At 34.4% G+C, this 72,089-nt stretch overlaps 2 protein-coding genes across 10 annotated transcripts; both read left to right on the top strand.

Annotated features, from left to right (window-relative positions):
• Positions 1–19,125: 19,125 nt before the first annotated feature.
• On the top strand, positions 19,126–34,230 carry LOC7463392 (DNA replication ATP-dependent helicase/nuclease JHS1). Of its 8 annotated transcripts, XR_008057346.1 has the most exons (35): positions 19,128–19,670; positions 19,759–19,932; positions 20,023–20,232; positions 20,416–20,478; positions 20,612–20,815; positions 20,919–20,972; positions 21,056–21,117; positions 21,864–21,996; positions 22,166–22,276; positions 22,401–22,497; positions 22,710–22,792; positions 23,419–23,484; positions 23,834–23,989; positions 24,108–24,163; positions 24,285–24,342; positions 24,469–24,579; positions 24,657–24,713; positions 24,804–24,938; positions 25,031–25,285; positions 26,591–26,665; positions 26,865–26,986; positions 27,106–27,178; positions 27,315–27,419; positions 27,584–27,751; positions 28,417–28,486; positions 28,565–28,716; positions 29,022–29,099; positions 29,185–29,277; positions 29,360–29,497; positions 29,946–29,985; positions 30,087–30,160; positions 30,296–30,433; positions 30,631–30,750; positions 30,990–31,280; positions 33,992–34,230. XR_008057346.1 is itself a non-coding variant. In XM_052447246.1 (34 exons), exons 1-34 carry the CDS (start codon positions 19,302–19,304, stop codon positions 31,155–31,157), a joined length of 3,984 nt encoding a protein of 1,327 aa, XP_052303206.1. In that variant the 5' UTR covers positions 19,127–19,301; the 3' UTR covers positions 31,158–31,519. The 8 variants fall into 8 exon arrangements, 7 of the variants coding, with proteins under 7 accessions (XP_024440028.2, XP_024440027.2, XP_052303206.1 ...); XM_052447246.1 differs by lacking the exon at positions 33,992–34,230 and having other exon boundaries at positions 19,127–19,670; positions 30,099–30,160; positions 30,368–30,433; positions 30,990–31,519; XM_024584258.2 differs by lacking the exon at positions 33,992–34,230 and having other exon boundaries at positions 30,099–30,160; positions 30,990–31,519.
• Positions 34,231–50,761: 16,531 nt separating this feature from the next.
• Positions 50,762–59,139, top strand: LOC7469392 (putative ABC transporter C family member 15). 2 transcript variants are annotated; one of them, XM_052446892.1, is made up of 11 exons: positions 50,762–51,187; positions 52,328–54,684; positions 54,835–54,921; positions 55,218–55,865; positions 56,431–56,595; positions 56,890–57,184; positions 57,396–57,610; positions 57,745–58,050; positions 58,145–58,208; positions 58,297–58,536; positions 58,642–59,139. In XM_052446892.1, the coding sequence occupies exons 1-11, from the start codon at positions 51,160–51,162 to the stop codon at positions 58,767–58,769; spliced, it is 4,533 nt and encodes a 1,510-aa protein (XP_052302852.1). In that variant the 5' UTR covers positions 50,762–51,159; the 3' UTR covers positions 58,770–59,139. The 2 variants fall into 2 exon arrangements, with proteins under 2 accessions (XP_052302852.1, XP_024440643.1); XM_024584875.2 differs by having other exon boundaries at positions 50,762–51,208; positions 52,334–54,684.
• The last annotated feature ends 12,950 nt before the right edge of the window (positions 59,140–72,089 follow it).

The following is a 72,089-nucleotide window of genomic DNA, read 5'->3' as shown; positions in this document are numbered from 1 at the left end:
AGGCACCTTAGAGAGAAGGTGTGAGGGCCATGATATGAGCCCAAGTTCAAAACGCCCCAGAGCCGATGTAATGGCTAGATATGAGTGACAGATGTATGGATAGCCAATAAAGTGGTTATGATGAGTTTGAAGATAAATGTCGAATTGACTTTGATGGATATTGCCCCCATGCTAAAGATCAATGAGCTAGATAACATTTGCCTTGGATAATAAGTGGATGACTTGTGGAGCATTAAGACGCAACTGCTAGGAATGAGCAGAGGGCATGCGCAGGTTTCGGGAACAATTTAACTCTTGTCAAGGTGGTGAGCTCAGTGACGGCATTGCAATACTCAGAGTATGAAGACAAATATGGATCAACCTTTAATGGGCTGCCCTCATGGTTAAAGGTAGAGAGCTACCTGAACTCTTAGGACTAAGAGCGAGAGACTCACGGAGAAGTAAGGCGTGGTTCCTAGGGTGGAACAGAGGGCAGGCGCAACTCCTGGATGAGTAGACTCTTGGAAGAGTGGTGAGCTCGTGATCACATTAAAATACTCCCATAATGACTATCACACTTGGAAATAGATATTTCTGTTTGAGGGGGTGTTGTAAGCCTTGGTGTGAGGCTTGATAAATCATTTCGGACCAAGCATGGTTGATACGCTCAAAGGGGAATGTTATGTGTCCCAGAGACAAGCGTAAACACTCTTCAGATGTGATGTGGCAGACCATCTAGTTTTAGTGATCCTTTAGTGTGAGAAAAGGTGTGCTTTGATGACTTTGGTGATTGAAAGGTGTGGCAAGTACCTATAAACTTAGCCAGAGATGCTCTTAGAATGGTAAGCTTGGAAGAGCTGCAAGGTGCTAGCTTATACTGAAGAAGCAAGAGGACAATTGCCCCACATGAATAGCAAAGCGGGTGATTGTTAGGATTGTTGTCATTAATGTGAAGCAACCATTAATGGACGGCACCATCCATTGACAAATGCAGCAGCCCATCCCAAATGTCAAAGTTTGCAGCCACCATTGTTGACAAAGGAACAAAAGGAGCTGTCATTGAAGCCTATAAATAGAGGCATCATTTAGAGAGCAAAATGAGAGAGAGAGAGAGAGAGAGATAGTGAGTGTGTGTAAGAGAGAAGAGAGAAAGAGAGTAGGGCTGCAATGGCAGCAGCCTTGCTGCCATTGCAGCAGCTGCAAGTGCAGCAATGAGAGAAGGGAGTTGAGTAGAGTGGATGTGATCCTCCTCCTCCATGTATTTGTATTGTATCATTTCTTTATCTCTAATAATATGGGCCTCTCCCGTGGATGTAGGCAATTTGCCGAACCACGTTAAATATTGCGTGCCAGTGTGCTAAGCCTTCAATTGGAAACTATCAGAACATCACCGATCGGAATCCCCAACAGCTTTCGCATTTGAAATCCCACAAGAACAATATATCATAAATCTTGAAACATTGTTGTAATAAATAGGATCGATGTGCTTGTTAAGGATATTTATTGATACAATTGAATCCACGGTTTTGTATGTTCAACACTTGAAATTAAAATCTAGTTAAAGTAGTAAATGAGTGTGTGGAAAACCTTTTTTTTTAATTCAATATTGCACACATGTAGCAAAAAGAAATGACAAAAAAATTGCTAAGATGACAAAAATAACTATAAATATCTTAAGGCTACAAATACTAACAAATAACAGAAAAACATGAAAAATGAACACTTGTAATGATCCATCCAAAGGGAATTAATGATTTAATGACAGCTAACATATCAATAAGTTTGGTCTAAAACATCCGTTAAATGATATCGAGCTTATCTTCTTTCTTATTGTAACAACCCGACTTTTTCAAAGCCAAAATTAGGGAAATTGTTTTTATTAAGTTCTCGATACTTTTCACAATGACATTCCGTGAATTAGTAATTAGGTCCCCTTCCTTATCATGGCATCATACAGATACAGTTTTCATGCGTCAACATTCCCATAAAACAGATACTCAATACACATGTCCATAATATTATATTCTCATATTCATATATTTACATTACATCATATTGACATACTCATCAGTTTGCATTACTATTCTAGTCTCGTTATCAACACGAGTGTCAAACGATAATTTTACATAAACAGTACATTCATTCATACAATCCTCATGTGATTTCACAACGCAACATCCTCATAAAAGAGAATACCACATTAATATATTCATAACATCGTGTTTGCATGTTCGCACATCCACATCCTTGTTTCATTACAGTTTTCATTACATGTCCTTACAAAAGTGTTGAATGGCAAACATTCAACTAGTTTGTTCGTTCTTATCAAACACATAACTCCTAAAACATACTATTACATGGCACCTTTCAAAGTATGTGAGCCCGAAGAATCGCTTTCCTACGTACCTTGATTGTGTGATGTTCCTGTTACAAAAACAATATGGATACAAGAATTGTAAATAATCTAAACATAATAATAGATAATTAAAAAGACATTATCGTTACTTTCCATTATCAACTGAAGGTAAGTACATTCTTTCATTTACTTCTCATATGCATTGTACAATCCTTATTATTTCGCTAAATGTATTATCCTCGCTCATATGCCCTAACCTCTCTATAGGAGTGGTGGGGCCGAAGTTTAATCATCTATCGGGATCAATTGCTTTCATGTATCAGGTAATTCTCTACGTGAGTCTTTAACTATCTTGAGACATAAACGATCACTTCCCCATGTTATATCAATCACCCCCAAGTCCTCTTTTCATGGCATCATCACTAACTACGAAACCCTTGATATTTGGAACGTACCAGTTTTAGTATAGCAATCCACCTGGCCTTGTGCTTACTCAGCTAATCATGCCTAGGATTATATCAAAATCATATAATTCTAGGGCATTAGATTTACTTCTATTTCATACCCTATTTCTTATCGAAGTTCCAATTACGAATCCCCCTTTCCATTTTGGTGACTATTCTCCTAGTACTAAAAAGTGGGTAGCACCCAGTTTAAAAAATATAAGCACATTAAAGTTATTCATCGGTAGTGTACCTGCTACCACATCGGATGCAACCCTAATTTCTTCCTGTGTTAGGTGGAAGACTCTTCCTGGAGTCCGGTCATTTTGTGCCCCTGGCCTCCCTCGATTAGAGTTTGCTCCTGATTGGGAAGACCTCACCAGCCTATTTACTGTGACGGACTGTTGGTAACTTTGACTTGGCTGTCGCATACTTTGTGCTTCTCGAATGTTTCTGTCAGGGCATTCCTTCTTATAATGGCCTCTTTCACTATAGTAATGACATCTTTTCCCCAGGTACTAACAGTTTCTTCATCTATGACCCTCTCCCCTGTATATAAAACATCGTCCTAGTGACACAGAGCAGTCTTTCGGATGCCTTTGTTCGCACTTCACACAGTGAGGGTAATGCACATTCTCCTAGTCACTAATCCCCCCTAATGGGTTTGCTTTTGGGTAAGTCTGTCCACCCATCACTCTTCCACCTGACTGTTAGTAAAACGGCATCGCTACCGTTCCCTTCCTAATGGATGCCTCAAACATTCCACTTTTTCCCTTCTTTAAAAATGACAGTCTACTGGTAAAATCATCCCCATCTCTCTTTTTACTTGTTCCCTGATGTCCTTATAGACCCTTTCCAATACAGGCTTTTAAAGCTTGTGCCGCCTCAATCAGTTCTCTCACTTATTTAAACTGTAAGGCAATCAACCCTTGCCTCAATTCTTGTCAAAGCCCATCTCTCAACTTCTCAATCATATGCTCTTCAGTTAGGATGTAGTGTAGAGCAAATAGTGAGAGATCATGGAATCTCCTTTCATAGTCCTACCGACATATCACATTGTCTTAACACCAAGAACACTTATTCTTTCACCTTGCGATGGTATCTGGAATAGAACTGATTTTCAAACTCTAATTTGAAATCGCCCTAGGTCAGTGTTTTGGTTGCCCGCCGCAGTTGGACAGTTTCCCACCATGTAATGGCCTGGTCGGATAATAATTGAGTAGCATAATTTACCCGTAGGCCCTCGGGTATTTAATCTATATCATAATCTTCTCCATTTTCCTAATCCACCTCCCGCCTATCTCAGCATCTTGTTCCCCCAAATACAGTTCGCAGCCCATTTCTCTCATGCTTTTAACCAACCGTACAAGTAATACCACGCTACCCGTGGTCACGACACTTCCAGAGGCTACCTGCAAAATTTGTGTGGCTGGAACTTCTTGTGTCGTAGAGCTAGTCATGCCCTCCATCACTGCTTTAACAATCTGGGCTAGGAGTCCTGGGTCTACACACGACGGGGGCACCCTTGTTGGTACGGTCAATGGATGTGCCTCCGCTTTTTCTTGCTGCCCCATCTCTGTTGGAGGTATTTCTTTCGTCCGATTTGGTACCCGTTCTTCTTAAACTATTGTGGTTCTTCCTCGCAAGGACCCAGATGCTCTTGCTGGAGTGTGGGAAGCAGTATCATCCAATGGATACTCATCCTGCCAAACTTGGGCATTTCGGCCTCTACTCCTCCTTTCTATGGAGGGTGGCTTGGTTTGTGCCCCTTAAAGAATGTGTACCATCCTAAAATAAATTGTAACAACATCATTTTCATCAATCCTCAAGATCTAAACCAGGCGCTCTGATACCAACTGTAACAACCCGGATTTTTTTCAAAGCCAAAATCGATGGTATATATATATATATATATATATATAAGTTCTCAATACTTCTCACAATGACATTCCGCGAATTAGTAATTTGGTTCCCTTCCTTATCATGGCATCAAACAAATATAGTTTTCATAAATCAACATTTCCATGAGATGGATACTTAATACATATACCCATAATATTATATTTTCATATTCCTATATTTACATTACATCATATTGATATACTCATGAGTTTGCATTCATGTTCTAGTCTCGTTATCAACACGAGTTTATACATGAGTGCCAAACAGTAATTTTACACAACTAGTACTTTCTTTCATATGATCCTCGTGTGAATTCACAACACAACATCCTTATAAAAGAGAGTACCACATTAATATATTCATGACATCGTATCTACATGTCCGCACATCCGCATCCATGTTCCATTACAATTTTCATTATAAGTCCTTACAAAATTGTCGAATGGCAAATATTCAACATAACACCTAAGACATACTATTACATAGCACTTTTCAAAATATGTGAATCCGTGGAACGGTTTTCCTACGCACCTTGATTGTGTGATGTCCCTGTTACAAAAACAACATGGATATAAGAATTGTAAATAATCTAAACATAATAATAACAACTAGAAGGACGTTATCGGTACTTTCTATTATCAACCGAAGGTGAGTACATTTTTTCATTCACTTCTAATATACATTGTCCAATCCTCATTATTTCGCTAGATGCATTATCCTTATTCATATGCCCCAACCTCTCCATAGGAGTGGTGGGGCCGAAGTTTAATCTTCGGTCGAGGTTAATTACTTCACCTTAACTCAGTCATCCACCTTGGATGCTTTTAATTGTAGCTAATTGCAATATCTAAACTCGATCATCCATCTTGAATGTTATTAACCAAAACTAATCACAAAAGTCGAACTCGTCATCTCTTACAGATACCATTAGTTGAAGCCAATCTTATAATTAACTCGGTCATTCATCTAAGATGCCATTTTCCAAAACTAATCATCAACCATAACCCGGTCATCCATCTCAAATGGCATTAGACGAAGCTAATCAACAATCACAACCCGGTCATCCATCTCAGATGCCATTATCGAAGCTAATCATCAAGCACAACTCAGTCATCCATCTCGGATGCCATTAGCCGAAGCTAATTGATGCAACTATATTATTCGATAATTTCACCCACATTTAACTAGTGTTTTGCCTATGTTTTATATATAAAATGCCTTGATATTCTTTGTTTTATGTTTTGAAGGCACTTTTGGATGAAAGATGCAAATTGGAGTAAATTGGAGCTAATTGGAAGATTTGACCTTCAGTCGATGTTTTGTGCAGAGCATGAGCTCTAGAGGTCAAAATGAAGTGATTCCAGTGGCATAAAAAGCTAACATCCATACCTTTCTGGACATCTAAGGCAAGAAAATAAAATAAGGAAGAGTATGGAAATCACAGCCTTCAAAGTCAAATCTCGCAATCTGCTAGTGTTGACCTTCGGACATTCCGACTTGAATATCTTAAGCTACAAAAGTCCATTGGATGCAAACTTAATTTTTTTACATTCCTGACTAAAATACCTATCAACGCTCCAAATGTTAGCCAAAGAAGATGTCATATGAGGGAGATATGATTTTTCAAAGATGACAACTGAATTCTGCCAGCAAACAGGTTTCATGAAGAAACGAGTCCAAATTACGTTCCGAAGCATCTAAAACGACATCCAAATTTTTATTTCAGCAATTTAGCTCCTCTAAGTCAAAGCTTGAAGATTTCATGCAAGGCTATTTCTTCTTTTTTAGAAAAATAGTTATTGAAGTACTTAAATGTAAATTGTCTACTTAAGGGAGGACTATTTTGTAAAATAGAGACTAGGGTTTCCTAGGATATAAAAAGAATGAGAGAAGAGAAGGGAGAACAGTCAGCCAAGAGAGAAAAAACACCCCTTCTCCTCCACAAACTTGAAATCATGTTTTCTTTCTTTCTTTTTGATTAGTTGTTCAACAAACATGCAAGGCTAAACTCTTTTTCTTGGTTATGAGGACACGGAAACCTTCGGATTCCAAGAACTGTGAGATTTATTTTACCTTTTCTTTTCAGTTTATATGATGAATATGTTTGTTCTCCTATGCTTATTTTTCCTATGATTGTTTATTTTAATTGCTAGAGCGGACTCTAAGTTATTATTATAAACAATCTATTGCTAAGTTTGATATCAAAACCGGAGTTGTGGTATATGAACTTGTGAAGCAACTGAGTTTAATAATTGTGGCGGATCTACATTATTAATCTTAGGGAGAACATTCAATCAAATCAAACATAGACTACGGACAATTATGTTTTCTTGATTAATCAACTTATCTAGTTCTTAAGGCTGCCATTGAATTAAATTACTAGTGCGGACATTATGGTTGTTTGATGGTTAGGGTTAGTTATACGGCGGATCCGTTAACTAACGAATGTTAAGAAGAGATAAATATTCAGAATATAAATTGATGTTTCGTTTCCATGATCAGTTCTGATTTCTGTAGGTGGATGTTTACTTGCGACCAATGTTTGTTTTCTTGATAAATTTTGGTTTTATTTAATTTTCACTTGATAGTTTTCTATTTTCTTTTACTTTAGCCTAGATAACTTCTAAACCCCCCCCCCCCAAATTGCATATCATATAGCATAAAAATCTGACTTGAACCTTCCTTTTTGGATTGACCCCTTGCTTGCTATATACTATCTTGTGTGTTGTGTTTTAAGTTAGGGTAATTAATTTGTGCAACCGCAATATCGCAATACTAATCAACAATCACAACCCGGTTATTCATTTTGAATACCATTAACCAAAGCTAATCATCAAGCACAACTCAGTTATCCATCTCGGATGCCATTAGCCGAAGCTAATCAACGATCACAACCCGGTCATCCATCTCGAATGCCATTAACCGAAGCTAATCAACGATCACAACCCGGTCATCCATCTTGGATGCCATTAACCGAAGCTAATCAACGATCACGACGCGGTCATTCATTTTGAATGCCATTAGCCCAAGCTAATCATCAAGCATAACTCGATCATCCATCTCGGATGCCATTAGCCGAAGCTAATCAACAATCACAACCCGATTGCATTCTAAAACATCAATGGTCATAAATCAACACATTTGCATTCTGAAATCACATGACTCATCACCATACCTATTTCAAGAATCCATAAGTTCACATTTAAGTGTTCCATATTTTACACAATCATACAATGAAATCATTACAAGCATTTAAGTCATTTCTGCCATGGGAGTCTATGCAAAAAATCAACAACGAAAACTGATTCGCTGGTGACCTAGAATTCGACAGCCGCTGCAGACACCATTATTCGGCAGCGAAAACTGATTCGCTACAGACACCACAATTCGGCAGCGAAAACTGATTCGTTAGAAACAACCCAAATTGGTAGCGAAAACTTATTCGTTGGTGACACCACAATTCGGCAGCCAAAATTGATTCGTTGTAAACCAATTCAACAACAAAAACCGATTCACCGCTGGCACTATAATTCGGCAACAAAAATCGATTCGCTACAAATAACCCAAAGCAACATCGAAAGCTAATTCGCTGCTGACACCACAATTCGACAGCGAAAACTGATTCACTATTGACACCATAATTCCGCAACAAAAACTAATTCGTTGCAAACAACACAATTTGGCAGCGAAAACAGATTCACTACTAACAACACAATTCAGCAACGAAAACTGATTCGCTGCTAACAATGTACTTGGAAGAAATCGCCAGCCCATATGGGCTACTGCTATCTCAGAAATCATTGACGAAAACCAAGTTGCTACCGACTCAGAAATCATCAACGCAACATAGTTTCACAGTTGGTGTTGAATTCGTCAGCATATATGGTTCACAGCTAACTCAGAAATCATTGACGAAAACTGAGTAGTTGCCGACTTAGAAATCATCAACGCAACACAATTTCACAGTTGACGTTGAAATCGTCAGCGTACATGGTTCACAGCTAACTCAAAAATCATTGATGAAAATAGAGTCGCTGCCAACTCAGAGATCGTCAACACAACACAACAAAATTTCACAGTTGATGCTGAAATTGTCAATGTACATGGTTCACAGCTAACTCAGAATTTGTTGACAAAACTGAGTTGCTGCCGACTCAGAGATCGTCAATGCAACACAATTTTACAGTTGACGCTAAAATCATCAGCGTGCATGGTTCACACCTAACTTAGAAATCATTGATGAAAACCCAGTCGCTGCCGACTCAGAAATCATCCACGCAACACAATTTCACAGCTGACGTTGAAATCGTCAACGTACATGGTTCACAGTTAACTCAGAAATCGTTGATAAAAATTAAGTGGCTACCGATTCAGAGATCATCAACGCAACATAATTTCACAGTTGACGCTAGGATCGTTAGCACACACAATCATACATTCATTCATATGGTTCATAAACATGCAATTTCGCCAATCATGCAAATAGAATTTGGGTATTAACCTAACATGGTCTCTGTTTTTTTAGCTCTAACATGCTCTTCAAGTTTAAAGATAACATAATTTTGCGTATAACATCATTCTAACATATTATCATATAATTTCATCAAACACAAGCAGAATTGTTGTCATTAGCACCAAATACACCTTTTGTTTTGATTCCAACATGGTCCAACTTTAACAAAGGCATCATCTTTGTATTTACCCCTTTAACTCATATTTGTCCAGCCCTCACTATAGCCGGCCATCATCCTAAGTTTGTGGATTCAAAATTGTTCACTTTCTTTGTTAACTGTTCTGAAATTTGGTCCCCTATCCAGCCCCATTTTTGTTGGTTTTTCTTGGGGTTTTCTTCTTCCTTTTCAGTTCCAAGGCCCCAAGAACAAGTGGTATAGTTCATACCTCATGAATTTAACAAGTTCTTTGTAGGTTTCGGTGGTCTATTCTTCCTCTCTTTTTCGGTCTTCTTCCTTCCCTCTCTTATTGTTCAGCTGGCCCTCTAGGCTCCTCTTTCTCCCATGGTTTTGGTTTTCTCTCCATCTCCTAACTCACTTCTCACTCTACACTCAAAGAAAGTGGCATGCAGGCTAGTTGGGTTTGATTTATGCTTGGAGAAGGGATGTGTGTGTTGCAGCAATGACTGTTGTCGGTTCTAGAAGAAGATCTAGGCTCATGCTTCCACCATGTTTTTGGTCACTTCTCATTCCCTTTAACTCTCTTCTCACGCAGCACCCTAGAAGATTTGCATGCAGCTGGTCGGTTTCAGTTTTCTTTTTGGGATAGAGAGTTGTTTCCAACAGAGTTATAGTTGGATCTTAGGGAGAGGAAGGGTCACCTTTTCTCTCTCCCTTGCATTTATACTCGCTCTTAATAAGGTAGGGTATTTGGGTACTGGACAAGGTTGTCCTTATCCCCCTTTTGTGTTATTTTGGGCTGGTTTCTCTTCCAATTCTCCTATAGAATAGGCCAGTCCAACACTAATTTTTGTTGGGTTTTACAGTGTCACTGCTGATTCAGAAATCGGCAACCAAAACCTGTTACTGCCGATTCAGAAATCGGCAGCCAAACTATGTCACTACCAATTTAGAAATCGACAGCAAAAACTGCGTCGCTGCCGATTCAAAAATCAGCAGCGATGGTGAAGTCATTTATGGCTTTACTGTTTTTAGGTGTTTATAGGTAGGGCTGGCCAAGTGAAGAAATTAGGCAAATTGTGAAATTTGATGATGAAATGCATGGGTTAAGACCTCGTTAAACTCTTAGAATCATGCTTAAACCCAAAACAGAATCCATGTGTATGTTAATGACTTAATTTCTACATGTGTGATTGAAGATAGTATGTGAAATTGTGTTGAAATGAAGGTATATGTGCAGAATTGTATTGTTGTTAAACCTTAGAGGCATGCTGAAACTGAAGTGGAAATCACACCATATAAATGCATTGCTTTTGTGTGGGTGACGGATGAACTTGTTTAATTAGGAATCAAATGGTTAAATGTGTGAGCATGACATGTTATTGGGAATATGTTTGTGTTAAACTTGATAAAATGCATGCAAAAGATTGATTGAAAAAAGGCAATTATATTCCGGCCAAGAAAAGGAAGAATGAAGAAACCTCACTTGATGAACATCTTTAAAATGGCATGAAATAGCATAGAAATGGAACTTGTTATATGTTGTTGAATTGCTACTAATTATATTAATAAATTTGGATAATACCATTGAGAATTTGATAATGATTAGGGGATTCTTTAGAAGAATATGCATGTGGAGATTTGATTTGCATTGTTGATGATCTTGTTATAAAATTTGAATGAGATTGAATTTGGTATATGTTCGAACTTGGTTAGGGGTGAGCTATAAATAGGGAAAGCTTAACGTAGACCTTATGCTTAGTTGAGGCAAAGAGTAAAACCAAAAGCGACTACATGGTCGCTGACGATTTCTGAATCGACAACAACATGGATTGCGTTGATGATTTCTGAGTCGGCAACGACTCAGTTTTCGCAAACAATTTCTGAGTCGACAATAGCCTATATGCGCTGACGATTTCAGCATTAACTATAGAACTGGGTTGCGTTGATGATTTCTGGGTCAGAAACGACTTAGTTTTCGTCAACGATTTCTGAGTTAGTAGTAGCCTATATGCGCTGATGATTCCAGTATCAGCCGTAGAACTGGGTTGCATTGACAATTTCTTGGTTGGTAACGACTCAATTTTCATCAATGGTTTTTGAGTCAGTAGTAGCCTATATGCGCTGACAATTTCAACGTCAGCTATAGAACTGGGTTGCGTTGATGATTTCTAGGTCAACAGCGACTCAGTTTTTGTCAATAATTTATGAGTCAGCAGTAACCTATTTGCACTAACGATTTCAGCGCCAGCTATAAAACTGAGTTGAGTTGATGATTTCTGAATCAGCAGTAGTTTATGAGCACTAACGACCTCAGCGTCAGCCATAAAACAGGATCGCATTGATGATTTCTGGGTCGGCAGCGATGTAGTTTTTGTCAATGATTTCTAAGTTAACAGTAGACTAAGTACGCTGATGATTTCTTGCGTCAACCATAGAACTGGATTGCATTGACGATTTCTAAGTCGACAACGACTTAGTTTTCACTAACGAATCCTGTGCCACAAGTGAATCAATTTTCATTGATGAATTCTATATCACCAGCAAATCAGTTTTCGCTGATTAATTCGGTATCACCAGCGAATCAATTTTCACTAACAAATTATATATCACTAGCGAATCAGTTTTCGTTGACGAATTCGATGTCTCCCATGAATCATTTTCTCTAACAAATTATGTAACACCAACAAATCAGTTTTCGTTGACGAATTTTATGGCACCAGCGAATCAACTTTCATTGATGAATTTAGTGTCTCTAGTAATCAGTTCTCATTGATGAATTATGTGTCACCAGCAAATCAGTTCTCATTGACGAATTTTGTGTTACCAATGAACTAGTTTTCGTTCGCGAATTTCGCATCACCAGTGAACCAGCTTTCACTAACGATTTTGTGCGATAGACGTCCATACCAGAATGGACTTAAATGCTTGTAACTATTTCATTGTATGATTGTGTAATATGGTACACTTGAATGTGAACATATGTATTCTTGAAATATGTATGGTGATGAGTTGTCTGATTACGGAATGCAAATGTGCTGATTTGTGACCATTGATGTGTTAGGTGGTGGGACCGTGATCGGACCTTCGACTAGACAAGGACACCCCATGGGAGGAACGGGTAGGTGACTTCCACCCCCTTCTAGCATAATGATAATTTCCCGAAATGAATTTACTATGAAAAATCAATTATCGTACTATAGTGAATACCAAACCATTATGTAATGTTTGAACGAGCATTATGAATGATTTATTATTGTGTTATAGTGAATATTAAATTGTCATGGAATGTTGTATGGGTATTACGAAGGATATAATATTATGTTATAGTGAATACTAAACTATTATGAAATGTTTAAATGGGTATTACGAATGGTCTATTATTGTATATTAAGGAATGCTAACCATTATAGAATATTTGAACGAGCATTACAAAGGATCTATTATTATGTTATAGTGAATACTAAACTGTCATGGACTACTCTATTATTGTATGAGTATTACGAAGGATATAATATTATGTTATAGTGAATATTGAACTTATAACATCCCACATCGAGAGAAAAGTGTCCAGAGCTAAGGCATATTAAAGCAATTGGTACCTAACCTTGTAGGACGCATTTTGGGGCTTGTGGGCTACCAGAAACAAAATCATAAGGCATGGAAGCCGGGTTGGGTTGAGCTATAACGGATAATATTCTGTAAGGGAGAGTGGGTCGGGCCTTATATATGGTATCAGATCTGAGCACGACTCGTTCTTAAGGTGGGGGGATTGTAACATCCAACATCGAGAGAAGAGTGTCCAGAATCAGGGCATATTAAGGCAATTGATACCTAATCTTGTGGGACACGTTTTGGGGCCTATGAGCTGCTAGGAACAAAACTGTAAGGCGTGGAAGTCAGGTTGGGCTGAGCCATAATGGACAATATTCTACAAGGGGAAGTGGGTCGGGCCTTACAAAACTGTTATGGAATGTTTGAATGAGTATTACAAAGGATATAATATTATGTTATAGTGAATACTAAACTGTTATAAAATGTTTGAATGAGTATTGCAAAGAGTCTATTATTGTATATTAATGAATGTTAACCATTATGGAATGTTTGAACGAGTATTATGAAGGATTTATTATTGTGTTATAGTGAATATTAAACTGTCATGGAATGTTTGTATGAGTATTACGAAGGATATAATATTATGTTATATTGAATACTAAACTGTTATGGAATGTTTGAACGAGTATTATGAAGGGTCTATTATTATGTTATAATGAATGTTAAACTATTATGAAATGTTTGTATGAGTGTTATGAAGGACTTATTATTGAGTTATAGGGAATGCTAAACTGTTATGGATTATTCGAATGAGTATTATGATTAGCTTCGGCTAATGACATCCGAGATGGGTGACTGGATTGGAAGTTGTGATTAGCTACGACTAATGGCTTCCGAGATGGATGACCGGGTGTGTATATTGTGATTAGCTACGGCTAATTGCATCCGAGATGGATGATTGAGTGTGTATATTGTGATTAACAACAACCAATGACATCTGAAATGGATGATCGAGTGTGTATATTGTGATTAACTACAGCCAATGACATCTGAATAGATGACCGGGTGTGTATATTGTGATTAGCTATGGCTAATTGCATCCGAGATGGATGATTGAGTGTGTATATTGTGATTAACAACAACCAATGACATCTGAAATGGATGATCGGGTGTGTATATTGTGATTAACTACAGCCAATGACATCTGAATAGATGACCAGGTGTGTATATTGTGATTAGTTACGGCTAATGGCATTCAAAATGGATGACAAAGTGTGTATATTGTGATTAGTTATGGCTAATACTATCCGAGATGGATAACAAAGTATATATTGTGACTAGTTACGGCTAATGACATCCGAGATGGATGGCTGGGTGGTCATATTAGGATTAGCCATGGTTAACGGCATTCGAATGGATGACTGGGTTGAAATAAGGTGGATAAACGTATTAGTGGTGTCGCAAAGGATGACCAGAATAAAACACATTAAAATAACTACGATAAATGAATTAACTCTGGTCCCTACCACACCTATAGGAAGGTTGGGACGTAAGAGTGAGGATATTATAGTTGAAGAAATATTAAGGTTGTATTATGTATGTAAGGGGTAACGAAAGGATTATACTCACTTAGACTATAAACGGAAGTAACGCCGATATGCTTTTAGTTATCTGTTGTCATGTTTTAGATTATTTTTAACTCTTGTATCCATTTTGCTTTTGTAACAGGGACATCACACAATTAAGGTGCATAGGAAAGTCCTTTCCACGAGTCCACATTGTCACACCCGGACATCGCGGCGACCAATTAAAAATTATCACTCAATTGGAAAAAAGAACAGATATCTGGCATCTTGTTCTTTTAGGGGAAAATGTCTTATTCAAGGAGTCGCCACCTAGTATTATGGTCACTAGGAACCCTAGCTGGTCAACAGAGATTCTATGGTACGAGACTGGTTACGCAAAAAGGAAGATGTTATCACCCCTTAAGCGTCCTACCTAAGGCAGGCTGCATTGCTGGTTTTATCTAAAATTGCTAAGAATGTGTTCTCTTTTTTCCCTTTTTTTATTCTTCCTTTTATGTTCCTGACTCTAGCGTCAGTGAACAATTCCTACGAATATTTCCAACTCTGGCGTTGGTAAATATCGCACAAATCCAAAAAATACGATACTCCTGACTCTGGCGTCAGTGAATATTTTCGCAAAAAATGAATATGAAGAAGAAATTTTCTATGTCATTTTTTTCTTGTTTATCCTTTATTATTATTTGCCCTTTTTAGATGGAAGTAAAAAAAACATTGCACGACATATTTGCATTTAACAATAATAGTCTACAGATTGAGCACATGTACAAAAAATACAAACACAAAGAAAAAAAATAAAACAAAGTGCGAGGGGCCCACAAATAAATCAACAAAGGCCCCAAATATTTTTGGAATTTTCTGTTATCGAAAAGGGGTTCGTTTGGTCAAATATCAAATTAGAATGGGCATAAAAATTATGGACAAGGCATAAGGGTGTATTTTGCCAAACACACCCTTAGCAAACACAATTTGAGTCGGCTAGGCCTAAAGCCCAGACTCGGCCCACTTTTTTTTTTTCTTTTTGGGGCTGGATCTAGCCCAGCCATGCGTGAAAGGTTCACGCATGCATGCAACAGTAACCAGTTAATTATTTTAGCAAGGAAGGAAGGAAACTTACCTAGGCGTTCGGCTGCTGGAGGCGAAGTCGAGGGAGACTGGGCTTAAAAAGAGGGGTTGAGGGGGGCGGCGACTAGTATAGGGTTCGCCGCCCCTTTCCTTTTTTATATTTCTTTCTTTTAGGGTTTCTGGTAATGGCCTCCTCTTGGAGTCTCTTCTTTTAGGGTTTCTCTCCCCTTCCCCTTTTTCATACCCTGAGATCTGTATTTATAGTGCTAGAGTCCCTTCGCATGTGAGAAACCAAGTTTCAATCAAACTCATTCTCTTCTTTGAACTTTGAATTTGATTAAGAATCAAATTTGAAAGCGGATAACTTATCTTGAAGACAATGATTATCTCGAAAATAAGGATTATCTTGAAGATAGGGATTATCTTGAAGATAAAGATAGAATGACAAAAGCACATTATAGTCCTTGATTTTCACGGAAGTTGACAAATCACACTTTTCATCGAAATAAATCTCTGATCTTTTAATTTTTCATTTTAAACCCTGTAAAAATTAAATTAAAAGCCAAAGGGCCAAAATTGGGTTACAACACACAAATTTTGAAAGGAACTATGTAATAGCATGTTTTAGGTGTTATGTATTTGGAAGGACGAATGTATTAGTTGCCATTCAGCACTTCTAAAATGACTTATATCGATAATTGTAATGGAACACGGATGTGAATGTATGAATGTGTAAACACGATGTTATGAATGTATGTATATGATATTCTCTTTTATGAGGTTATTGTATTGTGAAATTACATGAGTATTACATTATACTAAGAGATGAATTCTGTTATGATAAACCCCTGGATACCGTTGTGAGAATCATCAGTGACATAATATATATATATATATAACACCAAATTCGATTATGAGTTGATATGAAACTTCGGGTTGTTACAAAAGTAATTAATTCTACTTGGATAGCTAAAAAGTTGCTTATAATTATTATTGTGTACCTAAACATATCCAATAAAGCACTTATACAATATTGAATGATGATTTTAGGATTAAGCACACCAATACAACTATGAAGAGCTAAAATTAAGGCTAAAGAGTTTATGAAAGGAAGTCTTAAAGAGTATTATAAGAGACTGCATAGATATACCAATATTTTATAATAATATAACCAAGGGTATGCTATGTTTATAGGATTTGACCCTAAATACAACTTTGAAATGTATTCACCAAGGAAATTTCAAAGGGAAAAAACAAAAAAAAGGTGTGGTGTGCCAGGATTTTATACAGCGTTGTTGGGTTGTTTTCAATTTCAATTATTGTTAAAAGAAAGGGTGAGAAAACATTGTGGACTACTATAGTGTTTTACTCATTCATACCTTTTAGTTTTTTTGTTAAATTACTAGTAGTAGTTATTGTGCTCGTATTATGTTGTGGGCAAGATTACAAGTTAATTTATAATGTAAGAGAAGACAATATCAATGTTATGGACATGTTTTATAGTATCATGAATTTTGTTAATTAAGGAATGGAAAGATGATGTGAGTGCTTAATATAATAAATAAATAATATATGAACTAATAATTTATAAAAGAGTGATGAAAGTTAATGATGTGATTCAAGTACCAAAGGATTCATTGGACGTTCCGGTTGGTCCAGTTTCAAGGCTTAGAGCTAAGAGGTTCAAAGAGGCTTTCAATGGACTTCTTCAAGATACGTGGGCTAAGATGGACTTTAAGAGGATATTAAATAATAAGGAGCAAGTTGTGATTAATCTTATTCATGTTCAAGAGGGGCTTGTTAGTAGAACCAAGACCATTACACAATGATTGAGAGAAGAAAACTAGATTCGATCAGTTTGACCTTTCGCTACCTTTTTTTTTATATCATAATTGGATCTACATGTCGAAATTTGAGGTTATTCCAGTTGGGTTGAAAACTAGACTTCCATACCTTTCCAACGGTATATAGTACGCCTTATAATTCTTTAAGACGAGAGAGAACCATCCGTTTGAAGTTGGGCTTTGTTGTTGTCAGACAGAATGCAGAAATAACCGAACTTGTCTTATTAAATTAGTTGGGCTATTAAACTTTCTTTATTTTGTGAGGAAACACTTGTTTGGGTTTCAAACTTGTTTATTTTATTTATTTTGATTAGTTTTAGCTAGTTTTAGCTTGGGTTGATTATTATTTAAATTGGGTTTATATGTGACCCATTAGAGAAACTAGGGTTTTTGGCTTGAGGTATAAATACTCTTGAGAATAATTTTCAGCACACTTTTTTCTGATTAATAATATTCTGATTTTTGCTGACCTTTGGTTGACAATCTTAGTTCTTGATTGAACTTTCAACTCTTCAAAAAATTGATCAATCTTTGTTGTGAATTTATACTCATTTTGCTCGTCTGCAGGTGCAGACATTGTGATTGAGTTGGTTTATAATCTTGTTGCCTTGGAGCAGGTCATCCATTGTGATAAGCTCATTCTACTTTCAGCAAACTTGGATTAGGTAGACCTTAGATTTGCGAATTTCATTTAATTTCGCTAAGGTTCACATCAGTTAATTAAAGATTAAATTGAAAAATAATAAAAAATAAAAGATAAATGAACTTGTAAATATTTTATAAGTACAGGTTATAAATAACATTGGTGCAATCAAATCTGGAATAGAGAGAAAAGCGAAGGCAATTTTTATTTTCAAAGCTAATTTTTATTTAATTCTATGAAAATTTAAATAAATATTCAAAAGGATTTGGAGGATTTAAATCATGGAGAAAAAATATTTTCTTTAGTCAAAATTCTCATTTTTTATTTATGCATTTTTTCCTATTTTGACAAAACATATATATTTTTTTATTAACAACATGAAATTTTAAATAAAAACTTAAGATGATTTAAATAAATATTCGCATGAATTCTAATAATTTAAATTCATGAAAAAAAAATTCTTTAGTTAAAAATCCCTTTTTCTTATTCATTTTGTTTTTTTAATGAAAATATATATCTTTATTATGGCTTGAATGAAATTTACCTTAATGTTTCTCATTCTTTATTATTTTGGGGAATTTCTCTATATCTCTTAATATTTAAGGAATTAAATGTGGAAAATAAAATTTAACTTAAACATCTAAAACTAAATAGAAATGACAAAAAAATATAAAAATATAAAAAATGTTTAGAGATCAAATTGAATATTTGCAAAATTTTCAAGAAATAGATCACACTGTTTGCTACGTTCAAGGACTCAAACATTAACACCTAAAACTATAGGGACAAAAAATGTAAAAGTAAGAACTTTAGAGACTAAATTAAAATTTTTCAAAAGCTTTAAGGACCAAATTAAATTTTAATACAACATCAAGGGAGTGAAACATTAGAAAAACAAATTTTTATATTTGAAAGGTAAACTAAAATTACAAGGACCAGGTAATGCAAAGAACGAAAACTATATAGACCAAAGCGTATTTTGCAACAATGAATTGAACACAAACAAAAACTCATGTTTTTTTTTTTTGTTAATCTATTAGTAATAATAATTTGTTAATGGTTACGTTTTGTTAATTATTTTATAAACAATAAATATCACCAGTTGTATTGAAGGCTGGTTGGGCCAAACGGTGTCGGATGGAATGAGGAGGAAAAAAAGCAAGAGTGATCAATGAAAAATAGCCGCCTTTGAGTCTGGGCGGGAAATCGCGGAGCCCCAAATCAGTAGTAACTGAACTAAACCTCAATCCCAAATCGACTTTGCTGCATTTCCTTCGGAGCTGCGAATTGGAAGAAGGAAATGCCTCCAAAGAAGAAATCCAAGTCGTCTTCTTCTTCAACCTCATCAGCGAAGAAAAACCATCAAAACTCACAGCAGCAGCAGCAGCAGCAGCAGCAGCAACAACCTTCCAAGTTTGGAATCCAACATTTCTTCAATCTCCACACACAAAACGCACTTTCCCTCTCTCAAAATCCCCAACCTCCACCCACTCCTCCAATTCCCCAAACCCTCTCTCAAAACCCTATAATTTCCCCTAATTCTCTAAACCCTAAATTTGCGCCACCCTCCAATTCTCACCACCTCGATGCCGACGATAACGTGATGGATGTCTCACCTGAAATCACCAAGTCGGTGTCTCTCCAACGCTTCAAGTTCTCTCCTGGAATGGTACTATTTATTTTTCTCCGTTTTCTTTTAATTAATTAATTACCTATTATTCAATTAGGCGATTTATTTTAATTTATTGTGGAAACAGTTGATAAAGCAGAGCCAGGATGATGGTGGCGATGAGGTCACATGGAAGATATCTCCGGTTAGTGAAAGACTCCAAGCTGTCTCCAAGCAAATGCCCCAACTCATTCAACTCTTAGCTGAAACTTCAAAGCTTAATTCTTTCAGCATTCGTCCTTGTTCCTCTTTAAATGACGAGGTATGCTTTTCAATTCCAATCCATTAACTTCTGCTAAATTGTTAAATTTCCTGTGTGCATCTGTTTTGATGATAGCAATGAATTGGGCAGATTTCATCTGGTACTGCTGGCAAGGTTGATAAGCAGGTTCCTTCACCTCCATGGAAGGGTGCTGACAGATCTTTGGTGCCTGCTAGTAGAGTTGGATTGAAAAGAATAAACCCACGTCAGGATGTAAATTTGACTGATGTTAATTGCTCGCTTGCTGGTCGACAAAGTCCTTTCAGAACTCCGCCGTCCCTTTCGTATTGTCACGAAAAGGTAACTATAATGTCTCATATTTTGACTGTTTATTAAGTACAGAATTCTTCATGTTTTTTTAATGGATTCTATGATAACATTGAACGACATATGAAAGTTGCTTTCTTTCTTTGTTGTTTTAGGCTTCACTCATTAAATGTATGGTGTGTGATTTTGTTATTTCTGGTTTATTTGTAAGTGCAGCTTTCTAATGTTGCTGAATGCAATGGAGCATCAGATCAACTGGATCAAAGGCAACACAAAAAGGTTTTGCCTAGGATTATAATTTTTTTTTTTATTTCCATTCACTGAGCCATTCTATTCTAGTAGTTTGAAGTAGCTCTGGTTCACATAGTCCAGTACTGATCATATGCCTGTCTGTATTTTTTTATCCTCTCAGGCATTGCTTGAGCTTTTGGATCAAGTAGAAGATGCAATTTCTGTTGAAGATTCAGAACCTAGTACTGTCAATTCATCTAAAACTCAAGATGGAAATGGTTATGACATGCCCTGCAATGCTGGATCTCTAGTAAAAGAAGCAGCAATAGATCCACCAGAAAGTGTTGCTGTGCCATTGTCAAATTATAATTTTCTTGTATTGGAGGTACTCTTTGCTTATTGCTCCACATGCATCCTCATTTTATATCCCTTATTTGGAAAATACCGAATACTTCTAGATGATACCTTCTCATGCATCTCGGTTTTAGGTATCTGAGAAGCACAGGCCCGCGGATTTATCTGGTGCTCAATGCCCTTATAAGGTTTCTTTGTAAGCTCTAGTCAAAATTACTCCACTGCTTCCAAAGACCTGATAAAGTACTTAAGGTAATCAATTTCCTTTCAGGTTCTTCGATTGTTGAATGAGCAAAGTGGAGAAGAGCGAACTGTCTATTTGTGGGAAGAGTGGTAAGTTTTTTTCTCTGTTTGTTTCTCGGGGCTATGGAGACCTAAGGTCCTCTTCTCCAGAACCATCACAAGCTAATAAAAAAAATGTAAACAACGCCCAAATCATGACTGCAGTTGTCTGCTTAGCTGATCTCAAGAGTGCCAAACACTACTGAGCCTAGTGCAATTTAGTAACTCCTTACAAATGTTGACTAAATTGTAGTTGGGATGAACCTTATTGATGCTGTGTTTTATATGCAAGATAACCATTGTCAAATCATACTCAACAAGAGCAAGCCTAAAACTTATCTTCCATGCCAACCTTGTTAATGGTTATATCTGAGGTTTTCCATGTGATTGCTTGGATGCTAATGGATTAAATTAGTAAAATGTACAACCGAAATCAACTAAACCTAAATGGGAGATTGCATAATAGTTTGGGACTTGAGTTTGGATATCAAAATTAATGAATACAAAGTTCTCTTTTATTTCAGATTCTTTTTAGCATGAATTAGTGTTAGTGGTTTGTTAATGCTGTCCTAAGAACATGATATCTTCCACCACCAAAAAAAAAGGAAAAGAAAATAAGAGAAGAAAAAGAACACGATATCTTCATCTTTCGAAATCTTTTTGGGGCTGGCTTTTTCTGGCTTTTTGCTGCTTTTGATATCATGCTGGTTAAATTGGGATTTGAATTCTAACTGCTTGTTGTATTGGTTTGTTGATTGCACTACAAATATGCTAAGTGTTGCTTGAATATATTTTAGGTTCTATAGTGTCATTTCACCTGGAGATACTGTAAATGTGATTGGTGAATTTGATGACCAAGGAAAGTGTGACGTGGATCGTGACAATAATCTCTTAATTGTTCATCCTGACATTCTAGTCTCTGGAACTCGGGTAATTCATTGCCTTTGTGTTAGAATTTAAAAATACATATTTTTATTGATGTTCTATTGAACTTTCCTCTAATGGTAAATTAGCTGCAATATTTGCAGAGATGTCTGTTGCTTATCTTTCTTCTGTTATTTTATGATAATTTTTTCCTAATGGATAAGAACACTTTCAGGTTGCTGCTAGTTTCAGTTGTCCACGTCGAACTGTTTTAGATGAGAGACTAAAATGCAGTGAGCATTCAACTGCTGCATTAATTGGTACCTTGCTGCACCAAATTTTTCAGGTTTCATGTTATAACATTTCCCTTATAATTGCTGGAATTTTTTTATTCCAGGTTTACTTGTATTCCTGAACGAGCTTCTATGTGATACATCTTCATGATGTGTGATATCTCTTTCCTTTTCCAGGCTGGACTCATGCAAGATAATCCTACCATAAACTTTTTGGAGGAATATGCTAGAATAGTACTCCAGAAAAATATTGAAAGCCTGCATGCATGTGGAGGTGGGTATTTATATTAATGCCAATTTACTAAGTTTTTTTTCTTAAAAAAAAACTCACCCTGGCAGCATCATCTAGGTTCACCAAGTTGTTGAACTTGTCAAGTCAAATGCTCTTATTATAGTTCAGTGTGCCTTATCATGCTAGTATTGTCTTATTTTTGTCATTTTAATATGAATGTTGAACCTTGCTGATCATTATCTGGAATTTTGCAGTAAATGAAAATGATATCTTCAATACTTTGGTTGAGGCAATTCCTAAACTAATAAATTGGATCAACCTGTTCAAAGATTCACAGGTATGCTTTATTTGATTTATTGTATCATTGTAGCATTGTTGTCATTTTGGTTCCATCTGTTTAGCTGGGGAATCCTTGCTTGAACTTGTCCTTTTGCAATGTTAATCTTGATATTTATCAGCTTTGAATTTCTTATAGGTTGTATTGGATCTATTTCTATTTATTATGAACTACTGATTTTTAATTGTTTTTCTTCTCTGAAATCTGAAAGACAGTTAAAATCAGTAGTTCATGACAAAGAGATTATTTGGATGCAACATATAAGAAATTCTGATTTCTCTAGTATCAAGAAATCTCTTCATGGCATCAGAAATTGTCATTCTCATTAATTATAAAAAAGTTTTTCAAAATTGATTTGACATATCTTTTCTACTCTGCATCCTTTGATTGTAACCATGTTATTTTTTAACTCAATAAAGTAGTTTCTTTCACCTCCCACATGAAGTACTGTATGCATTCATCAAATATCACCTCTCTCCTACTATCTTAGTGCCACAGGGACCTTGTCTTCCTGTCAGACAATGAAAACAATCTCTATGATGCACAAACTTGAGTTTGTGTCCCTGTCATATGAAATTATGCAGACCATCTATTCTCAAGGCTGATGATTCATAAGTTGTATGCAGGATTCAAAAGCCCCCATTATTGATTTTGGTCCTGACAATGGATTGAAAAAGCTAAGTATATCTGAGGTTAGCATTTCGCTTATTCTTGTTTAAATTGCTTACTATCCCATGCCAATTGGCTTCACTGCTACTTACTGCACAAATATTTGTACATAGGTATATTTAGTCTTTCATATTTGCATTTACAAGGACCATGAAAAAGGTCCTCATGTGTAAAAAATATTTTCTGTACCTGTGTAGTCTGCCTTGATTCAGGATTTGCCCACAACTGGCAGTTGTTTTGTTGTTACTGAAGTATATCTAAGTTTATTTTTCACTTACCTGTCATAAAACTGTGGCATTAGCTTTGAATTTGTTAGTGCTGTGCTGTAACAATACCCGACAAGTTTGTAATAATGATCCATGTTAAATGCAGGTGATTGATATCGAGGAGATGGCATGGGCCCCAAAATATGGGTTGAAAGGAATGATTGATGCTTCTGTCCGCGTTAAAGTAGAGTCAGGCAGAAATAAAGCAGATGAGAAGATTGTGCCTCTAGAGTTTAAAACTGGGAAAGTTTCCAATGGGCAGGCAAGTTATGGTCTTTGCTGAAAAGTATGTGCTAAGGATTCTTAAATTATTTGATAAACCTTGCAAAGAATTCTATTTCTGATGTTTTTTCCTCGACTTATAAATGTCTTCTTTGCAGTCATCCATGGAACATGTAGCCCAAGTGATTTTGTACACTCTTCTCATGTCTGAGAGGTGTGTATGCCTGTATTGTAACCTTTTTCTTGGAATAAAGAGTGGAGGTGGTGTAGGCATCGAATTTGGTGAACAATTGAGGGATCATTCTTTATTTTCCTTTTACTTGTCATGTTTCCAGGTATCTGAAACATATTGATTCTGGTCTTCTGTATTACCTCCAATCAGATCAGACACGGGTATAATCACATACTTCCCTGCCAACTAGTTCTCTGCATATTTGAAGATGATTCGCCTACATCTTTGAGAACTATTACTCTGCATATTTTAAGATGATTTAGTGTTTGTGTCCTAATTTTATGAAGGGAATCACGGTTCAAAGGTCTGATGTGGTTGGGCTAATCATGCGTCGAAATGAGCTTGCAAATGACATCCTTAAGGCATCAAGAACTCAACAATTGCCTCCAATGCTACAGGTATGACTGCTATTAAACTATTAGAATGACATGTTTGTGGAAAATTCTATTTAATTTCATAAATGTTTCCATTTCAGAGCCTAAATATGTGCAGAAGTTGCCGCCATCTTGATGTTTGTACAATCTATCATAAGGTAATGTTTTGATCCTTGAGCTTAAGGAATGCAAATTGTTTTGTGTAGTTGGTAAGAAAATCTCATCTTTAATCGTCTCAAATGCTGCAGGTGCATGGTGGAAGCAAAGAGAGTAGTGGACTAGGTGATCTGTTTGATTCACATGTTCATCATCTGACAACTGCTCATTATGTTTTTCTTCGACGCTGGGATCAGTTGATTGACTTAGAGGCTAAAGAGACACAGGTGAAATCACTTTTTAAGAAATACAGGTAGTAAACCCCATAAATTTAGTTCTAGTAAAATGATGTGCCCTTTTCCTTTGTCAACTGTTGCAGCTTGTAAAAAACAGAATATGGCGTCCACATAGTTTGAAGAGTGATCGTTCCACTAGTTGCCTTTCTTCTGTTGTTCTTGATACTTCAGATCGAGTTCCATATCAGAAATCTCTCAAAGACAACCGATTCATTTATCGTTTTGTCCATAAAAAAATGCCTCTTCATGACGTGCATGCTTCTGGTGGAGAATCTTTGAGTTTTCCTTCATCTTCGGCAGAAGATTTCGATTATACACTTAAAAGTGGAGACTATGTGGTACAGTAATTCTGAAAAAAAAAATGTGGTGCATGATGCAATTATATTTCTTTTTTTTTCATTTTTTTATCAGCAGTAGTGTGGAGGGGGTTGAATTGGCATCCCCTTGTTTATACCTGATCCCAGTTGCCATTTGGCTCCAAGGCCAATGGTAATGCTATTGTTGAATTATCATAACGTAGGTCAAACTTTTAAAATAATTTGAGTAGTGTATTTTTGTAGGTGTTATGCATTTTCTGCTTTTAAGATTTTTCTATCTCTTAAGCATGTTTATGTTCATTTCACATTTCTGTAGAGTTTGCACCTTATTTTTTATCAGTGCCCTTATCTATCTTTGACATATTATAATGGCCATTGGCTATCCTAAATTGTCATTTGTCATTGGATTTATATTGCTTTTGCAACTTAAGAGACAACTGTAAAGGGGCTAGCATATTAAGATTTTAAGAGGATCTGTCCTTTATAGTGGACGATGTTTGTTCTGTTGCAAAAGATCTTTCATAGGGTACCGTGCTTAGTAATTTCTATATTACATTTTAGATTTATATTCCATTTCCTCTTGTCTACCTGTCCAGTTTCTTTACGTTTCCTTTTATGATATGCAAAACCTGTTACAATGGAATCTATGAACTTTTTTTTTGGAATTTTTCTCCTCTTGGTGCTTAATTTCTTCGTACTATTGTAGAAATCATTTGCATGATAACCTTGACTATCTTTTATGCACCAACTGTGAGATTATATCTTAAAGAGTTCGAGTCTTAGATCTTATTGCTGTTCGAATGGGACTGTATTTCTTCTCTCACAGCCTCACACATTCTCTTTACCAAGCCATCTTTTATGGATTATGCTTCAAATGTTCAAAAGTTGATTTTTCCATTTTAGTTGTGGTATGCAAGTGATTCCTGAACAATATCATTTCCCATATGTTTAATTCTTAATGGTCCAGTATTTTACCTCTTCCTGTTGTTTCAAGTACTCACATATTATCTGTGATTATCAGAATATCAAATTTTTGTAGTATTTGTCAAGCATATTCTAGAAGTAAATTTCAGATGTAGTTTTGGAGTCCAAACATATGGTCCTGGTTTAGTTTATATGCCAAAAGTTTTCTTTTTTCTTGATTGCTTGGATCCCACTTTCTATTTTGATGCATGAACTGCATATGTTTGAGAGCTTGAAATTGACAATTTATGAGCTGCTGATGCATCTGTGAAATGTTCCACTTTATTAAACTTTTGTTACAGAGCGTAGTCATATTTACTTATTTTATAGGCAATTAATTGATTTGCTGTTTTCTATTTGTAGATTATTAGTACCAAATTTGGCCATCAAACTGTAGCAAGTGGGTTCATAACAGATATCAGTCGGTCCCATGTTTCTGTAAGCACAGTATTTTTTCTTACTCTTTGTATGAACCTTTGCCAAGTAAGAAACTGAAAAGCTGGCTTATTATCGTTTACCCTGCTTTACAGGGATGGCATATTATTGCCTATGAAAGTAGCAGCATTGGCTGTTGTTAAAACTGTCATATTCACAAGAGTTATTTCAAAGCTGATCCTTCTTTTGCCAAAACTTGTAGGTTTCTTTTCCTAAGCACTTAAGACTCCCTGGCAGCAATTCTTCGTCAGAAGCACATAATCTCTTTAGGGAGGTCTGGCAGATTGACAAGGACGAGTTTATGACTTCATTTTCAGTTATGCGGTAATTTCTGTCTTTATCTTAGCACCTAAGAAATTTTCATTTCACCTATAGCATCAGAACTGTCATCGGATTGGTACATTATACTCTGACTCAATCTATACTTGTTTTCATTGCTGAAGGTTCAACCTTGTACAACTGTTTCTCCAAAGTGAACAAAGTTCTCACCTTAGGAAGATGATTGTTGATCTTGAGGTGAATTCTAGATGCGTTTTATTGTGTCTGAATCACAAAATTGTTTTGTTTTGTTGTTTTTCCCAGTCAAATCCCATTGCTCTCTGTTTTCCCTATATTTGTCTTTTCCTGGTCTAAACATGTGCATTCTTTTTAGGCTCCTCGATTTGACAGTGGATGTATATTTAGTCAAGATCCAGCCCTATCTTATATATGGTCAGTGAAGAATTTAAATGGAGATCAGCGTCGGGCAATTCTGAAGGTTTGTCACCCACACACACAAACACAAGCATATATATGCTTCTTGTAGTTATTTCTGTTGTTAAATTAGTTGCTATCTCTTGAAATGTGAAAATTGTGTTACTTTTTTATTGGTATAATTCTGGACAATTTTATTTTTATTAATCCACAAATATACTGTTCCAGACTCTTACAGCTAAGGATTATGCTCTAATACTAGGGATGCCTGGAACTGGAAAGACATCGACCTTGGTACATGCTGTCAAGGCCATGTTGATGAGAGGTGCATCCATTTTGCTCACGTCCTACACAAACTCTGCAATTGATAATTTACTAATCAAATTAAAAGCTCAGGTCACCTCTTATCATTTCTGCTATTTTTTTAATTGAAAATGTCAGCTGTCCATTGTATTTAATGTCTTTTGCAAATTTGTCAGTGTCTATACCTAGGACATTCAGTTTGGAACTTTGGATTATAGGTAGTTTATTTGGAATGTTTTGTATATCTAGCACAAGAAATTGTCCACTAGCTGTGATTTTGGCGTAGAAAAGGAGAAACTTCAATAACTGAAGGGACAGAGTACATGATAGCAGTATCATTCTATAAACAAGGTTTTAAACCATTGGGAATGATTTTCCAGTCAATTTCACTTTTAGTTGTGTGATTTAAAGCATTAAACTCTGGGATGCCCCTGCCATCTTCAGCCCTAACTTTCTGGATACATAAAACTTCAGTTGCCAATAAATTTTCCATGCACCATAACTGCTGTTTCATCATTTGCAATCATCCCTAATCTCATCTCAACCTATCTTCTTTTCGCATGTCCAAACATTAGATGCCAAGTTGTACAGTCTATTGTTTAAAGCTTCCCAACTTGGGATAAGAAATTTTCTGGTGGACCTGAACATCATGTTATGCTTTTAAGCATTTCTACAGTTGTAGGGTATAATTGTAGCATCTTTGTTTCACATTGAATCGCTATTACTCTTCTTGCACATTACTGAAAAAAAGGTTGCAGGGTATTGATTTTCTACGAATTGGAAGACATGAAGTTGTCCATGAGGAAGTCCGTGCCAATTGCGTTTCTGGTGAGTTAAGATTTTTCTGCTTACTTCCAACACAACAGTTGATTTTTCTTCCATTTCTAACCATAGAGCATATGACAGCAATGGATGTACACAGTGTAGAAGACATTAAATTAAGATTAGAGCAAGTCAAGGTTGTTGCAGTAACTTGCTTGGGAATTTCTAGTCCCTTGCTTGCCAACAAGAAATTTGATGTATGCATCATGGATGAAGCTGGACAAATTACCCTCCCAGTATGTTTTCTTTCTTATACTGACTGGATTTCTATAAGAAGTTGATTCTTCTAATGTCAGTAGTCATGGTAGAATGTGTGAAGTGTCTGTTTTCTGTAGCATGAATCAGTTAGTTGAGAGATTGCAACAGTGACTTTTTTTTATATCTAAATATTTGCCTATAGATTTGCTAAAATTAACACCTTTTTTGTTGGGGTGAATTAATCAACCTTCTGGGGAATGAATGAGGAGATAGTAATTTGTGTGCGGAGTTACTGAAGAGCAGATGTGTAAACTTTAGGTTAATGAATGATTTGTCCTTTCAGATAGCTTTGGGACCCTTGATGTTTGCTTCAAAGTTTGTTCTTGTTGGTGATCACTATCAACTGCCTCCACTTGTCCAGGTATAAAGTTTTCTTAGATTCCAATTGTTTAAATATTCTTGTCTTTGTCTTACTCTAATTGAAACTATTATGCAAAATTTTCTAGAGTACAGAGGCTCGCGAGAATGGAATGGGGATAAGTTTGTTTTGTAGGCTTTCTGAGGCACATCCTCAAGCAATTTCAGCTTTGCAAAGCCAGGTTTCTTTAACTTCAGAATTGATTTCTTTTTCTTTGGATTCTTGTAGGAGGTCACTAAAAAATGAGTTTTGTTCTCATGCAGTACCGCATGTGTCAAGATATTATGGAACTATCAAATGCCTTGATATATGGTGACAGACTGCGTTGTGGTTCTTCTGAAATAGCAAATGCCAGGCTTAAATTTTCAGGTTTACAGTCCTGTTCATCGTGGCTAAAGGAGGTAATCATTGTCTTTTTTTTTTTGTAGCTCATATCTTTGTGCATGAATGACTTGTATTTTCATTTTATATAATTGTTGAAACTTGAAACCATATGGTTTTTCCATGAGCAGGCATTTAGCATCTGAGGACATTACTGTTCTGATATCAAAGTCATTTGTGTTTATAAATAACTGCATATGTATTGCTTATGTATGCACTCGTACATTTGGGCTTATCTAGGTTCTGTCTAAGCAAGTTGATGGATCTTCTAGCTGGCCACGCACATTCAAAGAAAAATGACACATAGTCTAAATTTTAGAGATGACCATGCCCTTTTTGTGGAGGACGTGGTAGAAATTGGCTTAAAGTAAATCTAAAAACCTTGTTTGACTGTGGTTGAAACTGATGTGGTAGATTTGGGCTTATCTAGGTCCTGTCTAAACTTGCTTCTTTTATTTATGGTTGCAGGTATTAAATCCTGGCAGACCCGTCATATTTATTAACACAGGTCTGCAAGAAATTTTCAACCCTCTTCTGTCTTTGCTATTGAAAATAGGTTTCTTTCACATGGCTTCACTTTTTTCACCAAGTCATTTTCTTAAACTCAAGATATGCTGCCAGCTTACGAGGCAAAGGACTCCAAAACTGTGAATAACCCAATAGAAGCTTACATAGTTGCAGAGGTATTTTCTCTCCAAGAATCATGTAAATTGCATTGTCATCCATGATTTGACTTTGCTGTGATTTTTTGTGCTGCCGGCAATATAAGTGGTGTATGGCTATAATGAGCAGTATTCATTTTTTCACCTTCGATATAGGTCACAAAGGAATTACTTAATAATGGGATTGTAGGTGATGATATTGGCATTATTACCCCTTATAATTCCCAGGCAAATCTCATCCGAGCTTCTGTTAACGTAACCTCTGTGGAGATTCATACCATTGATAAATACCAGGTATGGATGAATCATATCTTACAGAACTAAAGCATTATCATTTTTTTTTAATGTCAAAAGATGATAGCACGTATCTTATATAAATTTGAGACCAATCCCATTATGCCATTCTTTTAACTGGAGATTAATGACTGCTCACCTTTTTCTTTTTCTTTTTTACCTAGGCTTCTCTTACATGCTCTGTTTTGTTTGCCCAGGGAAGAGACAAGGAATGCATACTGGTATCCTTTGCTAGGTCCAGTGAAAATCCAAGAAATTGTACGTCTTCGTTGCTTGGAGATTGGCATAGGATTAATGTGGCGCTCACACGAGCCAAGGTAGGCAGCATAAATGCTCTTACTATATTAGTCTTTCCTGTTATAGCAGTTAATTTGGATTTGTTTTGTGCTTTGCTTGAAAAGAAATTGTTGCATTATGGTGAGAGAGAGAAGGGAGAAAAAAAAAAGGAAAAAAGAAATAATGATGAAGAGCATTCCAAACATCAACTGAGTTGAGTATTTAGCAGTAAAAGTCTCACGATATAATATTTGTGTCATTGTATGTATTGTATCCACAGAAAAAGTTGATCTTAGTAGGGTCGTGCAAAACCCTGTCAAAGGTCCCGCTGCTGAAGCTTCTTGTTGAGAAGGTTGAAGAGCAATCAGGCATTATCAATGTGTCCAAGACAGATATCAACTACGAAGAGCACAAAGGAGAGCTGAAAAGATGTTCTCATATCAGATGATTACTGCTTTCAGTTCACCAAAACGGAAAAAGAAAAGAAAAACGGGTGACGGCATGAATTGGCTTCTTCCCCCCTTCTCATTATGCCAAAGATTTGGCGTTTGGGGCGGTAAAGATTGTGCAGGTAATGAGATCACTGACTTTTTGTAGCATTAGGAAATATGCGAATAGAAGAAAGAAAAATGTGAAGATGGCATCCTCATGGACAAAGTTACTTTAAGAATTATCATCCAAATGCTCTTACCAATGTTTGTGCAGTTTATACCAGTTAAAATTTGTAATTTGGACTTTGTGAACAACTTGGTAACTGAGCTCTTAGATATTAAGGTTTAAGCAATAATTTATTTACTTTTTCCATCTGAATCCGGTATTAACCAGCGCCATTCATTTGTATTTCTATATTTGCATAACATAGATAACAAAAATATTGTAAGATATTAATTAAAAATTACTCAAAAAAATGTATTTAAAACTATAATTCTATAAAGGTATTTTGTAATTTCTTTCAAATAAATTTAATAATGATAAAACATCAAATAAAAAATTGTGGGAATGCTTAGCTTGTCAAATGTTTAGAGTCTTGATTGATGTATAAATTAGTTTAAAAATATTTTAATCGTCAAAGAAAAAAAAAGTACAGTGAAAGTAAAATGGTCTTAGAGTTTAATTCATTGCAATAGATTCATTATCATCCATATATATCAAACTATTGATATATTAATCAAACTATTGGTTTATTAAAGTTAGTAATGTAGCACTATTGGTTTATTAAGGTTAGTAATTATGATGTTTTAGTATAATAATATATTTTTTTTTCATATAATTAGTTCTTTATTCATATAACTATGTAAATCAGGTAGAGTTTTCTAATTAACAAGGTGACAAATTTTTTTTCATAACTTAAGTCCTCTCTCAAGCACAAAAAAAAAAAACTTTTCCCTTTTCTAGGAAATAGGTTGTGATTGTCGTGAAGTCAGGTGTGATAATAACTATAAGGTTTTCATTGTATTAAAGTATTATTTCTAAATATTCTTTACTAATTCTCTACTAATATTGAATATTAATTAAAGTTATTGAGACTGAAACATATTTTGTTTTTTTCATTATAAAAAGAAGTAATTGTTTTCATAAGATGAGATATAAAGGATACCTAAAACTAATATATAGGTGCTTGTCAGATGACATATACATTGAAATGACCCGTATAAAAATTTCATATAATTTGTGTAATTTGAAGAGATCTTTGTGTTTATGAAAAAAACTCACGTAATAGTTGTGTAAGTAATCCTTATACTTGAGATGACCAAGTATCGCATGCTTTGATCTTAACAACACATTGTCTTAATTAAGGGTAACAAATTGACATATATTTGATATAATATGAATTATATTAAGATATTTGAGTAAGTATTTATCATCCCAAGTAAATTAAAAAAAATGTTCCACATGTTCTTAAATAGTATTGATTATGAAATTCTTGCATAAAGTAGAATGAGATTTGAAAAGAGTTTCAAATTTTATTTAAAGAATCAACAACTATGGTGTTTAGAATAAATATGATTTGATAGAGAAGACACATTGTAAACTTCTAGTGGAAAATTTCACCGTGATAAATTAAATAATGGAAAATAAAATAGAAATAGAGGTGAATAATTGGAAAGGGGATTTTCAATTATTAAATATTTATTTTTGGTATTAAAAATGAAACGAGACAAGTATTGGGGTTGTAAGCCCTAGTTAAAATTCTATGGTATTGGTAAATTTGTCGAGAATAACCTAGTAACGAAATAGGTTAATTGAAAATAAAATAATATGAGGGAATCAACCCTTTTATTCCAGCAAAGGTCACCGACCAAGAGAGAAAAAAGAGGAAGAAGAGAAGCTTGAGAGAGGAAAAATGCAAAAAAAAAACTTGAAAATGGGTATAGATGAGTGATTTTAGCTAGGATTCTTCAAGTAACAAGAAAGAAAAGAGAGAGCAAGGGAGTTTAGAAATCAAAGTGGGGTTTTAGCGAGAGAAAATGGGAGTTTAAGGAGGAAAAAGGTGAATAGTAAACTGGGCAATACAATGAATGACCTTTGAATTGTATCCAATCCATTTAGGAAAGTGGTTTTTAAGCAACAGTTTCATAGTTAAATATGTTTTTGGCATGACACTTAGAAATTCCTTATTTGTGAGGAAGTCAGGGTTTATATTAATATTGTCCTTCTGCAAATTAAATGGGTTTCTTGTGTTTATTAATGATGATGTTGAGTTTAGAGTGTGTTATTGAAAGAAAAAAAAAAGTGTTGGAGAAGGAAGAAATAGCTTAAGTAGAGCAGAAGAGTTTTAGGAAATGAAAGTGTGGTTTTATGAAAGATGATGGAAGGATAGAGTAATGGAGGGTGTAAAGGAGTGTGTTTTATGTGTATAAATTATTGTAATGGGTGTATATGCTATAACAATTAAGTGGAAGAAAGTAAAACTATGAAATTATAGGAAAGTATGTCATGAAAAGGATTAAACTTAAGGTGTTCATATTGTGTAATTGTTATGAAAGAATAATTATATGTATTTATGAACATGAATTATGCTAAAGTTGTTGTTATTGATATGTAAAGCTTTGGAAATGAAATAAATATTGTTACATGAGGAATGGTAAATAGGATAAGAGATTAAATGATAAATCAAAGGTTAGATTTATAAATAGAAATCACATAAAATATGTTGAAGATATTATTGGAATGTTTATACGAAGAAATATATATCTATATAACTAAGCTTGAAGTATATATTATGATAAAGGGGAAACATTATTGGTTTGACTAATACGGATGTCTTCCATTAAATGTTAGGAGGAACATTCAAAGTCGGGACTTCGGTAGAAGGAGCTCGTGCACAAGGAGTGACAAGAAGGTGTTTATTACCCTTAAATTGTTAAATTCTATTGTTAAATTGATCTCTTTAAATTGTTAAATTGTTGGAAAGAAAGAGAATTGAAATATGTATATGGAAGCATGTAACATATAAAATGACTTGCGTATGCTAAATATAAAGGAAATTATTGCGCTGTGAATGAGATGAATAAAGGAAATTCCTTGTGTCAATTAATGAATTAACTTAATCTCCTATGAAGTCGGAGATTAAGAGCATGCAAAATATAACTTAGTTGTTCGTGTACTTGGAAAACTAAGGGTTAGATAATTAACTTAATCTCTTATGAAGTCGGAGATCAATGATAAAACTTAGTTGTCCATGTATTTAGAAAACTAAGGGCTAGATAATTAACTTAATCTTTCATTAAGTCGGAGATTAAAGGCATGGAAAATATAACTTAGTTGTCTGTGTATTCGAAAAACTAAAGGCTAAATGAATTAACTTAATCGTTCGAGAAATCAAGAAGCTGAAGATTAAGGGTATGGAAGATCCATTAGTCATCCTTGAAATTGGAAATTTGGGAATAAAGAAGTACGAGAATGGCAAGTAAAGGGTTAAATTGTTCCAATTTGGGAATAAAGAAGTAAGAGAATGGCAAGTAAAGGGTTAAATTGTTCTTATAAGTGGTGATAATCATGTATGGGCATAGAGATAAATTTTATGATTAATAAATTGAGAGTAAACTAAATTGTGGGTAAAGTGTTTTTATTGAAATGTTAATGTAAACCCCCGGTTAAAAAAAAAAAGAATGGTATGAAAAGTGCTGGTGTAAACACCGACAAGAAATCGGTAATGTTGTCGTGGCAAAGGAATAAGTTGTAAATGACTAAAAAAGGAAAATAAATATAGTAAAGTGGCTTCGAGGAGACAGTAAAATGATTGGGTGCTTTATGCAGGGATGAAATAAGGAGATTTTGATTTTTGGGCGAAAAATCATAAATCGACTAATTTTACATTAAATATTTGTAACTCTCGATTGGGTAGTCAGAAAAATCTGAAAATTTTCGTGGAGACTTCTAATATATTTTATTAGCTTTCGTTAAAATTTCAGAATTTGTGGGAGAAATTGAGAATTCTTTTAGAAAAATCATAATTTGACCAGTTTTGCGCTATCGCGCATAACTTTTAATATGATTGACAAATTCAGTTGAAACTTTGTGTGGAGCATTCTAATATATTATTTTACCATGGGGTAAAGTTTCAGAATTTTTAGAATATTATGTCTGGTGATTTTTAAAATTTGCACGAAAAAGTACTGGTAACCGAGTAAAAACAAAATATACCAGAGACACATGGTGATATAATTAAAAGAAAGATGGTATAAATTAGTTGAAAAGTCAGCCTTCAAAGAGCTGTTTCCAGCCGACCAAAAGGAAAAAGAAAAGAAGAAAATAAAATGACTCATGGGGACGAGATAAATTTAAACATAAAAGGCAAGAGCTTAAATGCAAATAATGAAAATTTTACTATATAAACCCCATTTTGCTTGGGGTGTCCAGCGGGTTACAAGGAGAGAAAGGGGAGTCGGGGATTTTCTTACATCTTCTCTACAATTCTCTCATCAATTCTTGAAAATAATGCATGATTATGGAGAGTTAAGATAATTAAGAAGGTTTATGGTGAGCTACACTAAATATTTGAGTGATCTAAGGGTTTTAAAGCTTGTGGAGGAAGAATAAAGTGTGGAGGAAGGAAGAAGAAGGAGGGAGATAAAGGGTTGTTTCACCTTGAGGTTTCTTTTAATTAAATTCTTTGTTATCTTAGTAGTAAGTATGATTCTATTGTGTTGATTGTAGAAATTTCATATATGTATACTTAGTGATGATGTGCTTGATTATGGAACTTTGTGATTAGCATATTGGTTGTGGTAATTTGTGATGTTGTGATGAATTTTGTTTGTTGGCATGAGAATTGAATGTGTTAGTGTTTAATTGAGTAAAAAGTTGAAAAAATTTCATGCTACACTGTACTTGAAATTTTGGCACTAGTAGAAAAATGCAGGGAATGTATGTGATTGATGAAATGGAAAATTACCATGTTAAAATGAATAAAAATTAACCTTAAATGAGGTTTTGAAAACTAGAATCAAAGAAGAATTGATTCCTCCTTGGATGTTAAAAATAAAAATAAAATTTGGCAAGGCTAAATGGAAGAAGAGGAAAATTGTATTTGACTAAGTTAGGATTTTAGTGTGGATGAAAATATATTTAATGGGGTTAAGTAATGCATAAACAAGTAGGATGTAAACGGAAAATAAAAATAAAAATAAAAATAAAAATAAAAATAAAAATGTCATCCTTACTAAACTAAGAAGTTTGACAAAGTGAGGAAAGAAATAGAAGGATGGAATGTGGATGTGGGTAATGATAAAATTAGTGTTGAAATACATTAAGAAACATGGTGAAAAGGATTGAATTGCAAATTAAATAGGATGGAAGGAAAATCTTAATTTTCCATCTTATAAAGGTTTGGCCAAGTTCATGAAAATAAATGAATTGGGTTGTTAAAGTTGGTTGTTAAATTGTAACAAAATCCTTGTTTAATCTTATTGTTGTAATATATAAGGATTAGGAAAAATGGTGGAATTGAAGTCATGAAATGGATAATACAACCAATTTATTTGTTGGATAAATCATGGCGATAAATGTTATTATAAATAAAATAATTTATTATGGGTATATGAATTGGAAGTAGTTTATTAGTGATTTATAAATGTAAAGTTTAAATTTAATTTCGCGATGTCGAAATAAATTTAAATTATTTTAGAAAGAAATAAGTATATAAATGATTTAGTAATTCATGTTGGTACAAGAGAGTTGCCTATGAGAGGACAACATCAGGGTCGTGCATTCCGTGACCAGATTGCAGGTAGGTGCCCGACACCTAATCTATTTAGGAAATTTTATGAATGTTAAGACATTGTAATTTTTCTTATAATGCCATTGTAAATATGAGCATTGATGTGATATTATTATTAAGAAAGTTGAAAAGTTCTAGTTGCCCTGTGAGGAATTGGCGGCGGCAGAACTAATTGAAGGATTTTGATGATTGATACGAACAATATCATATATTTTTGAAAAAAGATTGTAGTGCGTTATGCTTTTAAAGTTGATAATAAAGTAATTTTGTTATATTATTATGTATATTGTGGTTGTGCTAATTGCGAACAAATTTATACGTTGAATCAGTGCTCAGGAAAATGGGTGGATGAATTAGTGACCCAGTAAAGGGGTCAATGCACGGGAAATGGGCGGATGAATTGGTGACCCGGTAAAGGGGTCAATGCCTGGGAAATTGGGCGGATGAATTAGTAGTCCGGTAAAGGGGGTCGGTGCCCGGTAGATTGGGAAAATGAATTAGTGGCCCGATAAATGGATCGGTGCTCAATAATTGGGTGAATAAACAAGAGCCCCGGTGATGGGGTCGTTGCCCGGGAATTGGGTGAATAAATAAGAGATCTGGTGATAGGGTCTGTGCCCGGTAATTGTGCGGATGGATTAATGACCTGGTAATGGGGTTAATGTTAGACGTTGGATGATTGGATTTTTGGACTGTCAGAAGTAATGGACTGGATCTGAGGTCAGTGCCGAGTTTGGGTAAATGTGATAGTTGTCTGGTAAATGGGCATAATGGGAGGAACTAGTTGTCCGGATGTTTGGGACTAGTGTCCTGGTTAAAGGGTTGCTAATACAAGCAATTATTGAGTGGACAATTGGTATACGCGGTATAATGTTAACATTAAATCTTAAAAAAAAAATTGGCAAAAATATTTTATCGGAAAAAAAAAACGTGTATTGTGATTGAATACGTGAAAATGATTGAGATGTCATGATAATTCTTATTTTTGGATTATTGCAGCATTATACCCCGTTCTAGGTGATGAGCATTACTACCTAGTGAGGGTTGAATGCTTGGTAAGGGGGAATGAGAGTGGTTGTCTGATTAAGAAATTATTATCTGGCTTGGATTGAAAAGAAAAAAAATGTTCCTAAACGGTTGGTACGGGCCAAATAGAATTGTTAGGGTGATCCTGGACGAGGAGTTATTACTTGGTATTCATCATTTAGTGCTAGTACATGACACTATTTACTGGAGTGATACTATTGATTAGTGTCCAGGAATTATTGAAGACGTTAATGGAAGGGCACTAGGGTCAAGGCTTTAAACACAAATTCTAATTGAAGGTCTAGATTAAAAGGTTGGTGCCTTAGCCTATAATGTTGTTGTAAGGCATTAGTGACTCGGACGGGGAGATAGGAACTATAATTGATGGAACCGAAGGGGAACCTAGTTCCTTGCATAGGAACTAGTGTTTATTCAGTGTTAGAAATGAAATTGTTAGAAAGAAAGATGTGATGTGATAGTATGGGATATCAGTAATGGAGAGTACTCTCGTTAAATATGACAGATAGTAAAACAGTTTTATAATGTTGGTTAGCAGGATGACGTGATCGAATGGATGAATGCGTAGATCTCAAGATGGATATTTGAGATAATACCGAACAGAGTAATTGAGATGGTCATTGGCATAACGATGACTGTACTAAAGTGATTAGTCGATTTCACTACTAGGAAATGTGAAATAAAGGGGTGATTCTGCGTAAGGATAAGGGATAATTGTTTCAGAAATAATGAGTGGTATACCCAACTAGCATGAGCAAGAGTGAGTAAAGTTGTGAAGATACGGAGGTGCAATATACTTCAATGAAACTAAGATCTTGTGGACAAAACATGTTGAGGTCTTGCGGATAAAGAACATGTTGTGACTTATGACTTAACAATATCATAAAAGTGTAGGGAATCAGCGGTTCTACTTTTATGTAATTATAATTTTTCAGATTTACATAAATATTAGTTCTCTGCAGGACTCCTACCATGAATGACAAGAAGAAGTTTTCCATTACAAGACAGTTGTTTTAGAAGTAGTTAGAATACTATTAAATTTCTGGGTGTTGTAACTAAACGGAAAAAGTATTTATGTTTTTCTCATTTCTTAGTCATTATATTTCTATTACATCAATGCTAATTTATTTCCTTAAACAATTTATTATTTATTATGGTACATTGTGTGTGGAACTAAAACGTTATAGATATTAAAAAAAACAAGTGCTCATTCATGAAAATTGCTTCTATCATGAGGAAATTTTGAGGTGTTACAATTAAGGTTATTGAATGAATATTCAATCTTATATATATAGAGGGAATGGAAGTGATGGAGAACATGTTGTTGGCATATTGTTTTGGGAAAGGTGATAAATATATATGTGCTTTGCCAGAAATGAGGTTAAAACGCAATGATATATTATTATGTTGAAGCTTGGTACAAATTAAATTTATATTTTAAATTTGTTCTTATATCAAGGGGCATTTTTCTTGTTTTTTTGCGGGACCTTCATATTTTGCTAGGCCACATTTACCATTACCTTATTTTAGCTAATTAGTATATTTTGGTTAGATAATGTTTCATTTTGTGAAACTTTATTTTATTGTATTTTGAATTAAATCTTTATATTCCCTTTTGGACTGTAATAATTATATGGTATTTTGTGTAATTAATATTGAAATATTAAATTCTTCTCTTCTAGTATTGTTAAATATATTTCACTTGGATTAATGGTGGTGAAAATAAATTGTTTGAAAGGAAAGGGAAACAAAAAAAGATTGTCTTCTTTGGCCAGGCGTGTTGTTCCTCCCGAGATAGAGTGGACGAAGGTCAAAATGCAAGCTCGCGGTGTGCATTTCGGTGACAATCCCTCCTATCAAGATCCTAACAGATCTAGGGCAATGCAAGCCTTAGCCCGATTGCAGATGTACAGGCCAGGCGCTCTTGATTTTTTTTTTTTTTCAAGATATCCTTTTTATATATATTTTTTTTTACAAAAAAAAATTATTTGAATTAATTTATTAAAATAATATTTAAGTAATTGTCCAATTATGCCATTGTTTTTAAGAAGATTGGGGCTTTTTTTTTATTATGATGCTAATTATTTTATGAATAATTATGTATTAGCCTCGTACATATAATTTTAAAATAATTTTTATATCAGTAATATTGAATAAAAATAAAATATCTTATTTTTAATTGTACATATAATTTTATCAAATTTATTGATCTCATATTTCTTCATAAAGGTGTATAAAAATGATCAATTAATGTTTTTAATTGAAACTTGTTTTCAGAATCATAATAGATTTTTAAAAAGGCTTCTCATAAAACAATGCTTTTGTTAAATAAAAAGAAATGCATGAATAAGAAAATTAGGTTTTTAACTAAAGATATATGTTTTTTTTTTTTTTTTAGATGAGGACGTTGTTATAGTTCCCTTGAAATTTTTTTTTCTTTCTTATTATTATTGTTTTTATTCGATGAACTATGCTGCTAATAATAAATTGTTTTGTTTTCAAAACAAAAAATCACATGAATAAAAAAAATTTTGGTGAAAAGAACTAATTAAATCAATGTTGAAGAAATGAATTTGATAAAAAAATCAAAAATCAAAAAGTATCAAAAAACAATAACCGGTGTTAACCCGAGCTAACTTTCCATACATAAGAACTTGGCCACAATATCGAGATAATCTCATAAAATAAAAATTAAAAAAAAAACAAAAAATTTTAATTCTCAATAAATCCAATATTGAAGAAAGAAATTAAAAAAGAACATAAAAATAAAACCTGAATCAATTCGGATTAACCCGCCAAACTCATGAACCAGGTCATGATACTGAGATAACCTTATTCTCAACCAACCCAGTATTAAAGGATGAAACTGAAAATAAAACTTAATCCAAGAAAAGCCATTTTCGGATGCAATGGCCACCATATGCGCCTCCTAGGTGCAGTTACTTTCTCTTTTTTATCCAATTTAGTCCCTAAACATTTATTTTAATTTTAAATTTGATCCTTAAAGATTCAATTAATTTAAATCAAATAATGAAATCAAATTTTATTTTATCAATTCAAGTATCAGTTGAGCGCCATATTATTTTCGTGATATCACGAGAACCCCACTTGAACCCAATCGAATCGAAACCATCAAGCCCGATCCTAAATCAACTTAATTTGAAAAGGATTAAGTGTAAAGAAAATTAAAAAAAGAAAACTTGAGTGATAAAAGAATAAAAATAAACATGTTACGCTATTACAATACTCTACAGTGTTTTGTACTCTGCATCTACTGGGAAACTCGGAATATTTTAGTTTCTTTTGTAACTGTAATGGTAATCTCCTCCTAAAAGTTTCGTACGTGGGGTTCAAGGAAATCCTTGGCGATCAGGTTTTGTTTTCCTTGGTGACCAAGAAACCATAAATCATTATTTATTGTTTAAATAATAAACAGGCATCTTCGTGTAATTAATATGTTAGAAAACAAGAAATTCCAAAATATGTATGTTAGGTAAGCATTTTGTAACTAGAATATAATTAATATAATAATTACTTAATTTGTACTATTAATAATAATACTACTATTATTAATTAGGAGACCAATTCTGAAAGACCACTCTTTGGTCTAAGTCTAATTAAGGATGCCTTTTAAACTTGTTGTTTAATGTAAGGTTATTACAATTGTTGTTGATTTGTTAGGGTTTATGTTTCCGTGTCATTAATTTTGTGCTAATAACTTGAGGACCAAGTATTAATCTCTTGCCTAACAAGGATTATATATATATATGTATTGGCTTAATTACGAAAATGCACTGAGATTTAATTGTTATCAATTATATTGTACTTTTTTCTTACAATCAGTTTTATGTATCCTTTTAACATTTTCGATCTATTTGATTTTGCTTATGAACCCTATTTACATTATTTTTTTTTCATTTCAAATTAAAAATGTTAATTTTCCCATGAAATCAAACATGTTTTTATATTTGGACAATGTCAAAAGAAGACTTGGAATCAAAATACATAAGAGTAGGGACCTACCGGTATAATAGAACAAAAGAGTTGGAATTAGGAAAATAATAATAATAAATAACAAAGAATTTGTTTGTATCTATCACGTGTGGTGAAAAACACTTTGTTTCGATAATAAAGCATATTTGAGCTATCAAATTAATTAATTTAGCATGACTTAATAAGTCATTAATATTTTATAAAGCAACATTTTGTTCTTTACCAAAATGATAAACTGGGCATCTACAGATCTCTTTTGACCTTAATTTTCGAAATTTAAAGCTGTAGCTTAATTGATTAGACTCTAAGGGTATAACTCAACTGGTCAGATTTTAGGTTTGTTCTCTGAAGATTATTAGTTCGAGTTTTATAAACCTCATGACCATTATAGACTTACGTGGTTGTTAACTAGCTTAGGGCCTGTAAAATTAATTAAGGTGTACACAAACTGGTTCGAACACCCACGTTGATAAAAAAAAATTATCAAGATGGGGCATACCAATTCTTTAGTTATTTGACAAGAATCCATCTTGTATTTTTTTTTAAAAAAAAAAAAAGCTCCGTGTTCAATAATTCATAGGAAATTTACATAAATATTTATCTCATGGGTTTATACTCCTTAAACGCAATCACGATTTCATAATTAATCCATTACCATCTATAGATATTATCATGTCGTGGAAGTTGCATTTATAGAATTATTTCTGAAACAATTAGTTACCCTCTTTAATTAATTTCAGGCAAGCAAATCATTACAAACAACGAAAACTCACAGACATCCTTTTCTTGTTCCCCACCACAATTGTCTCTTTCTTTCTTCTTCTTTTTTTTTTATTTAAAATTAACTTACTCGTACCTCGACTAATTACACAGACCCTGAAGTTAACGATCATGTAAATCTTCAGTGGTCATCATATTATCAATTACAGGGTTCGAACCTAAAACTACAGGGGAAACAAGCTTCTTAATTCCAAACTCTTATCACTGGATCACCTACTATATGATTGTATACTTGTATTACAGTTAAATCTTATGTTTAATTAGCGGTTCAAGATGCATTAAGAAACATATTATAATTAATTCCAATAGTTGGTATATTCAAAGAAATTTCTTTAATTTCTCACCGGCCAACCCTGCAGCATATCCTAAGATTCCAAGGGCTAATTCAATGCATCCAGGGCGCCCATCTCTCTCAACTTTAGCTTAAAAAAAAAAAGAAGAGACAAAGTGGCAAAAAGATTCAAACTTGGAGGAGTGATAAAATTCCACATGCACCTAACCTTTAATTCTATATATGTCCCTCGATCCAGCAGAGCAGCAAGGATACTTAAAATTAAGTATATTATCTACGATTAATTTTAATTAATTTTTATTTTCAGCCTCCCTCATGCCTCTATGCATTAATTGGTATATTCTTACATAAGATCGATGGGGGTCTCACTCCAGAGATCATCAAAACACGTAGTGTTGTTTTTATTTTATTTATTTTTTCTAATTTCTTGATGTTAACTTAATTATATATAGGAGGGCAAATTGCTTCGAATCTTCATGGTATTAATTCTTATATGTATTGAGAATTTGTCAGAGACATTTACTTACGTCGAGATGCGAAGGAATTTGACCTACTACATATAAGTTAACATTAGAAAAAGAAAAAAAAACAAACAGGTAGGACAGGGTTGAGATGAAAATGCACGCTCATGAATCGAAGGAATTGTTTTTTCCTGTGATATCTCCAAATTTGAAGGACCCACTTGTTTATTTCATTAATTAGCTGGAAACCGATTCTCTTTGTTTTTTTTTTTTGATGTGATTTTGAAAAAAATTAAATTTTTTTTATTTTTTTCAAATTAATATTTTTTTGGTGTTTTTAGATCATTTTTAATACGCTGATGTTGAAAATAATTTTTTTAAAATAAAAAAATATTATTTTAATATATTTCTAAGTGAAAAACACTTTGAAAAACAACTGTAACCACACTCCTAAACACGCTAACATCGTAAGAACCAATATTAATTTTACTTATTTTGTTATTTTCACTCTTTTTAACAAAAGATAAAAACAATGAAACCAAAAGCATAAGATTCCCAACCAATTGTTTTTAGTGAAAGCATTTAATTATTGTAACTAAAAAATAAAATAAAGACAATTGTTTGAAATAATATATATTAATAGCACTTTCGTAGAAGATACTAAGCTACTCAGGAAATTTATCATTTTAAAATACTTTGTTAAAGCTAGCGTGCGAAACTGATACAAGCTCGTGCAAATGGATGGCCAGTGGCCGCTTCCACACATGCATCCAAAAGATAAAGAAAAGCAAAAAAGCATTGGTCATCAAACCACCTTGTTCAATAAAGATGCATCAATGGGAAGAATATTCCATGTCGTGTATCTCGAGATTAATGGAGATGAAATAATTTAAATTTATTTTTTGATAATTCAATTTAAATAAAATAGTTTAATGTGTTGCAAGGCCCACAATACATGTAACTTTTAATTTTTTCAGTTAGAAAATTGTATAAATCAAACAGTCACGAGTTTGAATCTTATTATTTTTATTTTCTTTTCTAATTAATAACATAATAAAGTGTGAGTTTGTACAAATTTCAAATTCAAATAACTTTCATTCGAAGAGGTATGTTATAAAATTATATAAATTATATCTTGGAACCTCTTTTAACATCTTAAGCTATTGAGTTAGTATGATTGTTTCACATTCCCATCATCTATTATTTTTAAGGTTTAAACTTAAAATATTCAAACATAAATTTAAAATTTTATGATACTATAATCTTTCTTTAAAAAAATTCCCAAGAGTTCAACAATAATATGCAGTCAAGTAGCACATTAGATTTAGATTCCATCTGGCTTTTGCTGCATTTATAATTAATTTATAAGTTAAGAGACTTTTAATTCATTTTTAAAGAGTTTTTTTTTTAAAAAAAAAAAACATTAAGATAAAACATTTCTACTCTTGCTTCTTCCTTTTTTTTTTTTTGTAATGATCAGTTAAAAGAAATGCTTCACTTGTAAGTACAATAAAGCTAAACAAAAATAATATATGAAATATATAGTTCATTAATTAGATATAAAACATGATTTTTTACCAAAAAGAAATTATCATCCATTACTAAAAATCTCAGTAACAAGAATAATAATAATAATAATAATAAAAACCTTGAGGGGTAGAGTTCAACAGGTCAGTTCTTGTGTTTGCTCTCCAGAGATCACTTGTTCGAGTCCCACAAACTTCAAGGCCATTGAAGACTTATATGATTGTTAACTTTAGAGCCCATAAAATTAATCGAGATACGTGCAAGTTAACTCATTAATCGAGATGCGCGCAAGTTAACTCAACATCGATATTAATCTAAAAATAATAATAATAATAATAATAATAATAATAAACCTAATTAAGAGTCAAAAGACATGTCAATTACTAACCGGGGCTTGATCGGATGAAACGGTGGGGGGTATAAATGGTATAGATGGCAGGACATCATTAGTTATATGTAGTTAGCAGAGGTAAATATATCATACATGTGTATGTTTCGCAAAAGACAAACTTGCTCTCGGAGTGCTGAAATGAACCTTAAACAACCACTCAAAACCTGTGCAAAAGACAAAGCTGCCCTAGGATTGCTGAAATGAGCCACTCAAAACTTGTAAGAGGATCGTGACTCCTACCTCCACCCTTATTGCACATGCCTCTGCCACTGCCACTGCCAGTCTGCCACTGCCAAAATTAAGAATCTGGTTTAAAAAAAAAAAAGAATCTGGTTTTATTTACTCAAGTTTTGTTTCTGCAAAGATGCAACATCACTGACTCACTGTATACATGTGCTTTTGTTTGACAGTGTGGTTGCGGTTGCTTTTCAAATAGCTTTTCGTGCCAAAATATATGCCAATCATGTTTTTTTATTTTTTAAAAATCATTTTTGATATCAGCACATCAAAATGATTTGAAAACACTAAAAACATATTAATTTCAAGTTAATAAAAAAATAAAAAAATTTCAAATTTTGTTAAAAGCGCTTTTGAAACGCAGAAACAAACAGGCAATATGACTGATCATTGGACCGTACCGATTAATTAATAATATGTTGAGCCAAATCCGCTTCACACGATAACCTAAAATGGCAATTCTCTTTCTTTCTATATACTAAAAAAATACCAATTATATTGATACTAAACGAAATACATTAAATCACTATTTTCATATATCTAAAGAAAAAAAATCTCTTAAATTCTTTAATTATTAAATTATATTTTTAAGAGTGAAATAGGGAAGAGATCAACCCTCTATTACTATATTTATTAATAAAAAATCTAAAAGAAAAAAGTTTTCATTGCGCTTTTCTTCTCAAAACTCTATTTGCTGGAACATTGTTTCCTCCTACACTTTTTATTTTTTTTCAATTTATTTTTTTTTAATTTTAATTTTATTCTTTAACATTTGGTTTATTAAATATTTGATTTTATATTTTTTTTCAATTTATTTTTATGACGCTATTCCTATCTCATGACCCGAACTGCAAGTTTGACAAGTTAATTTGGTTAACTCAAGTTTTTTTTCTTTTCTAATTGATTTTTTTTAATTTCATCATTCAGTATTAAGTTGATTGAGAATTAGACTTTGTTATTTGTTTTGGTTTGCTTTTTATGAGAATATCTTTATCTCATGACTCCCGATAACGGCTTTAGTAGGTTAACCCGAATTGACTCGAATATTTTTTATATTCTTTTTTTTAAAATATTTTATTTTTTAATTTCATCTCCCAACACTGGGTTGATTGAGAATTGAGCTTCTTAATTTGTTTAAGTTTTTTTTTTCTATCAGGTTATCTCGGTCTCATAACTCGGGCCGCAAGTTTGATAAGTTAACTTAAGTCATTTTATTGAGTTTTTTTTTAAAAAAAATTTCAATATCATATTTTAACATTTGGTTTATTAGAAATTAGTTTCATAATTTGTTTTTGATTTGCTTTTTATAAGATTGTCATGGTCTCATGACCCAACATGCCGATTGAAAGGTTAACCCAAGTTAACTTAAATTAATCCAATATGTTTCCGTTTAAATATTTATATAAAAAATCTCATTTTAAATTTATTTTGAGTCAAATTATATTTTTATCGATGATTCAAGTTGTCTTTAAATTTATCAAGATGATTGAGCCACATCGAATCAATTTTTATATTATTTAAATTTTTTTATTAAAAAAATATTAACAAGATATTTTTTTAATATTAAAAGAACTTGCAGTCCGGGCATTGCGCTGGAAAGTTATCTAATTATATGCTAAAGACATGGTTCAATTAGATAATGAGGCAATTAAACATTCTCGTGAGACCAAAACAAGACATTCACGTGATGAGCTAGTGCGGACATTTGACAACATTTCTCGAACTATTCACAAGAGTTGGAAGATTAATTAATTACATCATCATTTTTTTTTTCGTCTTCAAGTATGTTTGAGAATATAGTTGCGGTTATTTTTCAAAGTATTTTTATACTGAAATATATCAAAATGATATTTTTTTTATTTTTAAAAAATTATTTTTGAGATTAGCGCATCAAAACGATCTAAAACACACACAAAAATTATTTTTAGTCAAAAAAATTTAAATTTTTAAAGATATGATTTGCACTGTGTTTCCAAACAAAATCTTATGCATTCTCGGAGGACATGAGATTGTCGTGCTTAGTTTTAAATCTGTCAATCCCTATAAAATTAATGTAATTAATTAGTTAATATGCTTAAGAATGAAGTTAATTTCATAACCTGTAATTAACTGTATATAGGCATTCTTGTTTGGACGTACATGATCTCCAAATGAAAATTAGAAAACATTGAGATGAATTTCTTCACATACACATTCAATTAAAAAAATAAAAAAAATAATCATCTAGTAGGTGGTCCAATGATAAGAATTTAAGATTAAGAGGTTTGCTTCCTCTGTGATCTCAGGTTCGAGTTTTGTGGTTGCTAATATGATAATTGGAGGTTTATATAGTTGTTAACTTTAGGGTCCATAAGATTAGTTGAGGTATACACAAGCTGATCCAGACATCTATATTAAAAAAAAAAAAAATCATATGGACACGCGTTGTTTATTATAATTGAGGACAGAAAAAAATATTAGGTGGGACTGTTAGATAACAGTGAGCATCGGCTGTGGTATTGGAAAATCGATATCATTGATTGGGGTGCACATGCCACGCTTGTCATTTCTACACAATGTGACAGATTAAAAGAAAGCAGATGGTCAGGAGCATCTGAACCAACTGCTATTGTCTCTGCTAAAAGTAGAAGCTAGCGTCGTACTCTGGTATAGCAAGTGTATGCATACGATATCATATTTAATAAGATATGAGTTATGTTTTAAAATATTTTTTTATTTGAAAATATATTAAAAAGTTGTATTTTTTATTTTTAAAATTTATTTTTGATATTAGCATATCAAAACGATTTAAAAATACATATATAAAAAATTAATTTGAAAAAATATTTTTTTTTTAAAAAAATACTTTTACATTGCGAAAACAAATGATGTCAAGTGAAGTGGGTGAACACCCAGTGCTATAACGTGTACACAAAGTTATGAATTTGTTTGAAAAAAAAAAACAAGGTTATATTGTTTGGTGGTCTTCCATGGTGTTGAAAGTGTTCTTAAAATCGTTTGGTCAAAATTTTTATAAAGACATCGGGTATGTTAAAAACAGAACTCCGGTGTGTTTCTGATAACCCATTCTTTCTTTCACTTTCACTTTTTATTCTTTCTCATTTCTCTCTCCTGCCACATCATCTTATCTATTCTCTCTTTTTTTATCATTGGATTTTGGATTATATTTCTTAATTATTGAATCTTCATAAAATTTTGGATTGACTTTTATACCTATTAATTAATTTGAATAAAAAATGACTTTTTAAACAACTATTATTCTCAATAACAGTTATGTACAACTCGATTTGCATGATGGCTTTTAAAAAAATCAAATCAACCCCGGATGTTTGTTGTCTTTAAGATTTCATTTCTATTTTCTTTATTACAATTTTTTTTATTTAGAATAATTTTTTAAATTAAGGAATTTTTTTTAACTACATCCCCATTAGATTTTTTCATTTATCAAATTTGATTTCTATTCTTTTAATTACTATTTATTTTTATTTTAGATGATTTTTTAATTTTATTTTTTTTACAACTTCATCCTTATTGTCATTTTTCCTTAACAAATCTAATCATTTTTTTAATTATTGCTATTTTTTTTTTACCTTGCAAGATTTTTTTATATTGATTTTTTATATTATTATTTCATCATCTAACATTTAATTGATCAGGTGTTTAGCTTCTTAGTTGAGTCTATATCTACAATTTAACATGTTGTGGGTTTAAGAGATTAACTCCGGTTTACGAAATTCACACGGGCTTCCTTGGTTTTTTTCTTTTCTTAAGATTTTCTTTTTCATCCTCCAATTTTTTTTAATTTTTATTCACTTTCTATGGGATTTCTTAGTCGTTTTGAAAATAACACGAGTTGCCTTAATTTTCTTGGTCTTTGTTAAATTTAGCTTTTCTTAAAGGATTTTTATTTTTAAATTAAATTAAATTAATTGATTTCATCCTCCAACATTTAATTTTTCAGGTGTTGAGCTTCTGGGTTGATCCTGGATCAAGAATTTAACAGATTATAGGTTTGAGAGTTTAACATGTGTTTATAAGGTTCGCTCAAGCTTACTTTTTTTTTTTTATAAGCTTTTTTTTTTTTTATGATTTTATCCTCCAACATTCTTTTTATGGGATTTGTCTTTATATTTAAAATAACAAGAGTTGCCTTGATTTTTTTTTCCTGATCTTTGCTAAATTTAGCTTTTTTTTTTTAAGAAATTTTGTTTATTGTTTTAATTAGATCAATACTTGGCCCAAAGTGCAAAATGTTCAAGGAGAATAGTTATAACTTATAAGGATTTGAAGAGTTGCCTCGATGAGTGCGCGGTGGAACATGACTGGGTTGCCACTAAAGACATAAATACTGCACTAAAAAGCTGAAAGAACAACTAGTTTACAGTGACCCACGTAGATGATCTACGGTGCAGCTAGAATCAAAATAAAAATTAAATATAAAAGAAAATCAAGCCATTGTTATTAAACAAGAATTTGTCTCTGCTAGTATTAGACGACTGACTATCTATCGGAAAATCAGCAGCAATGTTTTGTTTGCTTCTCAGAATATGCCTTCTAAATTCCACAATAAACGAGAAAAGGACAAGGAATCCTAGTCCAAACAAGACGAGAGCCAAAACGACCGTCCGAACTATTGCTAGCTCATCAGCTGTATCATCACGTGGCGTCTACACACACACACACACACTCTCTCTCTCTTCAGATCGTTTGTACGTTGAGAGAATGAGTCACTTCGTGAGGAGGCTCAAGGGCGATGAGAAAGGGAGAGTTTTTTGCATTACTTTAGACATCCAGTTTGTTTCAAAATAATGAGAATATCAAGTCATGTTTTTTCTTACAAGACCCCTAATTAAGGTTTATTTTGCGAAAGATCTACGGTCAAAATAAAGAGTATCTTGGGAGATTGCGAGGAAAGAATGGTGATTAGCATAACAAGTAATTACCTTCTTAATTTAAGTGAAGAGTCAAGCATAATAATTAATGTTTTATTTACTTGTTGTGAGCGTGACTAGAAATTAAGAAACTTAGTTGGCAACGAAAGAAATTAAGCCATGTACAAAAAGACCACAGTACTGTGCATTGCCACAGAGACCAACGCATGGGGGAGAGACGTATACGTACGGGATCCTACCCACAATTCCATTCCATCAAAGATTTATTATTCTTCAGCTGATCAGAAGGAATCTTTAAAGAAAGCTTGATCTCTCCCTTTCTCCCATCCCTTTATGAATAATTCTCACAGTAATATGGTCCCCGTCTAGCTAGCTCCATCGGTTGATATCCCCTCAAGAAAAGTGACATGATTAATTTTGTTTTCTAACTAGCTCGAACTTGTCTCTTCAATCACACCATGCACCTGCGTCTCTATCTCTAGCGGGCTCCTCCTCCTCCAGACAGAAGAGAAGAGAAGATACACGTATTTTTATTCTAGTCTGAATTACTGCTATACTGAAGCTAGCCAGGATTAAGATATATATAAAACCAGCTGAGCTTCTGGGCAACATGTTAGATTTAGGTGCTGCTGCTGCTGCTGCTGCTGCTGCTGCTGCAAGTAAGCCCTTCTGCTCTCTCCTTTTCTTTTCTTTTCTTTTCTTTCTCAAAAGATATATCCTCCTCCTCTTTCTCTCTGTATACACACACGCCTGTGTAATTAAGCAACCAGCCGGACAGCCCAAGGTGCAACATGAGCTGCTGCATCGTCTGGGTTCTTTCAGCTCCTAGCTACGATTGTTTCTATGTGAGAAAGAGGAATAATATTAATTAATGGTCTTATTTGTTGTCGGCATAAGGTTTGGAAGTTCAGTGGTTAACCTGTGGGCTGTGGCTCCAATATTTCTGACTTGAATGTTTATTTCTTTCAAAGTCTTTTTTTATTTATTAGACTGAATCATTCCCATTAACTACATTATTTCTCCATCAGCTGCTTTTGCCTGGAAACAACTCTCTGTAATTAAAGTAAATTATCTACCATTTAATATTAATACAATATTTCCGATTTCTCAATCTGCATTTCTTGCTCAATTATTCTACCATTGACGACTTGGTTATTTCCAATTTCATCATGAACATGCATTGTTAGGAACACCGGCGAGCTTTAGCAGAACCAAAACTAAAGTCTCTACTGGATCGAGTTTTAGATGTGCCATCACAGTTCACACTGTTACTATTGCATTTATGATTATTATTGTTTTTGGATTCGAACCCAGACGAGAGCATAAAATAGTGAATCCAACACCTCTAAGATACTGCACGGTGTAGGCTAATGGTGCACTTCAACAAAACAAAAGCAGAGTACTCAATTGGTCGACAGGAATCTCGGAATACTGTTTGGAATTTGTAGAAAGTAGTCACTACAAGACATTAAAGGAAAATTACAAGTTTATGGCCAGCCAGGATACAAATTTCTCCACGTTCCTGTTCTAATTTTGACCAGTAGTGTTGACAGACAGTCAGACCACGAATATTGTCCTGACGCAGCCTCTAGCTTTAGGCCATAGAAAACCCATATGCTATACCGTAACCATGAAAAATTAATTACACGGAATTAAGCAAATTATACAATGATTTGAGCATGTGTAATAGGGACAGCACAGCCCTGGGCCGTCAAGAATTAATCCATTACAAATGTAGGCAATTAGTTACGGAAGTATGTTTTAACCCTCTACAATACGTGCAGATCTTAAGCTATTAATTCGGATGGATTGGCCGCAGCTACAGTCACCCTGTTTGCGGGAGCACATAACCATAGGTGTACAGCTTGGGTTCCTCGGAATCTTGTTACTTCATCTTCTACGAAAATGCGCAGACCTAGCTTTCAATGGTGGAACAAAGACCACAGATCAAGGCAAGGAGAATTACCACATTGGATTGAAGTTCAGCAACTCTTACAAAGCGAGCATGGTTTGTTCGACTTGTCTGCTGGGAGTCCATATCTCAATGCTACTGGTGCTGTTAAATGGTCAAGAGACCAGTTGCAACTCCATAGTACGAGTCTTTTCAGCTGAGGTCTTGCAAATGATATCATGGGCAATTACACTGGTTGCAGTCTTTAGGATTTTTCCGAGTAGAAGGTATGTCAAGTTCCCTTGGATTATAAGAGCATGGTGGCTTTGCAGCTTCATGCTGTCCATTGTCTGCACATCTTTAGATATCAACTTCAAAATTACAAACCATGGCCATCTTAGGCTACGAGATTATGCAGAGCTCTTTGCTCTCCTCCCATCCACATTCCTGCTAGCTATTTCATTTCGAGGGAAGACAGGCATAGTCTTTAATGCATTTAATGGCGTCACCGACCCACTTCTCCATGAAAAGAGTGATAAAGATTCAGACACCAAGAGAGAATCACCATATGGAAAAGCTACACTCCTCCAGCTGATTACCTTCTCTTGGCTCACCCCGTTGTTTGCTGTTGGTTACAAGAAACCTCTTGAACAGGATGAAATCCCAGATGTTTATATCAAGGATTCTGCTGGATTCCTCTCCTCCTCCTTTGATGAGAATCTAAATCAAGTTAAGGAGAAAGATAGAACCGCAAACCCCTCTATCTACAAGGCAATCTTTTTGTTCATCAGAAAGAAAGCAGCAATTAATGCATTATTCGCAGTTACCAGTGCAGCAGCATCATATGTTGGTCCCTACCTCATTGATGACTTCGTGAATTTCCTAACCGAGAAGAAAACCAGGAGCTTACAGAGTGGCTACCTTCTTGCATTAGGGTTTCTAGGTGCAAAGACAGTGGAGACAATAGCGCAGAGACAGTGGATATTTGGAGCCCGACAGCTCGGCCTTCGTCTTAGAGCCTCCCTGATATCTCACATTTACAAGAAGGGCCTACTCTTGTCAAGCCAATCCCGCCAAAGCCACACCAGTGGAGAGATAATCAACTACATGAGTGTAGATATCCAACGAATTACAGATTTCATCTGGTACTTGAACTATATATGGATGTTGCCTGTACAAATTACCTTAGCAATCTACATTCTACATACAACTCTAGGTTTGGGGTCAATGGCAGCATTAACTGCAACTTTAGCAGTGATGGCTTGCAACATACCCATAACAAGATTCCAGAAAAGATACCAGACTAAGATCATGGAAGCCAAGGACAAAAGAATGAAAGCCACTTCAGAAGTCCTTCGGAACATGAAGATACTAAAACTCCAAGCATGGGACACTCAATTCCTACACAAGATAGAAAGCTTGAGGAAAATAGAGTATAATTGTCTATGGAAGTCTCTCAGGCTTTCAGCAATTTCAGCTTTTGTCTTCTGGGGATCACCCACGTTTATCTCTGTGGTCACGTTTGGTGCATGTATGCTAATGGGAATCCAACTCACAGCAGGAAGAGTCCTATCAGCATTGGCCACCTTCCGAATGTTGCAGGACCCCATATTCAATCTACCTGACCTGCTCTCTGTGATTGCACAGGGAAAAGTTTCAGCAGATAGAGTTGCTTCCTTCCTTCAGGAAGGTGAAATTCAGCATGATGCCACTGAGCATGTTCCAAAAGATCAAGCAGAGTATGCAATTAGTATTGATGATGGACGATTCTGCTGGGACTCCGATTCAAGCAACCCAACCCTTGATGAAATACGGTTGAAAGTGAAGAGAGGTATGAAAGTCGCAATTTGTGGGACCGTGGGATCAGGCAAGTCCAGCCTGCTTTCTTGCATTCTTGGAGAAATACAGAAGTTGTCAGGGACAGTGAAGATCAGTGGCGCAAAAGCTTACGTTCCTCAATCTCCATGGATACTGACAGGAAATATCAGGGAGAACATACTATTTGGGAATCCATATGACAGTGTCAGGTATTACAGAACAGTTAAAGCATGTGCTTTGTTGAAGGATTTTGAACTGTTCTCCAGTGGTGACTTAACTGATATTGGAGAAAGAGGGATAAACATGAGCGGGGGACAGAAGCAGAGGATACAGATAGCTCGTGCAGTTTACCAGGATGCTGATATATATTTATTTGATGACCCTTTCAGTGCTGTAGATGCTCATACAGGATCCCAACTCTTTCAGGTTAGTACTTATTTCCTGACCTTCCAACAGTGTTATGAGAATGACCTTCAAGTAAGGTGCAAGTGTAAAGTATCTCAACCATTCTTCTACATCTTCTTCACCGGATTCCCAGAAGTTTGACATTGAAGTTGCATTATATATATTTTGCAGGAATGCCTAATGGGAATTCTCAAAGATAAGACTATAATTTATGTCACCCATCAAGTGGAGTTTCTTCCTGCTGCAGACATCATTCTGGTAAGAGAAATGCTACAAAGTTTACTGCCCATTTTTTCAGCCTTTTTAGGAAGTATAACTTTGAGGAAGGTAGAGCACATATACTAAATTAAAGAAGCTTATAAAATAATTTTAAGATAAATTCGGTTTTGAATATTGTTCAATTAGTAAAAACTAAACTGTTATACACCATAGCACCATGTTGTAAATGCATGCTTAGTGTGATAACTTTGCCCTACAAATTATTTGATTACAAGTGTTAAGGATAGTGGATTTTAGGAATAAGCTGAGATTATACCTGACATGAATCTGAACAGGTGATGCAAAATGGAAGAATAGCAGAGGCTGGAACATTTAGTGAACTTTTGAAACAGAACGTAGGATTTGAAGCTTTAGTCGGTGCTCATAGCCAAGCTCTAGAATCAGTCCTTACAGTTGAGAATTCGAGGAGAACATCTCAAGATCCAGAACCTGACAGTGAATCTAATACAGAATCCACTTCAAACTCAAACTGTCTCTCACATTACGAGTCGGACCATGACCTCTCTGTAGAAATAACAGAAAAGGGAGGAAAATTCGTGCAAGATGAAGAGAGAGAGAAAGGAAGCATTGGAAAAGAAGTTTACTGGTCATACTTGACCACTGTGAAAGGTGGTGCCCTGGTCCCATGTATAATCTTAGCACAGTCATTATTCCAAATTTTACAGATAGTTAGTAACTACTGGATGGCATGGTCTTCTCCTCCTACAAGTGACACTGCTCCAGTATATGGGATGAATTTCATATTGCTTGTTTATACACTACTTTCTATTAGTAGTTCACTATGTGTCCTGGTCCGAGCCACACTAGTAGCAATAGCAGGACTTTCAACAGCACAAAAGCTCTTCACAAACATGCTGCGTAGTCTACTCCGAGCTCCAATGGCATTTTTTGATTCAACCCCAACCGGAAGGATATTAAACCGAGTGAGTAATCTACAGAGTAGCAGAATTTTATGTCAGAGCATGATTCAACATAATGTCAATTTTTAGCATATATTTAATGTGACAAAATTCTACAATCGGTGCACAAACCATGATTTCCTTCGCAGAAGAAGATTGTAATGGAAGAACATGAAAACAAGGAATTCTGAACTAGTAGTTTATTATAAGCAAACTACCATATAGGAGGTGCGATTGTTAATCAAATATGCCAGGAAACAAATAAATGGGCTATGAATTCCTAATTACTTGCATCACTTAAACCAAACACAACACTTTATAAACAAAGATCATCTGAAGAACTCTTTGTTCGGTAGAAAGACTAGGTGAGAAAGTGAAAACATCTTCAAGTCAGATTACAGAAATCATTGCTGGGCCGACTAGCATACTAAATCTTAAATGACAAGTACAGGAAGGAGTTATCATTTTCAACTCTCTAGAGTTTGAAGATCAAGCTTCTATCATTTCAAGTCAAGACAGTTATAGACACATAAATAAGATTTCAAAGATGTACCTTTTACAAATTTATCAAACGTCATCACTTTTGCAGGCATCAATGGATCAAAGCGTCATAGACATGGAAATTGCACAAAGACTCGGCTGGTGTGCTTTCTCAATAATACAGATTCTAGGGACCATTGCAGTGATGTCCCAGGTCGCATGGGAAGTGTTTGTGATCTTCATTCCAGTAACTGCAGTCTGCATATGGTACCAAGTAAGAATTTATTTCACCTTTGGTATATAACGTATCCAAACGTGCTTATTTACTGCACTAAAAGCACAATACACAAAGACCAATTTAGGTTATATGGCATTTTAACTGTCTCATTTCGTCACGTCAGGAAAATTCTCACAGAAAGAGGAAAAATGGATTAAAAATAAGCATGCTTGAAACGTCACTAAGATAATAAGAATAACAAAAATGAAGAGAAAAAATATTAACTTCATTATTACCTTTGGAATTGCTGTTTTGCTATGGGAATGAATCTATAATATTGTGTCTTGTCAGCAATATTACACGCCAACAGCAAGAGAACTGGCTCGCTTAGCAGGGATACAACAAGCCCCGATCCTCCATCATTTTTCAGAATCACTAGCAGGAGCAGCAACAATTCGTGCTTTTGATCAACAAGAACGTTTTTATTGTTCAAACCTTGATCTGATAGACAACCACTCAAGGCCATGGTTTCATAATGTATCTGCAATGGAATGGCTTTCTTTCAGGCTGAATTTGCTATCCAATTTTGTGTTTGCCTTCTCATTGGTTTTGCTGGTGAGCCTTCCTGAAGGAGTAATCAGTCCAAGTGAGTATGACGTTCAACTTAAGAAAATAAAAATAATTGCTTGCAATGACCTTAAAAGTAGTCGCCATTAAATCATTTGCTTAGACTGATGTGGTGAAAAATCTCTAAAGGAACAATCGAAAGTGGAAGTGAACAGCATCTCCAACACACAGACAACGGATCATAAAAGTATTGAGTTCTAATTAAGATTGGAACTTTTCCCTTCTTGTAGGCATTGCTGGGTTAGCTGTAACATATGGAATAAACTTGAATGTTTTGCAAGCTTCCGTCATATGGAACATATGCAATGCAGAAAATAAAATGATCTCAATAGAAAGAGTACTTCAGTACTCCAGCATAACGAGTGAAGCGCCCCTTGTGCTTGAGCAGAGCAGGCCTCCAAACAAGTGGCCAGAAGTAGGAGCGATCTGCTTCAAAGATTTGCAGGTAATCCCCTTTGGCGAGGCTTTCATTCACTATATGAAAAGGATAACAAGTGCAGAAGCTTCGGCATCTACTTGTTATCAGACAAAAACATGCTCTGCATATGTTTTATAACAGACATTTTGACTGTATTGCAGATTCGCTACGCAGAGCATCTGCCATCTGTTCTGAAAAACATTAACTGTGCATTTCCTGGAAGAAAAAAGGTTGGAGTTGTAGGAAGGACAGGAAGTGGGAAATCAACCCTCATACAGGCAATTTTCAGAATTGTGGAACCCAGAGAGGGAAGCATTATCATCGATGATGTGGACATTTCAAAGATAGGTCTTCAAGACTTGAGATCAAGGCTTAGCATCATCCCCCAAGACCCAACAATGTTTGAGGGAACAGTGAGGGGAAACCTTGACCCACTGGGTCAGTACTCTGACTATGAAATATGGGAGGTAAGCATTTTTCCTTGCTAGATTGATTTAAAATTATTTGAGGTTCAAAACTTTGAATGCAGTGGTAATAGAAATAACTCCCACCATGTTTCAGGCTCTAGAAAAGTGTCAACTAGGAGATTTGGTGCGCGGAAAAGATGAAAAGTTGGACTCCCCAGGTATGGATAGACAATTCATGTCTGTGTGTGTGCGTGCGCGTGTGTGGAAGTAGTAGTGGTAACTAGTGAGCTGTTATATTAATGACAGTGGTGGAAAATGGAGAAAATTGGAGTGTGGGTCAAAGGCAACTATTCTGTTTGGGAAGAGCATTGCTAAAGAAAAGCAGGATTCTTGTACTGGATGAAGCAACAGCATCAGTCGATTCAGCAACTGATGGGGTGATACAAAAGATCATCAGTCAAGAATTCAAAGATCGAACAGTGGTCACAATAGCTCACAGAATCCACACAGTCATAGACAGTGATCTTGTTTTGGTCCTTAGTGATGGTAAGTACCAGGTCAAAGACAAATGAATAATACGATTATTTAGATTGTTAATCAGAGAAGAGAATGCAAATGATTTCTTCTGTTTTTTTTTTTTGGTGTGATCAGGGAGAGTTGCAGAGTTTGATACGCCAGCAAGGCTACTAGAAAGGGAGGAATCTTTCTTTTCAAAGCTTATAAAAGAGTATTCCATGAGATCTCAGAGCTTCAACAACTTAACAAACGTGCACGCATAATCAAGTAGTTGGAACATTTGGTAGAGCAATGGTAGAGATGATGATGATGATGATGATGATCGGTAAAAGTAGACAGAAAATAACCAGGCCACAGAGCATCCATTAGCCAAATAATCATATATGAAAACGAATTCAATGATTTATGAGCCCACCAACAGTGTGTATGCAAGTGGATACAGAATGAAGCGGCCTAGCCTTTGTGGCGGGTGGCGGGTGGCGGGTGGGGAGAAGGGGGGTAATGGAATTGCAGTGTCTTTCTAGTGAATAAAAAGGCAAATGTTTGCTTTAGTTGAAGTAATAACTGTACAATTGCAGAATACGTATATTCAGAGGGTAATACTAACTGCTGTGCGTGCTGTACCTTTCCAAACAGAGGATTTCATCCTCCCAGGAGAATATTTCAGGTCCCATGTCCCATGAGGACCAAGACTCAAACAAGTGCTGCTAAAATAAGGTGACATCTCATAAACACATAAAATGAAAAATCAAATCATCAAAAGATGAATGCTGATAGGTCATGATTTATGTAAACCAAAGTTATAATCTAAAATAGGAATGTGTTTTTCTCGGTGCCCTCTCGGTGCCCAACTCCATGTTGGGCCATGGCATGACCGCGCCCAACTTTAAATTGGGTAGGGGCACGCCCACGCCTAGCTCTAGGTTGGGCCATAACGCGTCTGCACCCCACTCAACGTTGGGCCAAGACGCGTCCACGCCCAATCTCCTGTTGGGTCAGGGACGCGACCACACCCAACTCCACATTGAGTTATGGCGCGTCCGTCCCTAACCATTCTTGGATGCAGTCACAAGCTGAACTCAACTCCTTCCGGGCTCAGTGTGTGAGTTGAACCCAATACCCCTCAGGTTGAGTGCACAGCTAAAAGGTAACTCCACATTGAGCCTCCCATACCTTGGGTCTGAGTTAATAATTATGATACTCATTATATTATATTAAATACAAATAAGCAGTCCATGTTTATATTAATTATATGTGATGGTACAAGCAGTAAAATAATATTATCTTACTCATACAAGATTACATTTCTACCCCTTTTACGTTGCATGAAACAGGTCAAGTCAGGTAATGTAAAAGAAGGCAGGAATATATAAATGGGGGTTCGAAACCTTATACTCTGAGACATAAATATATTCTCTGCTTCCTCCTCCTTAATTCCACATCTTCTTCCCCTTCCTCTTCTCTATCTTCATAAAAGCTCATTAATACTTTTATTAATGTCCTTTATCATATAAAAATACCTAGTACTGACTTGATCTTTGAATGGTCACCCATACACCTCTAGGGGACTTTATGCAAGTATGTATTCAAGAAGAAATTAGCACCCCCTGAGGACAACCATTAAAGAAGAAGCCAATGCAGTCTTGAAGTGAACGTCGTAGAACACATTGTGAATGATGTGCAAGGATCTTTAGGAATAATTCATCCTAGAATATCCCTAGTGATTTTTGTATCCTTATTAAATGCCATTTGAAAAATCAACTATTTCCAACAAAAACATAGTAATGGTAGGAGAAAAGAATTGTCATCACCTGAGATGTATCTTTTTCTGACAGAATCTGAGACAACATCAACCACCCCATTTCTGGATGTTATCTCATTGACATGAACAATAAAGTTGTGGTTGATAACATGGTGGCATCCTCCTTCTTGGCTTGTGCCTCTTTCTTGGTGGTTGAGACAGTTACCAATAGCAGTAGCATCAAGGGCATTTCCCACTGACATAGTAAACGCCAACTCCACTAGCCGCTGCATGAACAAGTATATAATGCCCAGGTTCAACTTGTAATTCAAAGAGATTGTAGCATCAATTTCTATGGGAAACAACTAAAGCGAACTGGTGTTTACAATTCTTTACTGGACATGATTCAACAATTTAAAAAGGTCCTTATCATAACTCAAAGGATAGTTAGGCTAAAGTTTGTTAAACAATCCAGATAGAAATACAAAAAAAAAAAAAAAAGAAGAATGCTAGGATTTTATTGATACTGCATAATACAATTAAAATAATCTAAAGGAATATATTTAATCTAAATACAAAAAGACTATATATAGACTAAACAAAAGAAATTAAAAAGAAAATGTAAAGACTATTATACCCTTAATAAACAATAAAACAAAATAACCCTATATTTCTTAACATCTCCCCTCAAACTCACATTGCGACAACTATAAATATCAAGAGTTTTCCAACTAGAAAACAAAAGCGAAAAATAAAATACAACTTGGTAAAGAGATGCAATCTGTAAAGAAGAAGGAACAAAGGGTAAAGTAATGGTGTCATGCTTGAGATGATAACGAGTAAGATGATAATTAATCTCAATGTGCTTAGTCCGTTCATGAAAAATCAAGTTGTGAGCAATCTGAATAGAAATTTGATTGTCATAATACATAAGAGTGAGATAAGAAAGAGAAAATCTCATATCTGCAAGTAACCAAAATAATCAAAGAATCTCTTTGATAGTAAATGCCATAACACAATATTTTTTGTTTTGGTTGAAAATTGAGAAACAATAGATTGTTTCTTTCTCTTTCAAAAAATAATAGAATCACCCAAAAAAAATAAAAAAACTAGTATCAAACTTGCGATTCGTAGGATCAATACCATTATCAGCATCAGAATATGCATGCAACTCTAGGGAAGAGATGGATGGAAGTAAAAGACTCTAAAAGACTGTACCCCGAAGATATTGCAAAATGCAAAGAATAGATGTCCAATTAACAGTAGTAGGAGAAGCAACAAACTGACTAACAACATAGACAATATATAGACGAGTAATAGTGAGACATATCAAGCTCTTAACAATAGTATGGTATAAAGTAGGATATGACAAAAGTAGAAGAAGAATACTTTGTGTTAACCTCAATGAGAGTATTTACAGTTTTATTATCAATAAGTCTATCCCGCTTAAGAATATCTGTAACATATTTTGACTGAGAAAGAAGATAAACTCTAGGTGAGTAAACTATCTTAATACCCAAAAAATATTATAGAGAACTCAAATCCTTCATTTCAAACTATCTACCTAACTTTATCTTCAAAACTGAAATACTATCAATATCATTACCACCAGTAATAATCATGTTATCAATATATAAAGATAGAATGATACAACCTGCATCAATGCACTTAATAAAAAGAACAGAATCATGACTATTAGAAACAAATCCAATGAAAGAGATCACAACAAAAAATCTCTCAAACCAAGCATGAGATGCTTATTTGAAACCATATAATGCTTTATTAAGCTTGCAAACATACCTAGAATCATCTGAAACACTAGGAAAGGGCGCCATATGAACTTCTTCTTGAAGATCTCCATTCAAGAAAGCATTTTTAACATTAAGTTGAGAGATATGCCACTAACGAACTGAAGCTACAACAATGAGAGTATGAATAACAATCATTTTTTCAACAAGAGCAAAATTTTCCTGATAATCCATACCATACTGTTGAGAGTATCCTTTTGCAATCAACTTAGTTTTGTATCACTCAATAGACCCATCAAAATTAGTTTTGATCTTATACACCCAACAACACTCTTACTAGGAGGTAGAGGAACCAAATCCCAAGTACTGTTTTATACAAAGCTGAAAATTCCTCATTTATAGCTTGATACCAAATAAGATCAAGAATTGCCTCTTTATAGGAAGAGAGCTTAGAGAGACAATAAATAGAAGCTAAAAAGGAAGTAAAAGATGAAGAATAACAAGAATAGACAAAATCTTGTAACTTTATAGACTTACGAGTGTGTATGGATTGACTTAGAGGTGGATTCACAATCTCAAATGGAGCTTGAGGCACCATAGAAGAAAAGGGAGTTTCAGGTGTACTAGAGAGTAAAGTGTCAATATCTATAGAATGATCAGTATGAATTGGTTGAGTAACCTGAGGAGGGGGATTTGAAATAATAGGAACCTAAGATGATAAACTATCAGAATCCTCATAAAAGAGATCTATACAAATAAGATCAGATCTAGTCAAGTTATGAGTAATGGATGGAATAGAAAAGAAATGTTTAAGCTCAAGAAAAACAACATGATGAGACACATAAAGTTTCTGGGTTATCAAAATAACGATACCCTTTTTAACCTTCATCATAACTAAGAAAAACATAAATAACAGATCGAGAGTACAACTTGATGCATTCTACATGAGGATGAATAATGAAACAAGTACAACTAAAAACTCTAAAGAAAGAATAATCTAGGGCATACCCATATGACCTTTTGAAATGAGAAAAACCTGAAATATGAGAAAATAAAATTGTATTAATCAAACCTATAGCAATAAGAACAACTTCACCTCAAAACACACCAAGAACAAAAGTAGACAACAAGAGAAACAAGTAGTTTCAACAATGTGCCTATGTTTTCCTTCAGCAATGCCATTTTACTTAGAAGTATCTTACACAAAGTTTGGTGAATAGTTCCATCTAGGGTAAGCAATTCATAAAATTTATTAAAGGAATATTCCCCACCCAAATCACACCTAAATATTTGATAATAGTAGAATGTTGAGTTTTGACAAGAGTATAAAAGACTGTATATAGCTCAAAGAATTTAGAACGATGTTTTATTAAATAAATCCAACAATAACAAGTATGATCATCAATTAAAAAAAAACATAATATCGAGATCCTTTTTTGTGGCAACATGAGAAGGTCCCTTTACATGAAAATGAATCAAATCTAATGGAGAAGAAAAAAAAAATACTTTAATTAGAAGTTAAAGCGAAAAATTTTATCAGTTTACATCCACTATAATCAGAAATATCACAAGTTTGCAAATTTCTTAAAACTCATATGGATGCCAAAAATCTCAAATGAGAAGACAAAACATGACCTAGATTAGAATGCCATAAATAAAAACTAGAAAAAGAAGGACTCAAATAAAAAAAAGACAAATCAACACTAGTAGCAGCAACAACAACTGACATTTTTAACTCATTCAGAATATATAGTCCCTCCTTCCTACGGCTTGTTTGAATTAGCTTTTGAGATTGTAGATCTTGCACACAACAAAAAAAAAAAGGAAAAAATAACTAAATAATTACCAGAATCACATAACTAACCAACATAAGTAAGATTCAATGTGAGTTTCAGAATAAGATAAACATTACGGAGAGACAAGTGAGGTACGACAACAACTGACATTTTTAACTCATTCAGAATATATAGTCCCTCCTTCCTACGGCCTGTTTGAATTAGCTTTTGAGATTGTAGATCTTGCACACAACAAAAAGAAAAGGAAAAAATAACTAAATAATTACCAGAATCACATAACTGACCAACATAAGTAAGATTCAATGTGAGTTTCAGAATAAGATAAACATTAGGGAGAGACAAGTGAGGTACGACAACAGAACCAACATCTGCTAAAGGCATAGAAGTGCCATCAATAGTCATAACAGGAATAGAAGACGAAGGAGACACATAAGCAAAAGATGAAGAATCTGGAGATATATGATATGGAGCACTAGAATCCAAGATCCATTCAGGATAAGACTGAAGACGTATTTCTTCAGCTAATAACTCATTGGCAACTATGTCAATAAAAGAAAATGGAGAACGATGCAAAATTGAACCTCTAAGTCCTTTAAAATCACTATGAACTGCCATTAAAAACTATACCAATCATTACTACTCTCTACGAGCAATATAGGCACCACATGCCTTTAATTTTGTCTATTATATAAGAGCGAATTGAACCCAAAGATCTGTCATAGTGAAATAAAACTCATGAATACTCATATTCTTCTGGTGAAGAGCTCGTATATCATTCTTCAATTGATACTGCTTTGTAAATTTTGATTGAGTGAATAACCTTTGCAGATGATTCCAAACCTCATTTGTTGTCTCATATTTCACCAATTGTGTACCTATAGAATGTTCAATAGAATTGTTAATCCAAGAAATAATTTTTGCATTGTTTGCTTCCCAGACATCTATCAAGGCAACATAACCCTCATCAATATTCATAGGTTTCACAGAAGTTCCACTAACATATCCCCACATCCTTTTACCTTAAAAAACATTTCTCATCACATAACCCTAATACAAACAATTCTTTTTATATAACCTCACACTCACAGATTGAAGTGAATTGTCTCTTTCGATAGCCATAAACAACAAACAAAGAAAACCAAAATGCAAAAGAAAGGAAAATGAAATATCAAATTGTAGAAACAAAGAAAAATAAAATACCAGATTGTAGAAACTGAAAGAATACCCTCTCAAAATTGTTTAGTCATTCCACACAAAAAATACCAGTTGGATCCACGAAAGCTGTGTTCGAGATTAAGCCTCTTCCTATAAAACCTCGCTTTGATACCTTGTTAAACAATCCAAGTAAATAAAGAGAAATATAAAAATAAAAAAGGATTAGACTCGGGTTTCATTGATACTACATAATATAATTAAAATAATAAAAAAGAATAGGTGTAACCTAAATACAAAGAGACTATGTACAGGCTAAACAAAGAAAACTAAAAAAAATAAAAATAAAGACTATTTTACTTTTAATAAACAATAAAACAAATTAACTTTATATTTCTTAACTTAAAAAAAAATAACACCATTAAGATCGTAACTTGGATTTTTATCCTAACATGAACACCAGTATCGATATTCTTCCTGTATCATTAAAATACTTGCGCATAAATGCAAGCACTGAATGATAACTACCATAATTAAATGACATCATTTCTCATGTTTTCATAGCAGGAATATTTTGCAGCCTGATAAAAGCAAGGTTGTTAATTTCGTTCCGTTTCGTCTGGAATGGCCAAAACATTTTATAAGAATTCAAAAAACAGAACAATTTTCACCTCATTTCAAATTTCAGTCTGTTTTGGATTTTCAGGATAAATTTCGGCCGGAATGTTTCGGTTTCATTTCACATGTTCCGTTTCGAGCTTGAAAAGTCATTGAATCAAATTGAACCCGGTTCAATTTGATTAATTAAACCACCTAAGTATAAAAAGCTTTTTTTCAATACTTTTTTCAATAACAATGATATTAATAATAATATTGAAAATGATTATTACTATTTTCATTAACAATGATATTAATTTTTTAAAATTAGATTTATCACTAATATATATGGTTTATATTCATGTTTATACTTTGTAGGAATTTGAACAAAATAAGAGATGCTTTAGATCTCATTAGCCTTGATAATAGTGACCTATTGAATGAATGGATTTGTGAAGAATCTAACCTTCTAGATAAAGATGATATAAGTTGGGAGACTATTGAAGCATCTTTGTCTCCTTTGACTTTAGAGGATGAAGGGATATGTTTTAATGACAAGAATGAGCTTGGTGGAAATGATCAACTATTGGAATGTTTAGTTAATGACTTTCCCTACATACCACCACAAGATCAAGATCCTTATTTCTATGTTAGTGATGGAGATGATGTTTGATTTATGTTTCTTTTGTGTTAAAACATTTTTCTTCTATAATATTTTGGTATTTTGTTTAAGTTGAATTATTTTAAGTTAAAGTTCTATTTAATCTTGACTATTTAGAAATATTTTAAATTTTAAAATAATATTTGTTTGACATTGTGTTTGTATTGTATAATTTATAATTAATTTATCTTAAATTTGAATTATGTTTGTTGTATATATATATATATGAGCAGTACAATCCTGAAATCAGGGGCGGAACTGGAATTATTTAATAAGGAGGGCCAAAACTCAAGATATAATTTATTATTAGAAAACTCATTTATTTAAAATAAAAAATATTATATTATCCTATATTTAAACACTAAATAATAAGAAAATCTAAAATATTTTGCACGGCCCAGGCCCTTACTTACCTCCTTCTGGTTTCACCCCTGCTTAAAATGATACACTGAAATGTTTCGAAACTAAAATATTTTATTTTAATTGAAAAAAAACAATTATCTAAACGGAATTCCTTTGATAAAAGCAGTATAATGAATTAGGAAAATTTCTTGAAGCCCAAATGCTGGCCCACCAGTCTATAACCTCCTTTGAAGCAACCACGGAGTAGTATCTAACCAGTCATGTGCTGCAATAGGACTTGTGGAAGAAGAATCATTCACAACCCTGTCTGCAGGAAGGATCTGCTCTTCAGCATACAAACCAACAGGATTGCCACCATAAACAGTGCCCAATCAGCAAGTCCACGATCCACACCATCACCACTCCTACAACCTCACTGCCAGGCTGCAATAGAGAATATATTTCAGTGCTTTAATGACATGACAATACAAATTCAGTCAGCTATACGGATAGCCTTGATTTTTTAGATCCATGAATTGAGTACTAAATAAGGAAGCTTTTCTATAGAAAATTAAAATCATACAGCTATAAAGTTATATTATATTGGATAACAGTACTAAGAAAGGAACGAATACCAATACTTTGAGTGCATGAAAGCTTCTCTAAACCAGCCAAAGAACATTAAAAAGAAAAAAATCCCAATAGCTATTCTCGTAACAATGCGTCAGTGCACAATGTATTCCCCTAACTTCTTCTTTAATCAGAATCCTTTCCTCTGACTTGTGCAAAAGATGAGTTTTCAAGGCATGTGGGAAACTTGAAAGACAAAGTCATCAGTGGCGTGTCATCATAAAATCTTTGTCATGCCAAACCAATGCTATATCCCATTGTGCAACTGGAATAGCAACAGCATTCCCAACTTGTAGGTACCTGCAAATAGAACGAAACCTATGCTATGGAGCTCCAATGTCTGGAGGTGCCAACAGAAGACTCAAAATGCTTTCATAGCAGGCTTGTGCCATTTCAACCTTAACCTTCTTTTATAAAAACAAAGAAGATGATTTTATTATTAACGAATCTGCCCATATGAGAATTCTGCCCTCTCCTTGACATGGCCATAAAGTTGATAGCAATCTAGGAATCCTTGTAATCTCGCTTTTTCACAGGTCGTGAGTGCTCGGTCTTGTTCTTGGTGAAGGGTAAACTACAAAAATAGCTTATACTTGAATGAAGTTCAAGAATTTATTTCTATAATTACAGTTTTCATTAGATACAACTTATTATAAAAACCTGATTATGAGGTTCAGCCCTCGTCACAACAGTGCCAGCAGTGTCAACCAACCAAAGTAGATTTTTTTTTTGAATTTACCAAAAACAATAATACCATCAAAACAAATTAGATACGTGGATAGAAGAAAAAATTAAAAACCCTACTTCATAGATGCCCCCACGAACAAACTTCATATCAAAATCAAGTAACTGTGTTCAAACTGTTATTTAAGATAAGGCTATTCGTGCAAAAAAATTAAAAAATAATAAAAACAAGTCAAAAAAAAAAAAAATACTAACTGCTTATGTGGTGAAATTATTGTGTATACCAACACATTGTGGACAGGAATAGTATATTACTATTTTGCTCTTCCCAAAAAAAACTCATTTGTATAGTTTTTGGGGATAGAATTGTAATAACATAAAGACGAATAGGTTATTATCATATTGATTCGGGTCAAGGATGTCTTTTTGTTTTTTAATTGCACAGTGTAATGACTAGAATGCTCTTGAAATCAAAATAAATCTACCTTTTGATGCAGGGGTGAATTCGTCTTTTTGTTTAAAAATGCACAATGAATTTACATGGTTAACACTTAAATAAATAAAAAAAAATTTAAACTTGGGTCTAAGGGCTTATTCACCTTTTTGTTGTGGTCCTTTTGTAATTATAAGGTTAAGATAGGGGTAGATTCATCTTTTGTTTAAAAAAGCATATTGAATTTACTTGGCTACACCTTGAATAAAAAACTTCTAAACTTGGGTCTAAGGGTTTATTCGTCTTTTCATTGTGGTCTTTTTGTAATTATGGGGTCAAGACAGGGGTAATTCTGTATTTTAGAAAAAATAATTAATATTTAAATAGGAAATGTTGTTGGCGCGGACAGTGCACGAGCCAGTGTGTAAGGCCTCTCTACACGCTTCAAGCAGCACGTGCAGCGATGTTTGGAGGTGGCAATTGCCCATCCATGGCGGCATTAAAAAGATCACGACGTCTCCTTCCAAATGAGGGGGCACAAAGTGGTAGTTCATTTGGCAGTTTGGCTTCAACGACTTTTTCTTTCTTTCTTCTCTTTTTCTCTCTTAGCCTCGAAAAACACACTGCTCGTGGAAGGACCCGAGTAAGGAAAATTGAAAAGTAAAATTTCAAGGAATCCTATAAGGAGAAGTGTAGTGGTAAGCTCCGTGGATGGGAGCAACAAATTGCTTGATGAGTTGTGGGAAAAGACGATGAGTGTCTCTGATTGAAGTGACTGGATATGTCAGCTATGCGTCACTTTGGTTGTAAAACAACTTGGAGGCGTACAACATATGTCAATGATAGTTGAGTTATCCCAATTCTTCGGGTTATTCAAGGACCAATCTGCTTTGAAAGTTATGGAGAACATCAAGCAAGAATGGAAGCTTCTGGTATTGGTCAATAAGGAATCAAATGGTTTTAAAGATCCGGTTACTAGTGAAAAGTATCCAAAGTGAAGAAATCTATCACTAGTCACCATCCCCATGACTCTTGGATTTAAAGTCGATACTTCACAAGTTGTTAAACAAACTAAAAGAAAGAGGATTAGAAATGAGGAAGGGTTAAAAGAACAACTGGAAAAGGTCAAAATGGAGGTGAACACCAGTAAACCCTTCAGGATATCCCTCGAGGAGCAACTCCTCACTAAAGAGAAATTGAGAAATTTTATAGAGCAACAGCTGGAGGAAAAGGACAAGAAAATCATGTCATTAGATAAACAACTAAAAGAATAAAAGGTAGTTAGAAACCATGTTAAGAAAGAGTGAGGAGAATTAGGAACACATTGGATGCCAACTAGTACTGAGCTAGAGGTTTTGAAAGCTAATTTCAATGATTGCCAAGAAAGGGTTGATATGTATTCAAGGACCCAAACTAAGTTAGAGAGTTGGAATGAGTAGTATGAAAGGTTATACAATAAGCATATGATGCAGGAAAGTGAGCTGGCTGAAGAAAAAGCCAAAAGAAAAGCTATCGGGGTCTTTAAAATTGATTTGGATAATAAGAAAAATGAGATCAACTTGCTAGAGAAGAAGCTCGATTAGGAAAAGGCCAAGGCAAAACATTTGAAAGGAAAGAACGGACTGCTCGAGTGCCATAACCAGATGATTGACACCAATAACAACCAACTAAATAGGAACAACATGTTACTCTTTGAGAAGATAAGAAACATGGATGAGCAGATTGACCGGGCCTCTATCTATGCCCGAAGAATCCGCCACAATGCTCGGTAGTTGGAAGAGATGTCTATCGATATCAACAAAGCATGGTTGAGACCAATACTTTTCTTAGGGACATATAAAACAAAGGCTTTGCATTTCTCCCTGTAAACGATGATGATGAGTAGACTAGCTTTCAAATGTAGAAGTTTTCATCAAGTATTAATGAAAAGGGCTTAGACCCAACCTTTTGAGCAATATCTCTTTATGATGAGTGTATTTTTATTAAGTATTGGCTCAGATTAAATTATCTTGATAGTTACAAAAGGATCAGAACCCTACTTATTTATACAAGAATGGTGGTTAAATATTAGGCCCGAGTATAGTTAATCCATATCCAACATACATCATCATGCATAATCATACATCCATATGCATTTATGTTTATGAATTATGGAATGTGCATAGAAGATACTCGAAATATAAGTCCCCCTGCTAGAGTTTACAATACTAGGATTTGTAAAAGGATGGAGAACAAAGAGAGGACTCATCTTGAGGCCCACTACTAAAAAGAGCTAGAAGATGTTAAAAATAATATGGCTCGAATGGCTAGCTTACTCAAGCAACTCCTATGAGCGCAGTTTGGGGAAGGGACATCCAATCAGCAACCAACCATGTTACCATCACCAACAACTCCAGTTATCCTCAACTCACAAAACTTGGGGGCAAATCTCATTACTAGACCACAAGAAACAGCAAGCATTTTGATGACTCACCCAATCATGCCTGTTCAGGTGCTAGCCACAATAGATTTAGCAATAGAGGGATCCCACGAGGTTAAATCCTCTAATCATCCTGAAAAAGATAAGTGGGTTGCCTAAGAGGGAAGATTGAGGGTTGTTGAGGGATTTGACGTCTTCGGTTAGAGCAATTGAGATACGATTGGTGACAAATATGATGGTGCCTAAGAAGTTTAGGGTGCTAGAATTTATCAAGTATATAGGACTAGAATGCCCTAATATGCACTTGAGGTCATACTACAACAAAATAACAGAAGTCATACGCGATGAGAAGTTGCCCATCCATGTCTTCCAAGATAATTTAACCGGTTTTACATTAAGTTGGTACATGACCTTAGATAACACAAGGGTCAATAAATGGAGTGATCTTGCTGATGCTTTCTTGAAACAATACAAGTTCAATATTGACATCATTCTGGACCACACGAGCTTGATGGTGATGGAGAAGAGCAACAAAGAAACTATAAGGGAATACACTCATAGGTGAAAAAACAAGACAATACATGTACACCCACCTTTGTTGGAGAAAGAGATGGTGACTCTATTTGACAATACTTTCAAATCCCTATATTATGAGCATCTAATGGGTAGTTCTGCCCAATATTTTTATGATATTGTTGTTATTGCTGAAAGAATAGAAAAAGAGATAAAAGCTGGTAGAATATTAGAAACTACCAAAAAGAAAGGGTTGAATAAAAGGAAAAAGGATATTGAGGTGAGCAATATAGAAAGAAGGTATAAGAGTAAAAAGAATTATCAAACCCAAAGTTACTAGACCTCATCTCCTAAATATCCAATATTTAACTTTGCTAAGCCTCTTCTAGTAAACCAACTCACCAACCCGCCAAAAAACCAAGTCGGAAACAATCCAAGAAAAGCCTACCAAAGAACCCAAAACAACTCTCACCTCTACCTATGCCCTTAAAAGAAATGTATGCAAATTTGTTAAGCATAAGTCATGTGACCCCTCTTCCATTTCCACCATTAAAGCCTCCCTTCCCAAATTAGTACAAACTAGATCTAACCTATAAGTACCATGTCGAAAACCCTAGCCACAATATTGATACTTGTTTAGCATTCAAGTGGAAGCTTTTGCAATTATTCAAAATAGGATGGATAACCTTTGAAGATACCCTCAACATCAATTCTACCCCCCTGTCTAATTATGCTTCCACTAGTGAGGGAGAGATACCCTCAACATCAATTCTACCCTCTGTCTAATCATGCTTCCAATAGTGAGGGAGTAAATGATGTGGAGTTTGGAAGAAAGAAAGAGAAGGTTTTAAGGGTAACTATGGATAG

The sequence above is a fragment of the Populus trichocarpa genome, chromosome 14 (assembly GCF_000002775.5).
Source record: "Populus trichocarpa isolate Nisqually-1 chromosome 14, P.trichocarpa_v4.1, whole genome shotgun sequence".
Lineage (NCBI taxonomy): Eukaryota > Viridiplantae > Streptophyta > Magnoliopsida > Malpighiales > Salicaceae > Populus > Populus trichocarpa.
Note: the sequence above shows the minus strand (reverse complement) of the source record. Positions and strands in the feature narration are given on the sequence as shown.

What these genes read in the sequence shown, in the direction of transcription:
- LOC7463392 (XM_024584257.2), top strand. Translation starts at nt 19,302, where the DNA reads ATGCCTCCAAAGAAGAAATCCAAGTCGTCTTCTTCTTCAACCTCATCA. An exon ending in TCAAGTTCTCTCCTGGAATG is followed by an intron (nt 19,671 to 19,758) that starts GTACTATTTATT and finishes TTGTGGAAACAG; the next exon opens with TTGATAAAGCAGAGCCAGGA. An exon ending in ATCAAAGGCAACACAAAAAG is followed by an intron (nt 20,479 to 20,611) that starts GTTTTGCCTAGG and finishes TTATCCTCTCAG; the next exon opens with GCATTGCTTGAGCTTTTGGA.
- LOC7469392 (XM_024584875.2), top strand. Translation starts at nt 51,160, where the DNA reads ATGTTAGATTTAGGTGCTGCTGCTGCTGCTGCTGCTGCTGCTGCTGCA. An exon ending in TGCTGCTGCTGCTGCTGCAA is followed by an intron (nt 51,209 to 52,333) that starts GTAAGCCCTTCT and finishes CAATACGTGCAG; the next exon opens with ATCTTAAGCTATTAATTCGG. An exon ending in TGTTTTGGTCCTTAGTGATG is followed by an intron (nt 58,537 to 58,641) that starts GTAAGTACCAGG and finishes TGGTGTGATCAG; the next exon opens with GGAGAGTTGCAGAGTTTGAT.